This window comes from Odocoileus virginianus, chromosome 3 (genome assembly GCF_023699985.2).
Source record: "Odocoileus virginianus isolate 20LAN1187 ecotype Illinois chromosome 3, Ovbor_1.2, whole genome shotgun sequence".
Lineage (NCBI taxonomy): Eukaryota > Metazoa > Chordata > Mammalia > Artiodactyla > Cervidae > Odocoileus > Odocoileus virginianus.
This window is the reverse complement of record NC_069676.1, coordinates 19,690,237-19,743,069: the sequence shown is the minus strand read 5'-3', so window position 1 is coordinate 19,743,069 and position 52,833 is coordinate 19,690,237. Positions and strand designations below refer to the sequence as shown.

Sequence of the window (52,833 nt, the reverse complement as noted above, 5' to 3'; positions counted from 1 at the left end):
TTCAGTTCAGTCGCTCAGTTGTGTCTGACTCTCTGCAACCCCATGGACTGCAGCACGCCAGACTTCCCTGTCTTTTACCAACTCCCAGAGCTTGCTCGGGAGTCTCATGTCCATCCAGTCAGTGATGCCATCCGAACATCTCATCCTCTGACGTCTGCTTCTTCTCCTGCCTTCAGTCTTTCCCAGCATCAGGGTCCTTTCCAATGAGTCAATTCTTCACATCAGGTGGCCAAAATATTGGAGCTTCAGCTTCAGCATCAAGTCATTCCAATGAATATTCAGGACTGATTTCCTTTAGGATTGATTGGTTTGATCTCCTTGCAGTCCAAGGGACTCTCAGGAGTCTTTTCCAACACCACAGTTCAAAAGCATCAGTTCTTCTGCACTCAGCTTTCTTCATGGTCCAACTCTCACATCTATACATGACCACTGGAAAAACCATAGCTTTAACAATTCAGACCTTTGTTGGCAAAGTAATGTCTCTACTAATTAATATGCTGTCTAGGTTTGTCATAGCTTTTCTTCCAAAAAGCAAGCATCTTTTAATTTCATGACTGCAGTCATCATCTGCAATGACTCTGGAACCCCAAGAAAATAAAGACTCTCACTGTTTTCATTGTTTTCCCATCTATTTGCCATGAAGTGATGGGACTGGATGCCATGATCTTAGCTGTTTGAATGTTGAGTTTTAAGACCTAGAATCTAGATTCTGTTAGCTTCCTAACTGGTCCCCCCTCCTTAATCCTGCTCCTGTTTTCCTTCAGTCTGTTCTCAGCATAGCAATATGAGTTATCTAAATGAGATCATATCATGTTACTGCTCAAAATCTTTCTATAGCTTTCCATGTCAGTCAGAGTTCTTAAAAGCTAAAATCTTTATAGTAGGCTATAAGTAGGATGATCCCACGTCCCAGTTTTCCCAGGACACTTGCAGCTTCTATCTATAGACCCAGTGTGATACCTATGAATGGACCTCCCTGGTAGCTCAGACACTAAAGAATCTGCCTGCAATGCAGGAGACCCAGGTTTGATCCCCGGGTCAGGAAGATCCCCTGGAGAAGGAAATGGCAACCCATTACAGTATTCTTACCTGGAAGATCCCATGGACAGAGGAGCCTGGTGGGCTACAGTCTGTGGGGTTGCGAAGAGTTGGACACGACTGAGAGATTAGCACTTTCACACGCTTCACAATACCTACTAATACCTCCCACCTTTCACTCTAAAAATGTCCCAACTTGGATAATAAATTGTATGTGGTCACCCAAATTTTAGGACTCTCCTCCGTGTGTCCCCACCCTTTAGCTCCCTGACTTCATCTCCTATTACTCTCTCCTTTGCTGTCTATTCAGGTTACTCAGGCCTTGTTCTCCTTTGAACATGCTTCTTCATTTTATTGAAATATAGTTAATTTACAATGTTTTTATGTTTAATTTCTGCTATACAACAAAGTGACTCAGTTGTGTGTGTGTGTGTGTGTGTGTGTGTATATATATGTATGTATGTATGTATACACACTCTTTTTCATGTTCTTTTCCATTATGGTTTATCACAGGATATTGATTATAGTTTCCTGTGCTTTACAGTAGGACCTTGTTGTTTATAACATGTGCTTCTGCATGTTCCCTCTTCTTAGGAATGCTCTTCCCAGGTATCTACGTGGCTGGGTCCCTATTTCCTTTATATCTTTGCTCAAATGTCATTTGCCTAATCAATCCTTCCTTAAAGACCCTATTTAAAATTGTAGCCTGTTCTCTCTTCATCCTAACCTTACCTGTTCCTGCTTCATGTTTCTCCATATCACTCCCTGACGTCCTAACTATTTACTTCTTCTTCACTGCATTCTTCTCTTTTCTCATGGAACTTACATCCCATGAGGCATACGTTTGTCTCATTAGCAGTTAAAATAGTGTTTAGCACATAGTAGTGCTCAATAAGTGTTTGCTGAAAAAAATGAATGCATATGTTACTGTTATCATTATTATAGTTAAATGGGTAAAAGAAATTATTAATTTTTCAAGCAAGAAAACATTGGCTGGCCAATAAATACACACAGACACACACAAAAAAGTGTCCTTGGGAAATCCCCCCTGGTCCAGTGGTCTTGTGGTTAGGACTCTGACCTTTCACTGCCGAGGGGCCAGGTTCAATCCCTGATTAGGGAACTAAGATTTCATATGTCTTACAACCAAAAAAAAAAAGGTGTTCCTGCTTCACAGGTGAAGTGACAATGTGATTCCATTTTCCATGTAACACTTTAACAAAGATTACAGAATGACTGTGTCAGTATTGAGTATGATGAGATACACTTTCATACTCTTCTGGTGGAAATGTAAAACTGGTTTATTTTTTCTAGAAAGAAAATGGCAAAGTGTATCCAGAGTCTTAAAATACCTTTTTTTTTTAATATAGCAACTCAACAGCTAAGAAATAATCAGAGATACATGAAATATTTATGAACATATATGTTTATCAAAGCATTATTTGCAATCTCAAAAAATTAAGTATGGCCTAACAAGGGACTTCCCTGGTGGCTCAGTGGTAAAGAATCGGCCTGCCAATGTGGGAGATGCAGATTCAATCCCTGGGTTGGGAAGATCCCCTGAAGGAGGAAATGGCAACCCACACCGGTATTCTCGCCTGGGAAATCCCATGGACAGAGGAACCTGGCAGGCTACAGTTCATGGGTTGCAAAAGTGTCAGACACGATTTAGTGACTAAATAACAACAACATTGCCTAGCAAAGGAGGTAAAAGACTTGTACACTGGAAACATGAAACACTGCTAAAAGAAGTTAGAAACAGATGGAAAGACATGCTATGCTTATAGATTGGAAGTCTCAGATATCAGTGAAATGTCCATACTAACTAAACTGACCTACATATTCAATGTCACCTTTATCATAATCCCAATGGCATTTTTTAAGAAATAGGAAAAAGAATCCTCCTAAAATTCATATGGAATCTTAAGGAACTCTGAAGAGCCAAAACAATTTTGAAAAAGAAGAAAAGAATTGGAGGCCTCTCACTTCCCAGTTTCAAAAGTAATACTAAAGAGCAACAGCAATCAAGATAGTTTGATACTGGCATAAAGCAAGATATATGAACCAATGGAACAGAGTAGAGATACCAGAAACAAACTCTTGCACATAGAGCCAAACGATTTTCACAAGCATGCCAAGACTACACAATGGTAAAAGGACAGTCCCGTCAACATATTTTTTTAAAAACTGTACATTCATGTGCAAAACAATGAAATTGGACCCATACCTAACACCATATATAAAAATGAGCTCAAAACAGAATTAACTGTAAGACCTAAAACTATCAACTCTGAGAAGAAAAGCTTCAAGACTTTGAATTTGGCAATGATTTCTTGGCTATGACATTGAAACTCTGGCAACAAAAGCAAAAACAGACAAATGGGATTACATCATAATTTAAAACTTCTGAGTGTCAAAGGAAACAGCAGAACAAAAAGGCAACCTAGAAAATGAGGGCAAATATTTGCAAATCATATATCTGCTGAAGGTTTAATACTTAGAATACAAAAGGAACTCATACAACTCAACAACGAAAAAGCAAATAACCTGATATTAAAATGAGCAAAGGAATTGAACTGACAGTTCTCCAAAGAAGATATGAAAATGGCAGGCATTTGTAAGAAATGATGCTCAACATCACTCATCATTCAGTTCAGTTCAGTCACTCAGTTGTGTCCGACTCTTTGCGACCCCACGGACTTCAGCACCCCATGCCTCCCTGTCCATCACCAACTCGCAGAGTTTACTCAAACTCATGTCCATCGAGTTGGTGATGCCATCCAACCATCTCATCCTCTCTCAGCCCTTCTTCTCCCACCTTCAATCTTCCCCAGCATCAGGGTCTTTTCAAATGAGTCAGCTCGTCGCATCAGGTGGCCAAAGTATTGGAGTTTCAGCTTCAGCATCAGTCCCTCCAATGAACCCTCAGGACTGATCTCCTTTAGGATGGACTGGTTGGATCTCCTTGCAGTCCAAGGGACTCTCAAGAGTCTTCTCCAATACCACAGTTCAAAAGCATCAATTCTTCGGCACTCAGCTTTCTTTAATAGTCCAACTCTCACATCCACACATGACCACTGGAAAAACTATAGCCTTGACTAGATGGACCTTTGTTGGCAAAGTAATGTCTCTGCTTTTTTTAATATGCTATCTAGGTTGGTCATCACTTTCCTTCCAAGGAGTAAGCGTCTTTTAATTTCATGGCTGCAGTCACCATCTGCAGTGATTTTGGAGCCCCCAAAAATAAAGTCTGACACTGTTTCCACTGTCTCCCCATCTATTTCCCATGAGGTGATGGGACCAGATTCCACGATCTTAGTTTTCTGAATGTTGAGCTTTAAGCCAACTTTTTCACTCTCCTGTTTCACTTTCATCAAGAGGCTCTTTAGTTCTTATTCACTTTCTGCCATAAGGGTGGTGTCATCTGCATATCTGAGGTTACTGATATTTTGCCGGGGTCCAGCCTGAGCAGGATCCAGGGGTACCCTCAGGATGAACGGCATCAGCGAGAAAAGGAGAGAGAAGACACGAGAGACCAGCCTTGAGAGGGCCAAGTCTGCAAGGGAGAGAGAGAGAAAGAAAGAGAGAGAGAGAGAGAGAGAGAATGACCAGACGGGGGTGTTTGCAGGGTCTGGCAGAGTCTGGCAAATCTTCTATTTTTTACTGTAGCTTTATATTCTAAGTTAGTACATTTTTAGGGGAAGAAAGTTTAACATTACATCATCTTGTCCCACAGGAAACCAGGGTGTTTACAGTAACTTCTTTGTGAGTTTCTTATACATTATCTTCTGGCCTCGGGGCCTATTGACATTTTATGACCTAGGTGAATGCAAAGCTGTTTTCCTGTAATCTATTCTTTAATGAACACAAAGGTTAGTCCTTTTGTAGAAGTTATTAGTTGAATTCATCTAAAAGGTTTACAACACAAAGACTCTGCCCCTCTGGTGAGGCAGCCCCTGTTTAGCATTCCTGGTTAAAATGAACAATTCTAACCACTTTTAAAATAATATTTTTGTGTTACATTAATACGCATTTGCCAAGCAGGCTAGAATGCCAGCAAAGGGTTCTAAATCGAAACACTCCTTTCATCCTGGATAATCTTTTAGGATACCACCGTCCGGGGGACATATTGATTAAAGTTCTAAGTTGATTCTGTCTGGAGAGAGATCGATTGGGGAAGGCCTTCTGCCTGTGTCCAGAAATTAGGGAGTAGTCGAACACAGCAAGCGTCAGAAAGACAGAGATCATCTTTAAGGTGAGCGCCGGGGCAGCTTTTCGAAATTCCTGAAGTCCTGATCTGCCTTGCTTGTCAGGCCTCCTCCTCATGACCTTGTCATGGGTGGGATCTCATGTGCTGGCTCCCGGCAATATTTCTCCCAGCAATCTTGATTCCAGCTTGTGCTTCCTCCAGCCCAGTGTTTCTCATGATGTACTCTGCATATTAGTTAAATAAGCAGGGTGACAACATACAGCCTTGATGTATTCCTTTCCCAATGTGGAACCAGTCTGTTGTTCCATTTCCAGTTCTAACTGTTGCTTCCTGACCTGCATACAGATTTCTCAAGAGGCAGGTCAGGTGATCTGGCATTCCCATTTCTTTCAGAATTTTCCACAGTTTGTTGTGATCTACACAGTCAAAGGCTTTGGCATAGTCAATAAAGCAGAAATATATGTTTTTCTGGAACTCTCTTGCTTTTTCGATGATCCAACAGATGTTGGCAATTTGATCTCTGGTTCCTCTGCCTTTTCTAAAACCAGTTTGAACATCTGGAAGTTCACGGTTCATGTATTGCTGAAGCCTGGCTTGGAGAATTTTGAGCATTACTTTGCTAGCATGTGAGATGAGTGCAATTGTGTGGTAGTTTGAGCATTCTTTGGCATTGCCTTTCTTAGGAACTGGAATGGAAACTGACCTCTTCCAGTCCTGTGACCACTGCTGAGTTTTACAAATTTGCAGGCATATTGAGTACAGCACTTTCACAGCGTCATCTTTTAGAATTTGAAACAGCTAAACTGGAATTCCATCACCTCCACTAGCTTTGTTTGTAGTGATGCTTCCTAAGGCCCACTTGACTTCACATTCCAGGACATCTGGCTCTAGGTGAGTGATCACACCATCGTGATCATCTGGGTTGTGAAAATCCCTTTTGTACAGTTCCTCTGTATGTTCTTGCCACCTCTTCTTAATATCTTCTGTTTCTGTTAGATTCATACTATTTCTGTCCTTTATTGAGCCCATCTTTGCACGAAATGTTGGTATCTCTAATTTTCTTGAAGAGATCTCTGGTCTTTCCCATTCTATTGTTTTCATCATTAAAGAAATGCAAATGGAAATCAAAACCATAATGAGATACTACCTCATACTCATTAGTATAGCTGTTATCAACAGATCAGAAGACACGTATGGGTAAGGATGTGGAGAAATTGGAATCCTTGTGCACCACTGGTGAGAATGTAAGATGGTACAGCCATTATGGAAAACAGAAATTTTCCGTAACACACAGAGTATAGAGGTTCCTCAAAAAATTAAAAAATAAAATTATCATATCATCTATCAATCCCAATTCTGAATATATATCTAAAATGATTCAAAGCAGGATCTCAAAGAGTTGTTTTGCACACCCATGTTCATCACAGCATTATTCACAATAGGAAAGAGCTGGAAGCAGCCCAAATGTCCATCTACAAATGAGTGGATAAAGATAATGTGGCTTATACATACAATGGAATGTTATAAAGCCTTAAAAACAGATGAGCCTCAAGGATACTAGCATATCCTTGAGTGAAATAAGCCAGTCACAAAAGGACAAATTCTGTATGATTCCACTCATAGGAAGTATCTAAAACAGTCAAAATCATAGAAATTAGAAAGATAGTTACCAAGTCAGGGGGAAAGACAGAAAAAGAGATGAGGAGGAGTTAGTGCTTGGTACATTTTGGTTTTGCAAGATGAAAAAGTTGTAGAGATCTGTGCACAACAATGTAAGTATATTTAATACTACAGAGCTGTACTCATAAAAATAGGTACGATGGTAAATTTAAATTATTTTAATTACAATTTTAAAAACTCAGTATGGAAATAATTAAATCAATAATGGTGTGTTTTTATGAAAGAATGTTATTCAGCCTTTAAAAAGTGTTTAAGAATTATTTTTAATAACATGATACAATACTTGTGATATAGTGCAAGTATTTTTAAATGTATACAGTAGTACTGACCAATTAATGAATTCATGGATGAATAAACTATGTTTAAAAAACATGAAAAGAAACTTGAAGGAAATATCTCAAGGTATTAACAGTAGGTATGTTTGGATGGGGTATTATAGATAACTTCTATTTTAGTTTCTTTTCTGCAGTCTTCCATACTTTATAATTGTTTACAAATAACATATTTTTATAATCATATAGAAGTTAAAAAATTAAATTTTTTATTTTTTACTTTCATTTTATTGAGTATTAATAGAAGTTTTTCTTTTTTAATTTCTATATGATTATAAAGTACTGGGGAGCAAAGATGAAAAACATAAAGAACATAAAACTGGAGCTCTCATGGACACAGTCTAGCCAGACCATAAGCTCCTTCCTTTTGGCCTCAGTAACTAGGTCGGTGCCCCAACCTGGACCTGAGCACTGTGGAGTTGAAACCCAGGTCAAAGTCATTTTCTCCCATCCCAACTTGGCATTTTTATCTCCTCTCACTCTGCTTGAGCAGCAGTCACCTCTACCCTGATTCAGATCAAGTCAAACTTGCTCTGATGAGGTAAATTACCTTATCATGAGGTCATGTTTAAGAGACTGATGAATGGGTCATAAAAAGTTATGAAGATCTGACCCATCACTCAGTGTCTCTGAGTTAGAACAGAAATGTCTGAAGCCTGATTTTTAGAACCATGAAACTGTCTCTCTCCAGCGCTGCGAATTTAATCCCTTTTGTTGAATACTCTCCTTCTGGCTCCCCGCTGTGCTCCCTGTCCCTGCGTAGCCTGCCGTCTCCCACTCCCACTTTCCTTCCCTGTTTCCCAGTTTTCCCAGTTTCCTTCCCTGCCACTGTGTCCTCCGAAGCCCTGCTCCACTGTGGATAGGCAGCTTTCCTCCATCAAGAAAATCCCTGGTTGCTCTCTGCACACCCTCACCCTGACAGAGCTCCAGCTTCCCCTGGGCGCTCCGCTGCCTCGTGCTCCTGTCTTTTAAAGAGAGGTTCTTTCTTTTCTACCTCCTGTGAACTTCAGAGCCAGGTAAGATCTCAGGACTTCCTTTGTTCTCCACCACAACTCCCTCACCTTCACATATATAAAATGTTTCCTTCAAGGTTTGCGCTCTGCCCTTCTGTTTCCTGTTACTGACAATGTGCCAGCTATTTATCCACATTCAGTGGGTTGTCTGGAATCCAAACTGAGGTATTGACTTTTGTGCTCAGGTAATGAGTAATCCTACACCACATCCTCATAATAACTTGACTTCTACAGTCCTATAATCCCTCCCTGACAGGGACACACCCTGGGCCCGGTCATTAGGCACAACAATTCCACCACATTCAAGGACATTTTATTTTCTTCACAACTGTTTAGCACTGACCTGACATCCCTTCCTCTCCCTTCCAGTTTATACCTCATGATTCCTTCATTACACTCACACTGCTACCCGAATCATTCTGTTTACCCATTTTGCAAAATCTAAGCCCAAGATAAATCAAAACCATTTTACTCTTCACTCTCAATCTGCTCCTGAATCAAGATACAGAAGGGAAGGGGGATCACTGATGGACTGGAGGAACACGTGGGTTGGGAGAATACAAGTGGGCAAAAGTCCACCTGTGATTGAAAAGGTAAATTTGTAGAGACACCAATTCATATAGTTGTGTGATCTTCTCTATGGTCCCAAGGTAGGAATGAAATGCACAAAGGGCTGGATTGGGGTTTTGCAGTACAGGTGAGCAGAATGACAAGACAACGGAGGAAATAAGATTGAAGCAAAGTGAGTGAGAGTGAAAGTCGCTCCGTCGTGTCTGACTCTTTGTGACCCCATGGACTATACAGTCCATGGAATTCTCTAGGCTAGAATACTGGAGTGGGTAGCCGTTCCCTTCTCCAGGGGATCCTCCCAACCCAGGGATCAAACCCAGGTCTCCGGCATTGCAGGCAGATTCTTAACCAGCTGAGCCACAAGAGAAGCCCAAGAATACTGGAATGGGTAGCCTTTCCCTTCTCCAGGGGATCTTCCTGACCCAGGAATCGAACCAGGGTGTCCTGCATTAAAGGCAGATTCTTTACCAACTGAGCTATCAGGGAAGCACTTTTGAAGCAAAGGACCATAATATCTAGATAGAAGATGAAAGGGAATAAAAATGTGACAACTTCTGTTCTTTCTTGTGTGCTGTATCCGTCAGTCTTTTTCTTTTCTTTTTGGTGTGTGAGAACCTGGCACAGTTTTAAGATCCATAGTGTTCAAAGTGCTGCAGATCAGCCTAACTAAAGGTGTCAGGATTGTTTCCACCTTTCCTGGACCATTCACCACCAGCAAAGATGTGACTATTGTGATATGAAACCTAAGGAGACTGAATGCAGTCAGTTGGTAAAGGTCACGGGATAGATTCCATTTTTCAAAATAATGAGATTAATAATTAATAGTGTAGGCTTGAGGTAGACCAACCAGAGTTTTAATTTGGCCCTGCCACTTACTAACTATAATAACTCGGTGAATTACTCACTTTGGTTTTCTGTAACATGGGGACAATAAGAATATCTTAAGCAGCCACTGTGAGGACTAAATTATGTCTTGGGCTATTGTTAGTATTATTATTGTAATAATACAATAGCAAAGAAGGTTGATACTTTTCCAGGAGTTTCTAATTTATAACCAGGCATCTAGCTCAGAAGATTAAGATCTTCAATAACTCATATTACTCGAATTTAACTCAGTCAAAACCTTCTGATATTTTCCTACGAAATCTTACTTCAGTATGACTGTATCCTATTAGGAGACCTATGTGTTCCTATGTATCTTCTCTTTTGGTTGGTCTCATACAGACCCATGGTTATAAATACCATCCATACATGGATAACTCTGTATCTCATTCAGACCGCTCCTATGATCTTCAGACTTGTATGTCCAACCATCTCCAAACTTTATATTTAAATATTAGTTTACTTTTATATTTAAAATAAAACTCTTTTTGCATAGGCAACAAAAGAAAATATAGATAAAATTGAACTCCATCAAAACTTAAAACTCCTTTACATAAAGGGATCTAATCAACAGAGTAAAAAGGCAACCCATGGAATGGGAGGAAATATTTGGGAACTATACATCTTATAAGGGGTTAATACATAGAACATAAAAAGAACTCCTACATCACAACAAAAAAATCACCCAATGAAAACTGGCAAAGAATTTGGATAGACATTTCTTCAAAGAAAACACACAAATGACCAATAAGCACATGAATTGATGCTCAACATCACTGATCATCACAAATCACAATGAAATATCACTTTGTACCTTATTATTAATGGAATAGCTACTATTTTTAAACAAGGGGAAAGCAACAAGTGTCAAGGAGGATCTTGTTGCACTGTTGATGGAAATGTAAAATGGTGCAGTCCCTATGGAAAACAGTATGGCTGTTCCTCCAAAAATTAAAAATAGAGTTACCATATAATCCAGAAACTCCATTCTGGATATATACTCAGAGAACTGAAAGCATGGACTTGAAGAGATATTTATACACCTATACTCACACTATACACAACAGCCAAAAGATGGAAGCAACCCAAGTGTCCACTGACAGATGAATGGAAAAACAAACTGTAGAATATCATACAAACAATGGAATATTATTCAGTCTTAAAAAGGAAGACAATTCTGACACATGCTTTAGCACAGATGAACCTTGAGGACATTATGCTTACTGAAATGAGCAGTCACAGAGGACAAATACTGTGTGATTCCATGTAAATGAGGTACATAGAATGATCAAATTCACAGAGACAGAAAGTAGAAAGGTGGTTGCTAGGGGCTGAGGAGGGTGGCGAATGGGCAGTTATTGCTTAATGGACACAGTTTCAATTCTGCAAGATGGAAAGAGGTGGTGATGGTTATAAAATGTCATGAACATACTTAATGTCACTAAACTGTACACTTAGAGTTATGATGATAAATTTTACATTATGTGTATTTTATCACAATAAAATTTTTAATTAAAGCAAAATTCTTAATTTCCCAAATCCCCCATCCCACCCCATTTCCTCATTCCAAAAACTGGCACCAGGTTACTTAAGCCAAAAACCAGGAGTCATTTTAATTCCTTCTCTCGCGCCCATATCCAATAGTTAGTAAGTCATGTTACCTTTTGCTTCCAAATTGTATTCTGAATTCATCCACTTATCTCTTCCATAGATACCACTCTATTTCAGGCCATCCTCTGCTCTTGCCTGTGATGCTCCAGACACTTCCTAACCAGTCAACCTCTTTTCATTCTTGTCCTCTGTGGTCAGTTCTCCACATAGCAGCCAGAGTACTCTTTTGAGGATAGAAACCACGCCTTATCCTTTCTCTGCTTAAAAATCCTCTGGTGGTTTCTCACTGCACCAAGTATAAAATTCAAACTCCTTGACATTGTCTACAAAGCACTAGACGGTCTGGCCTCTTGCCAATGTCTCTGATCTTATGTCCCATCACAACTCACTTTGATCACTATGTTCCAATAATGCTGACCTTCCCTCTGTTGCTCAAACACCCTAAGTGCCTTTGCACTTGTTCCTCTGCTTGGGACACTGTCTTCCAGTTCCTCACATGATAGACTCCTTCTCACCCCTGCGTCTCAGCTCAGATATCACCTTCTCAGAAAAATATTCACTCACCATTCAGTCTAAAGTAGCCACCCAGTGACTGTCACTCTTTACACCCTTTTGCTCTTTTATCTCTACTTGTCACTTAACCACTATTGGATACTCACACTTATTTTCACAAGTTTACGGTTGGTTTCACCATCCTCCAATTATCTCACCATCTGAGCTCCCTGAGAACAGTGTCTTTCCCAATTCCAGAACAAGGTTGGGCATATAACCTAATTTGCTGAATGAATGAAGAAGTAAATAACATAAACAATCCAATTTTCCTTCTATGTCACAGATGCTCATAAAATCCTTTGGGGGAAAATTTGTATTTCTAATGTTAGCTGTCACCAAAGTCTCTTCCATCTATTCTAGAATGTGCTAACCAGCCTTTAAAAATGCAAGCAACCTATTTCACATCTCATTCTCTGTAGGTGTACCTGAAGGGAACAAGTTTATATTTCTACCCCCACTTCTGTGGCAGTGAGTATTATATGAAATTTTTAAACTCTCATGTGTCTCTTAAAGTTAGATTGTGGGGTTTTGTACTTGAAATTACACTCATTCAAAGGAAAAGTCTGGATATCTGATAAGTCCTTTGAAAACTGTTCAAAGTATTTGATTATATAATTTTTTAGTCTGCAGAATGTTTCAAGGCCCATTCTCTTCATGATTAGCTACCTATCTGTCCAGGACAAAATAGTCTAGCACAAATGTCATTTCTCTGGCCCTTCTATTTGAGCAACTCCAATCTCCAACCACAGCTGGGCTCATGAACTTTTTTTTTTCCTGAGATGTGTCTGTAGCATACACCTGGATAACACACAAAAGTGCTGCATACCCACTGACATCTGAAGTCATGCATGCCGAGCTCACCTGCAGCTGCTCTACTGTGCCCAAAATGCTGATATACGGAGGTGATGACATGCCACTTGGGATGTTGTCTGGCGATGCGGATGGAGTCCTGATCCTTCACTCTTGAGTCATACTCCGGTGTTTTGAGGCCAAGGCAAACAATATCTCACAGAGATCTTGGGCAAAAGATAGCTATTTTAAATTTTATGCATGGTCCCCTTTCTATAAAATCCATACACAGTCTAGGGGATCACCTGAAGAGGCTAGACAGACCTTCTGCATTCTCCTCTATTCTGATGGAGAAGCTCTATTATTCGTCTAAGCCTGGACCCTCTACTCTTTTTTTTCTTTCTCAAAGGAGTTCTTTAGAGCTTTCCTCTTCCTTGGGCAAGTAAGTACTTGCCCAACACAACCCATCCCACACAACCCACAGACACATCCAAAGGTGTTTTTTTAAAGTCAGTAATCAAAATAAAACCATTAGTTATAGCTAATATTTATTTCACACTTAATGGACCCTAGGCGCTGAGTTAAGCACTGTGCTAAGTTAAGCACTATCATCTGGGAAATTGAGGCTTGGAAAGCTTTAAAAACTTGCTAAGACTGGAAGGAGTCAGCAGTTGAATACTAATCTTTATTCAGAGGTTATGCTTTTAACCAATACACTATGTTATCTCTTATCAGGAAAATAAATTATAAAGCTTATCTGTAAAATTCTATTCTGATGTTTAGAAGGTAAAACAAATCAAGGAGTTACAGATGTTTATTCTTCTGTATTTTAAGTCAACATATTGTTCAGTAATCTATGTATTAGTTATATATTGCTGCATAACAAGTACCTCAAAATTTAGCAGCTTAAGACAATGAACTTTTATCTCTTATAGTTGATGAGGCTCAGGAATCTGGGAGCTAACTTAGCTGGGTGGTTAGCTAGCTCACAGTTTCTCATGAGGTTGCAGTCAAGCTATTGGTTAGGGCTGCAGTCATCTAAAGATTCAACTGATGCTGAAGTCGCCCCTAACAAGCTCACTCATATCAGGTCAGAGCGCCTTGGTTCCTCACTGCCTGTCATCAGGCGTCTTCATTCTTTGCCATCACCTGGGACAGTCAAAGGGCTGTTTACAACATGGCAGACACCTTGCTTCTCCCAAAGAAAAAGACAGACAGAGAAAAGGGTGGGGGTGGTATCTAGGAGGGAGGTCACTTTAAAATGTAATCACTGAAGTGATGAAATATCACGTGTGCTATACGCTCTTGGTCACAAAGACCAATCCTGGTACTAAGTGGGGGAAGCCTACACAAGAATATGAATACTGTCAACAACAGCAAAATCACAGGAGGCTGTAAATAAGAACATAGTTTACCTGGGTCTTAAGAATTATAATTCAGGAGACACAGATTAGGGTTAACCTTGAAGGAGTGTTCCATGGAAGAGAAAGAGCCAGGGGCTTATAAAGATAAAAAGGCATGGAAGTTGTTAAAAGTTGCCTGGCAAGAGGTGTAACTGACTCTGATGCAAGTCAGAAAGCAATTGCCCTAAGGAATCATGAACTGTTTTAGGGTAGGAGTCTGAAAAGTAGAGAGACTATTACAAGTTAAATCAGAGTAAGGGTCCCAAACTGATCACATGGACCACAACCTTGTCTAATTCAATGAAACTATCAGCCATGCTATGTAGGGACACTCAAGATGGACGGGTCATGGTGGAGAGTTCTGACTCTCATGGTGTGGTCCACTGGAGAAGGGGATGGCAAACTACTTCAGTATTCTTGCCTTGAGAACCCCATGAACAGTATGAAAAGGCAAAAAGATATGACACTGAAAGATGAACTCCCCAGGTCGGTAGGTGCCCAATATGCTACTGGAGAAGAGTGGAGAAATAACTCCAGAAAGAATGAAGAGACGAAGCCAAAGCGAAAACAACACCTAGTTGTGGATGTGTCTGGTGATGGAAGTAAAGTCTGATGCTGTAAAGAACAATATTGCATAGGAACCTGGAAGGTTAGGTAAATTGCATGTATCAAGGTATGTATCCATGAATCAAGGCAAATTCCAAGTGGTCAAACAGGAGATGGCAAGAGTGAGCTTAGACATTTTAGGAATCAGTGAACTAAAGTGGACTGGAATGGGTGAATTTAACTCAGATGACCATTATATCTACTACTGTGGGCAAGAACCCCTTAGGAGAAATGGAGTAGCCCTCACAGTCAATAAGAGTTCAGAATGCAGTACTTGGGTGCAATCTTAAAAATGACAGAATGATCTCTGTCCATTTCCAAGGCAAACCATTCAATATCACAGTAATCCAAATCTATGCCCCAACCAATAATGCTGAAGAAGCTGAGGTTGAATGGTTCTATGAAGACCTACAAGACCTTCTAGAACGAACACCCAAAAAAAGATGTCCTTTTCATTATAGGGGACTGGAATGCAAAAGTAGGAAGCCAAGAGATACCTGGAGTAATAGGCAAATTTGGCCCTGGAGTCCAAAATGAAGCAGGGCAAAGACTAACGGAGTTTTGCCAAAAGCACACACTGGTCATAGCAAGCACCCTTTTCCAACAACAGAAGAAAAGACTCTACACATGGACATCACCAGATGGTCAATACCGAAATCAGACTGAGTATATTCTTTATAGCTGAAGATGGAAAAGCTCTATACAGTCAGCAAAAAAGAGACTAAGAGCTGACTGTGACTCAGATCATGAACTCCTTATTGCCAAATTCAGACTTAAATTGAAGAAAGTAGGGAAAACCACTAGACCATTCAGGTATGACCTAAATCAAATCCCTTATGATTATACACTGGAAGTGAGAAATGGATTCAAGGGATTAGATCTGATAGACAGACTGCCTAGAACTACGGACAGAGGTTCGTGACATTGTACAAGAGGCAGTAATCAAGACCATCCCCAAGAAAAAGAAACGCAAAATAGCAAAATGGTTATCTGAGGAGGCCTTACAAATAGCTGAGAAAAGAAAAGTTAAAGGCAAAAGAGAAAAGGAAAGATGTACCCATTTGAAAGCAGAGTTCCAAAGAATAGCACGGAGAGATAAGAAAGCCTTCCTCGGTGATCAATACAAAGAAATAGAGGAAAAAAATAAAATGGGAAAGACTAGAGATCTCTTCAAGAAAAGTAGAGATACCAAGGGAACATTTCATGCAAAGATGGGCTCAATAAAGGACAGAAATGGTAATGGACCTAACAGAAGCAGAAGATACTAAGAAGAGGTGGCAAGAATACACAGAATAACTATACAAAAAAGATCTTAACGACCCAGATAACCATGGTGGTGTGATCACTCACCTAGAGCCAGATGTCCTGGAATGTGAAGTCAAGTGGGCCTTAGGAAGCATCACTACAAACAAAGCTAGTGGAGGTGATGGAATTCCAGTTGAGCTATTTCAAATTCTGAAAGATGATGCTGTGAAAGTGCTGTACTCAATATGCCTGCAAATTTGGAAAACTCAGCAGTGGCCACAGGACTGGAAAAGGTCCATTTTCATTTCAATCCCAAAGAAAGGTAATGCCAAAGAATGCTCAAACTACTGCACAATTGCACTTATCTCACACGCTAGCAAAGTAATGCTCAAAATCCTCCAAGCCAGGCTTCAACAGTACATGAACAGTGAACTTCCAGATGTTCAAGCTGGATTTAGAAAATGCAGAGGAACCAGATATCAAATTGCCAACATCCATTGGATCATTGAAAAAGCAAGAGAATTTCAGAAAAACATCTACTTTTGCTTTATTGATTACACCAAAACCTTTGACTGTGTGGATCACAATAAACTGTGGAAAATTCTGAAAGAGGTGGGAATACCAGACCACCTTATCTGCCTCCTGAGAAATCTGTATGTAGGTTACAAAGCAACAGTTAAAACGGGACATGGAACAACAGACTGGTTCCACATTGGGAAAGGAGTACATCAAGGCTGTATGTTATCACCCTGCTTATTTAACTTATATGCACAGTACATCATGGGAAATGCTGGGCTGGATGAAGCACAAGCTGGAATCAAGATTGCTGGGAGAAATATCCATAACCTCAGATATGCAGATACACCCTTATGGAAAAAAGAGAAGGAGAACTAAAGAGCCTCTCGATGAAAGTGAAAGAAGAGAGTTAAAAAGTTGCCTTAAAACTCAACATTCAGAAAACCAATATCATGACATCCAGTCTCATCACTTCTTGGCAAGTAGATGGGGAACTAATGGAAACAGTGTGACACTTTATTTTGGGGGACTCCAAAATCACTGCAGATTGTGACTGCAGCCATGAAATTAAAAGACACTTGCTCCTTGAAAGAAAAGTTATGACCAACCTAGACAGCATATTAAAAAGCAGAGACATTATTTTGCCGACAAACGTCTGAATAGTCAAAGCTATGTTTTTTCTAGTAGTTAAGTGTGGATGTGAGAGTTGGACCATAAAGAAAGCTGAGTGCTAAAGAATTGATGCTTTTGAACTGTGGTGTTGGAGAAGACTCTTCAGAGTCCCTTGGACTTCAAGGAGATCCAACCAGTCCATCCCAAAGAAGATCAGTCCTAAATATTCATTGGAATGACTGATGCTGAAGCTGAAGCTCCAATACTTTGGCCACCTGCTGTGAAGAACTGACCATTGGAGAAGACCCTGATGCTGGGAAAGATTGAAGGTAGGAGGTGAAGGGGATGACAGAGGATGACATGGCAGCACTGACCCAACAGACATGAGTTTGAGCAAGCTTCAGGTGTTGGCGATGAACAGGGAAGCCTGGCATGCTGCAGTCCATGGGGTCACAAAGAGTCAGACACAACTGACTGACAGAACTGAACTGAAGGGTCCCCAAGATTAGCTTGAGTTTCTGGTAGGTGTTTTGGATGACTTCATCAGGCCAAAAGGTCAGATTCCACTCAGATTAAGACATTCATAAATCACATTTCTTTAATGGCCTCTGACTCAATTTATAAAGCCCTCTTAGCAATACTGACTCTGTTTTGATTTTGTTTTGTAATAACACAGGACACAACGATCATTGTGTATTATCCTGGAGACCAACCACCACATCCGCTAACATTTTAATCCATTTAATATAGGGTTCTAATCCTGGATTTGCTATCTACCATAAAAATCAGTTTTATTTTCTTTTATTCATAAAGTAAGAACATCCTAATTCAGAATCTTGAGGGTTAAAGGGACTCAGGTAACTGATTCAGATTCTGAGTTCAATCTCTTTTGAAAAGATGCAATTCAAATAATAACATTCAGAGAGGAATCCCTGCCCCACCAAGAACTGGAAGGCCCTGAGTTGCTCTTGGCTTTGTGCATTTGGATAAGCCATACACGAGAAATGGTTTGTTTTCTTTTCAAGAACTGCAACCTCTTTAGTAGCCTGTTGAATTGTTTCTAAACCCTTTCAGGTCTGTTTTCTGATGCCCAACTGATTATTTCTTAAAATAAGGCTTTTTCACCTCCTTTGGTCTGGACACAGGTCAGCATTTTTCTCATAGAAGCTTTCATTTATTTTGCAATATTAAAACAATTCTGAAAGTTGATAAAAAAGTTTATGTTCAAGAAGCATCGTTTTTCTTTCTGTTAGTTCCAGCAAAGGACTGTTACTTGAGATAAGATGCTAGAAAGGATTAAGTACATTTAATCCTAGCCAAGCATCTTCAGGAGGCAGAAACAGTAGTAGGTTACAGTCGGTGTAAACAAGCAAGACCTGTTTAGTAAGACTAAAACCTGTATTAAGAATTTGAGCCTAATTTTTTAAAAATCCTTGCATTTTATGGAAATGTTTCTTTGTGTAAAACATCCTGGCAAGGATAGCTTCTCCTCTTTTTTTTATTTTCAATGTAGAATCCATCACAATTGGTTTATCCAACAGGTTATATTTAAAAGTGAAAGTTTAGTTCTCTATCACTAAGCCACTATTATTACAAAAAGGAAAATGCCCCAATGTTAAATTTAACAACCCTAATTCTTAAAGGCCTTAGAACAGCGCTGTCCAATAAAATAGCCCATAAGCTACATGCGGCTACTGAGCTCTTAAAGTTTGGCTAATCCAAACTGAAATGTGCTATAAAATCACACACTAGATTCTTATGATTTAGTATGAAAATTATAAAAAGATCTTATGTAAAAGTGTAAACTATTACAATAATTTTTATATTGATTACACTATGAAATATGTTATGGGTATATTGGATTAAATAAATATGTTATTAATTTCCCCCATTTCTTTTGACTTTATTATGTAGGTTTGCTGTACACAATACATTTGAATTTCATATGTCCCTGTGCACATTTTATTAGTATAAAATTATTCATCGTTTGCGAGTTCTCTAGTGGTCCAAAGCTTAGGATTTCCAGCTTTCACTGCCGTAGCTAGAGGTTCAATCCCCTGATCTGGAACTAAGATTCCACAGGATTCATGGTTTGGTCAAAAAAATTTTTCTTGTATATAAGAAATTCAAATTTTAACTGGGTGTCCTACACTTTTACCTGCTAGATCTGGACTTAATATGACTACTAGAAAACTTTAAATTACAAATGTAGCTACATATTCTATTGGACAGTGAAGCTTTAGAATCACGTAGTTGCTTTTAAAAATTACCCTTCAACTCTTAACTCTGCAGAAATAACTGATCTGAGGAACATTTAATCCTAGACTGAGATCCTCAATAACCCTTAAGTTAAAATTTTACATTTGCTTGAACAAGTTAAAGGACAACAAAAAGGGCTTGTTACAGACCACAATGTGAAAAGGGCATGTGGATTAGAATTAAGTGCTTATTCCCAGTCTCTCCACTGGGGTAGTTAACGGTTCCAGTTTCAAAATAATCACGGTTTCTTTTACAGAAATGGGCGGTGTCAAGGGCATATACTAACTACGAGACCCTGGGCTAGTCACCTACCCCTTTAGGCCTCTGTAAAAGAAGGGGTCGGGGGAAGGGACGCTGAAGTATTTTTAATACCTGAGCCTAGCTGCCGGCTCACCCACTCGGGCGCTCCCCGGGCTCCGCGCTGGGCCAGCAAGCTTGGCCTCAGACGCCGGCGAGGTCACAAGTCTCACGGCCTTCCTCAGCCCAGCCAGGGCTCCTTCGGCTGTAACCTCAGGGCTTGGCCCACGGAGGCCAGCGGAGACCGAGCGCGCCCGAGGGCAGCGACCAGCCGCAGCTCCAGGTGCGCCCGGCGGCCCGGGCCCGCCCCCCGTCGTCACGCGCGGTCCAGCTCCACCCACGTCGGCGCCGCACCACCGGCGGGCTGGGCGGGCTGGGCGGCTCAGGCCCAGAGCCCGCCCCGGCCTCGCGCGCTATGTAAGGCCAGTCGCTTCGGCCGCGGCGGCGGAAGGAGCTTGCGAACCTGTTCAGTCAGCGAACAGTCCCCAAGCTCCGACCCTTGCTCGGCCCCGCTGTGGGGATTCGCCGCGCACGCGCGCACGCTCGCTACGCTCCGCCCCCGCGCGCCGCCGCGTCCTCCGACTCCGGGCCGCGGGCACCGCGCCGCGCGCCGGCAGCTGAAGTCGGCATGCAGGACTACGACGAAGTGACCGCCTTCCTGGGCGAGTGGGGGCCCTTTCAGCGCCTCATCTTCTTCCTGCTCAGCGCCAGCATCATCCCCAACGGCTTCAATGGCCTATCGTCCGTGTTCTTAACGGCGACCCCGGAACACCACTGCCGGGTGCCGGACACCGCGAACCTGAGCAGCGCGTGGCGCAACCACAGTGTCCCGGTGCGGCTGCAGGACGGCCGCGAGGTACTTCAGAGCTGCCGTCGCTACCGACTCGCTACGATCGTCAACTTCTCGGCGCTCGGGCTGGAGCCGGGGCTCGATGTGGACCTGGAGCAGCTGGAGCAGGAGGGCTGCCTGGATGGCTGGGAGTTCAGCCAGGACATCTACCTGTCCACCATCGTCACCGAGGTGGGTACCAGCTCCGCGCCCAGGGCCTGAGACCTAGGCGTAGGCAGGACCTTCACTGTCTTTAAAGTCGCGTACTCCACCCGCCAAGGTGCGTGCTGGATGCTGTCACTCCCTCTCCGCGGACTCACTACATACTGGTGATCCTGGACATCCTCCAGCCAGGTGGCTCTGGAGCACTTTTCGTGGTGACTTCCAGAGAGATCATGGCCATCGCAGCACGGTTCTCAGTCTGGCCACCCATCCTTGTTAGCTACCTTGGAGAGGAAGTCAAGAAGGCCCTGGCAATTCCTTGTAAATACTCCAAGATACTGAGTAGTCAAAGTCATTCCTCATAAAAAAAATTGTTTACGTTTTACTCATGGTCAGTTATCATTAGTCTTTTAGGATTCTGTGCATCTGAAGATCCATTTGGAGTGACTTCTTAACCTGGAATGTTTTAGGGTATAAATGTCTTTAGCCAGATTTAGTTAAAGCATACAGCCTTAGTTCATCGGAAGCAGGGTGAAAACCTTTCTCATTCCCCAGCCCCTTGGATTTTCCTTTTGGGCGGCCTTTTCTATCCCTGGTGACCTTGTAGTCATTAAAGCTGGATGTATGATGTGATATTTATGGATGCATGTAGTTCTGCTTTGCATCTTACTCCAGCTCTGGCACTCTGACTCTGTGTAGTCTCAGCAGAACTGAGCAAGCAGGACATTAAAAAGAGCACTTCTTGGTAGACCCTCTGGTGCCCAGGTTCACTGGGTGTCAGGAACAGGGGTTTGAGGAGTAGGGAAGGCTTCTTGGAGAAGGAGGCTTGTCGATGAGTCTGGGGTGTATAGATCAACAGAGACAAAGTCTGGAACATCAAGAAACAACCTGGCATAAGGTCAGAATTCACAGGGAAGAGGCTGAAGGGAATGGTCCATAGTTTCTGGTGTGGCATCAAACCCTACTGGAGCCGCAAGGAGGCTTACATGGAGACTGTGTGTGTGTGTTGCTTCTGCGGGTTGTCACCCTTCAAGGTAGTCTGAGTGCTGCCACAACAAACGTGTGTGTGTGTTGTTTTTTGTATATTTGGACATTTGATGTCCCCAGAATCTGTGCCTCCTTAGTCCACATGTGTGTAGTAGGACTGTGAGAAGAGCCCCACTGGGATCTCAGCAAGTGACACCATTCCAGTGTCCTCAGGCATTGCTGCTTGAGAGAACAGGCACTGCTTGGAGGTAGTTGACTGTGATCTGTGGCTGAAGAGGGCACGGAGCGTTAAAACCTCCAGTCATCACAAATCCTTGATCCTAGCCTCCCAAGTGAGTCTGTCACCCTCCTGGAAGCCAGTGAGCATTGTGAAAGTAGAGGCTGTCCCTCAGATTGCAGGCAAAGACCATGGAGGGGAAGCCATACTCCATGACTTAGAAGTCCCTGCAAATTCTGCATCTGGCTGCCTGCAGAAGAAGGCAGTGACGTCAGAAGCAGCTCGTGGCATTTCTTAAGACTTTGCCCTAACCCCTAATGTTTCTGACTTACTCGAATCATTTGCTCTTTCTTTGCTGCCCCCATCCTACCTTTGGCTGAGAGCAGTGATGGCATTGATGAGCTCCCAAAGGCAGACTGTTCCAGAAGAGTCCTTGAGCTATGTTGCTACCAATATCAGCCTTTCCTTTTATATGTTTCAGCTGTTTCTTTAGCTGTCTAAACAGTTTCGTAAGATCGCTGTGCCCTTTCACCTACTTCCAGGTTGTCAGTGTTTGCAGGGAGGGAAGATTAATAACATTACTTAGCTCTTTGTTTGAGGATGCTGGTATGCCAGACTTTTAGATTCAAGGCTGCTCATTCTCCTCTGGTGAACAGTCACTGTTGGAAGCTGTTACATTAACATTCTGATGGCTCCATTTTTCTAAGGCCCCTTTTCTTTCAATCAGACCTGCCCGGCTGACCACTGCAGCTAGTCCTGTGCCTGTTAAATGTCTTCAAGCCTGCCCTCTGCCCCAAATCATGCCTAGAGGTATTTGTAAGTATGCTGGTATGGAATTCCTATTCATGTTTTTCAGCAGAAGATGAAAACCCCCAGTTTCATGTTTGATTTTTTTTTTTCTTTGTTGGAGTTGACGAGCACACACATAGTACTAAACTTTGTGGTGCACTTATATCTTGCAAGTCCTGACATTGATGCTGGATGCAGATTGAGTGCTCAGGAACATTTTTGTTGAATGGATTAATGAATCATTTTGAAATCTTCTCCACCGTGGGAGAACTGAAGAAGAAAAGGACAGGTTTAACTCATAGTAGAGAAACTCAGGGGTGGTCAAAAATCATTAAGTGGAATATTTCAAAGTAAACATAATCCCCCACTCCAGAGACTGGTGCTTGTGCCTGTGTGGATCTGCAACAAGGTGCTGGGAGTGGCAGAAAGGAGGGGACACTGTTTATGAGGTGAAAGAGGTTGTTCTCCCATGTTTCTGGAATAGGTTAGTGGTTCGGGAGCTTCTAGGCTGAGCCCTTCTGTAGCCCTCAGTCACCCCAGGGGCGCCGGGGCATCGGCCGCTCCATTGTGCAGTGGAGCCACTCCAATCCCTCTATGTTCCTTGGCCCAGCACCGCCTCCTTCTCTGGGAGCATGGGTGATTTTTCAGGCTGCCTGGGTCACCTGCCTTTTGGTATTGCCATAGCACAGCCTGTGGCTGTAGAGTTTTCCTTTGGAAATGTCTAGGTACTCCAGCACTCATGAGTTAGGGTCTCTTCAGCCAAAAATCCAGCAGTTCTCTGTGGCCCCTTGCCCCTTGCCAGTCTCTTCTTCCCAGAAGCCCCCTGTCCCGGCCCTTGGCAGCACTCTTACTCACTCCCTGTTGTCCTGGAAAGCCTCTTTTTGTCGACCAGCTTTTCCATCAGCCTTATCTCATGAGTGTATAGTCTTAGAAAATAGGAGGGCACCCACTGTTATCTCCACATCCACCTAAAGAAAAGGCTACATCAACTGGGGAGGCAGGCCCCGGGCTGACTCTAGGGTGGGGAGACCAAAGAGACCCGGAGCCAGTGCCTCACTGCTCTGCCTTTCTGACTCGCCTCACTCTAGGGAAGTGCAGACCCTTTTCCCTGCCCCTGCAGCTCATGGCAAATCCACGAGGGCCCCTGTGTACATACAGTCACAGCAGACCCATCTGACCATGAGCGGTCAGACTGAGACTAGCTAGCTGAGAACCAACACCCTGGGTCAAAGTTCTGACAGTTGACACAGAGAAGGGATGAGGGAGAAAGGAAAATAATCTGTTCTTGAGAATGAAGTTCAGGGTTCGTCTGGGCTTTGGGCAGCTAAACCCAAGGACGAAACCCAAGGGATAGTATGGTTTGGAAGGTTAACAGTCCTTTATCCATCAAGTCACTCACTCACCTAGGTATCAAACAGGTACTGAGTCTCTCTGCTGCAGGGCTCTGCCAGGCTTTTAGAGGATGTGGTTGCAAATTCTCCTTGCCCTGACAGCCTTGGGCCAAGGATTCACCATTAACTGCAACAGGAGGCAGGATGAAATGTGTGTAGGACTGCATGGCCTTCAGTAACAGGTAGTGCTTACCAGTGTGTTTGACCACTGATGCGGTCAGGCTGGGTACATCTCAGGGAAGAGCTTCTGCCCTGTGGGCACAGGCTCTATCACTGTTTTCTTCCAGTTAACTCACAGGTAAGAACATTTAGTCCCAGGGAAATACATCATCTCTGTACTTCCCATAACTGAGAAGTAGCACCAATTACATACTGCGTTCAAGAGACACAGTTCTCTTTCTTTTTAAAAATTTAAACAGCTTTATTGAGGTATAAATTACATAAAACAAACTGTGCCTAACTATAGTATGTAATTTTAAAAGCTTTATATATACATAAGCTATCTCCAAGAAGCTATCACCACTCGAAAGGCACATTTCTAACCAGAAAGGGTAGCAAGCCTAGGCCCCTTGCCAGGGTTACTGTCAGATTTTTTTTTTTTTCCCTCAGTTTGCTCCTGCTTTTATAGCTCACCCAGCTGAGGGGTAATGATGCTAGGCTCATGACATAAATCTTAAGCCTACACATTTAGTTTTAAGATTAATACCTATTATCATCAGCCAGTACAGTTCATCCTTCATACCAGGTGGCTTCTTCAGTGAGCAGATCTGTAGCTGCCTTAGTCACGGCTGCCAAGCCAGGAACTCAGTAGAGAAATACTAGATTATTTTTGCTGTAAAGACAGCAAACCTTGGGTCATAACCTGGACTCTATGGGCCTCTCATCCCACTCCTCCTCAGGGGGGTCAGGCCAAATCCTAGAGCCTGCTACAGTCCATCTGGTGGTTGCCAGGTGGGTGGTTGGGTTGGCTGGGTGGAACCTAGTCTGTGCTTGCCTTCTGTTCATTTTTTGAAACCTAGTACCTTTCCTGACCCTATATACAGGCCCCTTTGGCCAGCAGGAAGGAACTGTTAACCCATGCTTGCTTTTGGAGGGCCCAGAGCCAGGCCATGAGAATTGTTAAGAAATGTCGGTAGTAGATGGAGAGCCCAGTTACTTAAGGTAGTTACACGCTTGCCCAGAGTAAGGACACTGAACCAAGTGGTGGGGTTGAGGCTGCTGGAGCTGGAGAGATGCTCTGGGGGTCCACATGAGGAGCACTACAGTCACCTCATCTCCTGCAGAGCATTGTTTGACCTGGTTTCAGGTAGCATCTGGCCTTGCCAGTTGAGAAGTCCTTAGAAGCCTATACTGGGAGACCCGACATGAGGTGGGGGGTTAGAGGTTCCACTCCAGAACTCATTGAAAAAGCCCCTCTGGACTTCTAGTCTGGCTCAGCTATATCAGACCCCAGCTCTCATGAGAGACCTATTGAGAAGCAGCTAATGACTCTATTCAGTCTCTCTTAAAATCTCTTGTCACTACAAAAATAGTGCCTGCTAGCTGGGAATAGATCCATCATATTCAGTTGTGGCCATAACCATAATCTGGCCCTGAAGCTCTAACACCTAGAGGCTGGCACCCCCTCACTGAGTCCCTCAGCTCTAACTCCCTGCCACTCCTATCCTGACTTCAGCAGCCGTGTCTGGATGGCAGCTGCCCTAGGAGCACACACCCTCCTAGAAGGAAGATGGTATCGGGGTGCTGGCACCTCTGAGACTGCAGAGATGAGAAGGCTGCCGTTGCCTGAACGTTTGGGCCTTAGTGCTCCTTGTCCCCTGCTAGTCTGGGCTTCCTCTAGACTTTAGAGTTGGTGACTCCCAACTCTTCCCTGGAATGGGGATCACCACCCATTCTCAGTCCATCCAAGGCGCAGGCTTGCTTCCGAGTGGAGAGCCAGCTTGCGGCTTAGTGATCCTTATCGTCTTCTGCAGGGGTTCTTGATCCATCCTGAGGGCTGCCCTCCTACCCATTCTGAGGTGCCTGGAGGCTTTCTGCATGCACTGCCCAGCAGGGCTGAGAGGCAGACTTGTTTTTCCCTCTGACCTTGACCTGGAAGAGATGCTTTCTTCTTGGAAGCCACGCACTCCCCAGGAGCCAACAGGATCCATGGAGGACAGGCCTGCAGCCTGTCACCGGGCAAGCAAGGGGCTGAATTCCCTGGAAGGTGGCCTTCTTGGTTATTACAGAGCACCATCTCTCTGTTCTGGGAAACATTTTTCTGGGAACCAGCAAACTTCCTATTTTGGTTTCTCATCCTTCTCTTGGCCCTTGTTAGGCTGGAGCAATCTCATGTGTGAGTGTTCAGTGCTTCTCCGTGCCCGCAGATCTCTTCCCATGCCAACTATGGTTGCAGCTCTATACCAGGTTCCAGGAACCTCAAGCACTGTAACCTGTTCCCTCCCCCAATCACTATTTCATAAATGGGGAGATTAAGGCAAGATGGGGTTGGTAGCTAGTTAACAGAGTAGAAGCTACAACCCAGCTTTTTGGCTCCCAGCTCAGAGCTCTTGGCTGTAATCGGGCCTTACATTGGCACAGCATCAGGGATAACAGCTCTAAATGTCAGCAGAAGAAGCCAGGGGTCATTGGCCCAGAGTCAGGACCTGAGCAGAGCTGGAGGAACAGATCCAGAAGGTGCATACTAGGCCTTCTGGCTGCATTTCCTTGCTGGATGCCTTGACCCTTGGAGCTGCAGAGCCCTGCTCCAGAAACACTCATGCCATCCCTGCCAATGGCCTGAGCCCCACTGAGAGGTTGCCTGCTCCACCCACAGTCCCAGCCTGAGCCCAGATCCTTAGAAGCGACCATATTAAGCCTCGCCCTTCCTCCTGGGTTGGCACGTGGGCAGACTACCTACTCCCTGCCTGTCTCCCCTCCTGAAACTGATAAGAAAACAGTGAGGCTAAAAGCTGTGAAAAAAAACAAGATGGCCAGTCTCCCCATTGAGGGGAAGCCTGTGCCATGCCTTGCTGCCTGATGGGCCATCACCTGCCTTAGTGAGCTCACACACCCTTGCGGTCATGTAAACAGAGCGTGCCATGGATATGGGATGTTCTGATTTCATTTTCCAAGAAGCCGGACATTTACAGAATTTTTAAAAAGAAGTAATACATCCCTCTCTCCTCTTTCAGTGGAACCTGGTATGTGAGGACGACTGGAAGGCCCCGCTCACAATCTCCTTGTTTTTCGTGGGTGTGCTGATGGGCTCCTTCATTTCCGGGCAGCTCTCAGACAGGTAAGGTGGGTATCTGTCTGCTGCAGCTGCTGGGGACCCCAGCCAGAGCCAGGTAGTGTTCTTTCAACCTGGGCTGTCTGTCTGAAAAGGGGGCAGGCACATCGATACCATAGGCTCCATTCCAGGTAAGGAGAGTCAGCGGCCTCCTCTCACTGATGCTTGCTGAGCAAAACCACCTCAGCTGAGTGTATCCATGATCCAGTTGACCAGAAAATATGCCTTGATTCACTTCTGTGGCGCCTGGCTGGCCTTCCCTAGGTAAGCATAACTCTTTGGTGTCTTCACGCATTAGGAGAGGGAGACACCACATACAAGCACATGAGCTGTATTGTAGATCTTAGGGCATTCCATAGACAGTTGCCTCTGTGTTCCCGAAAACCATCACTCTTTCCTCAAAGTAAGAGGAGGTCTCACTGGCCAATGGCAGTGTGATGGGCAGAACTCTTACGTCCACAGGGCTGATTCCCTTTAGCTAACAGGCTTGTGGTTATTATTTATGGTACTTCACAGCAATCAGGAAGTGTGCTGTTTCAACCTATAAGCAGGTGATTTGTATAATTCCAGGGCTCTTGACTCAAGGTCTGGGGCTTAGGGCGTTCATCTCCTCTGGAGATTACCTACAAAATTTTAGAGATTGTATGCGAGCTTTTTTCTGGAGACAGTTCCAGAGTTGCCACAATATTCACAGAGGGGTTTATGATATTGTATCTTTCTATCTCAGGACTTCAGGGTCTGTGAGAGAAGCCTGTGGCAAGGAGAATAGCCTTCAGCAACGTCCTTGGCCACACTGGATCACCCCGTGGAGAGGAGTCCCAGCATCCTCCCAGCAGGGGGAGTCTCTCATAGGTTCAGGCTGAGGATGTCATCCTGCTTTGAGAACATAGCCATTTTACCCTGTAGCTTTCATGCAGAGGGATGTTTGGGCATGTTGCATCTATGGATTAATATCTTTACCTGAGAAGTCTTTCCTCATAAGAAATATGTGCATTTTTCACTAGATTTGTCTTTTCCGGTGTGTCATCTAGTGATTTTTGAAAGGGACAAATTCCCGCAGTCACCTGTAAGCATTAAAGAGTTAAGTAGGCTGTGAGCACTGACTGTTGATTTTAGATGAGCCTGAGACACTTGCTCCTTTAGGGGAAAGGCCTTTGCTTCCCCAGACTCTTAACCTAGCAGCAAGTATCAGTTAGTTACTTACATTTATTTAATAAACATAGAGAATCTGAGAATTCCTTGGTAGTCCAGTGGTTAGGACTCCATGCTTTCATTCCCAAGCTCACAGGTTCAATTCCTACTGGGGGTGGGGAATTAAGATATCTCAACATTTACATACTTAAATACATACTTCAATGAAACTTTTTTTTCCTGTTTTTCCTTTATAAATACACTTAGAGGATAGCAGTATTTACTGAAGGTGAATATACACTGACTGTATGACTCAGCTACCCCACCCAAGAGAACTCTTAATCTACAGCAAGCATCAGTTAGTTACTTACATTTACCTAATTAACACAGAGCATCTGAGAATTCCCCAGGGGTCCAATGGTTAGGGCTCTGCACCTTCATTGCCAAGGTCACAGGTTCAGTTCCTAGTCGGGGCAGGGAACCAAGATCCCATAAGCTGCACAGCACAGTCAAAGTAAATGAATAAATAGATAATAAATACATACATGTGGAGCTTCTAATATGTGCCATTCACTCTTACACGTACTGTACAAATAAACAACAAATAATTTAATCTTTGTAACCCTATGATGCAAGAAGTATTAGTCTTCTCATTTTACAGATGGGAAAAATGAAGCCCAGAGGAATTAGGTGACTTGCCCCAAGTCACACAGCTGGCAAGTGGCAGGGCTAGGATTCTGGGCCAGAGAGTCCTGATCCTCTGTTTGCTGTGAACTACTCTTCTAGGTGCCCATGGTCTGATGACCATGTAAGACCATGATTATCTGAGGAAAGGGTTTAAGTTTCAAAAGATCTGCTCCCAAGGAAACAATAGAAACAAAGTTAGTGACTGTGTTGAAGACTACCTTATTCTTCAGAAGGGCTAGTAGAGTACTTCTCAAACCTTTAAAAAAATTTTTTTGCCAGCAGACTTCTTCTTTTAAGTAGGATCCTTTAAGTCCAGTAAATGAAATAGCCAAAAATGTGACTGTTTTGGCTGCAGCACCTGCCTTTAGCTCCTTGTACCACCCCTCAAGCTTGTCTGCACCACCTTAGGCGGCCCCAGGGCTCTGCGGGGTGGGCAGTTTTCTCCTAAGTGAGCCAGGTCAAAAACCTAAGCCTAACAGATTGCCTTAGAGCAATACGTTTATGCCCTCCAGTGTTGCCTGTGATAGCAACAGTAACTTTTTAATATAGGACTCCTTTCAGGAATATGAATAAGCCTAAAAGTCAAGAGCAATAAAATAATCCTGGGTTGCCAAAGTGTTTTATCTGATGTCACTGAGTTACCTTTAGGTGCAGAATTATAAGGGAGGCACAACCCTGGGAAGAAGTAGCTGATATTTCTTATTTTTGTGGACATGTGTGTTTAACCCTTTGTTGACAGATTTTAAAAGTGAGCCTTTCTTGCAAATCAAAACTACAGTGACAAGTATCACCTCATATCAGTCAGAAGGCCATCATTAAAAAGTCTCCAAATAACAATTGCTGGGAAAGGAAAAAAAAAAAGTGCTGAAGGGGGTGTGGAGAAAAGGGAACCCTCCTACATTGTTGGTAGGAATGTAAGTTGATGCAGCCACTATGGAGAACAGTGTGGCGGTTTCTCAGAAAGCTAAAAGTAGAACTACCACATGACCAACAGTCACACTCCTGGACAAAACTGTAATTCAAAAAGGTACGTACACTCCTATATTCATAGTAGCACTGTTCATGATAGCAAAGACATGGAAACAAGCTAAGTGGTCATCGGTAGATGAATGAATAAAGAGGATCTGGGACATATGTACAATGGAATTCTACTCAGCCATAAAAATAGAACAAAATAATGCCATTAGCGGCATCATGGATAAAACTAGATATTGTCATATTAAATGAAGTAAGTCAGAAAATGGAAGACAAATACCATACAATATCACTTATATGTGGAATCTAAAATATGACACAAATGAACCTATCTGCAAAACAGTAACAGACTCACAGACATAGAGAACAATGTTGTGGTTGCCAAGGGAGAGGGAGGTGGGGAGAGATGGATTGGGAGTTTGGGGTTGGTAGATGTAAACTATTATGTTTAGAATGGATAAACAACAATATCCTATTGGATACTGTATAGCACAAGAAACTATATCCAATCTCCTGGGATAAATTGTAATGGAAAAAGAGGAGGAAAAAAGAATGTCTATATCTATATAACTGAGTCACTTTGCTGCACAGCAGAAATTAGCCCAACATTGTAAATTGGCTATACTTCAATTTAGAAAAATAAAGAAAAAAAAATGCTGGTGGCTGTCAGAGAATATAGCTGATCTTTTCTGTATTTTACAAATGTGCTGTATAAATAAAAACAGACAAATGTTTCTTTTTAAAAGTGACTGTTTTGAGTCCCAAACCCAGATTGCCAAGGACTGTTGCAATGGAAGGGCTCCCTGAGTTGTCCTCTTCACTACTCTCCAGGGAGCTGTTGGGAGGGGAGAGCAGGGTAGGGAGGCCCCACCCCTTGGTTGGCATGCTGCGCACTATTGTTACAGGACAATGCAGGGGAGTCTCCTTTTAGGCCAGGGTTGCTCAAGCTCGGCACTGTTGACATTTTGCCCCAGAGACTGCTTTGTTGTGGGAGACTATTGTGGGCATTTTTCAGATGTTTAGAACATATCTGGCCTTTATTTACTAGATACCAGTATCATCAAAAACAACAAAACCCTGTTGTAATGGGGAGAAGCACCAAACTCTTTACCGTGGCTGAAGGCCTTGTGCAGCCGGGCCCCCTGGCACCCTCTGCAGTCTCCCCCTGACCAGCTGCCCCTCGCCTGCATTCGTCTTGCCCCTCCAACCGTAGTTGTACATGCTCTTCTCATAGTCACAGCAAAACATTCCCAGACCCCTACCCCTGTGCCACGGCCTTCCTTGACCACACAGGTGACCTCCTCAGGGTGTCTGGTATACATTATTACGCTGGTTCCTTGTGCCTTGCCTTCATATTGCCTATCAGAAATAAATAAAAGATGTTATCCTATGATTAATGTTGACCTCCCCCTCTGTACTGTGAATATCATTAAAAGCTTGCTCACTCTCCCTTACCCTCTCTTATGAACAACTACTTTACCTTTGGGTCTGATCTTGGTGCCCCATCTTCAAGGAGACCTCCCCTGAATGCCCAAGTCCCCAGCCCCTCCCTGCAGTCCAGGACAGGTTCCTTCTTGGGTCCCTTGTGGGTCAGGATGCTGATCCTTCAGCGCCCTTGTATCAGTGTGTGATCGTACATTGAGCAGTGTGATTAAAATATGACTACTGTCTGTCTCACCAACTACACACTATAAGCTCCTTGAGGGCAGAATCAGTGTCTTTTTTTCTTATTCAAATACATTTATAGTGACTAGTATATAATAGATGTTGAAATAAATAATCATTGAATGAAAATGGGTATCTGATAGCCCTGGCCAGACTCAAGCTGAATCTGCTAGGTTGAATGAACTAGGTTGACTTGTTCCTACTTTTTGTAGCACTGTCTTTAAAACCAAACAAATCCAAAAAACCCAACATTTTAAAAAATTTTAAGTTGATCACAGGTATAGAAAACCACATAAAACAAATGAGGTTTAAAGAATTATTCCAGGGAAATAACCATATAAATATCATCAAGTCAAGAAATAGAACTTTGCTGGCCACCAGGAAGGCCCACTCATCTGTTCCATTCCAAGGACAATAGCCTCCCTCACCTATCAGTAAACACTAGCCTGACTTATAATAATCACTTCCCTGTGGGGTTTTGGTAGTTTTATCATCCAAATGTGCATCCTTAAACACAAGTTTAGTCTTGCTCACTTAAAAATTTTTACACGTCTGTTAGTCTGCTTTAACCTAGGGGTTCTCCATCCTTTTCTCTGCCTGGGCTATTCTACCTGTAGAATTTCCCAGTCTGAATTTTGCTGAGGGTATCAGTTGAACATATTCCTTTTTTCTCTGCATTTCTTGCAAATTGCAGCTAGATCCAGAGACTTCATCAGATTCAGATCCAGCCTCTTTGGCAAGACTATAGGAGTCATACAATGTTCAAGTGTCTCTTTTTATGATGTTAGCAGTCATTGAAACATGATGCCCATATCTGTTCATTCACTGGGAGTCGTAAAAAGATGATATTCTAATTTTATCACTTTGGTTTCATTTAATAGTTGGAATACTTTTATGAAATGATACTTTCCCTCATCTGTTACTGGTTACTGTTCATATAGTTTACATAGAAAAGTCAGGACAAATGTCTTCCCCTTTATTTAAACAGTTTTCATCTGTAATGAATTTTTTCTCCATTATCCTCCAAAGTAAACCAACTCTTTAAAAATATTGATTATGAATGTATGAACTTAAGTATAATGAATGTGTTCCAGTCCCTTGTGATCATTGTGTCAACTCTGGCACTGCCTTTTAGGCAATGCTGGTGCCCAGGCTGTGCATTGGTAACAGCCCAGGGACCCAGAGACCAGGACGGCCCCCGCACCAAGTGCCCTGACAGCACTGTCCGCAGCCCCTCCCTGAATGATCCCCGGGAAAGACCCCTTGGGGGGGCCATTCCTGCTGCCTTCTCCCAGCTGGTTCTCTGTCACTCTCCTTTCCTTCCCAGGTTTGGTCGGAAGAACGTGCTGTTTGTGACGATGGGCATGCAGACAGGCTTCAGCTTCCTGCAGATCTTCTCGAAGAACTTTGAGATGTTTACCGTGCTGTTTTTCCTTGTAGGCATGGGCCAGATCTCCAACTATGTGGCAGCATTTGTCCTGGGTATGGCCATCAGTTTGGAGTTGAGTACTTGATCCTGTGTTTCACCATCATCCCACCACCCACTTTCTGGGGACAGCTGTGATGTCCCTCCGGGGAGGTGGTCTCTGGCAATGCCAACCAGGGATCCTTGGTGGACCCAATTAGTAGGCATGGAAACTGAGTCCTCCAAGTGCCCACCTAGCCTTGCGTCCCCAGCAGCACAATAGCCTGACTGCTGATTTCCAGTTCTTCTCTGGCCCCCGACATGTGGCACCTTGGTCTCATTAGTACTTGATGGCCATTTTACTAGAATTCACCTAAACATCTTCTGTTAAAAAATAAGGCCTGCCATTTCCCAGGGCTGGGGTAGCTAAGGAAAGAGAGAGGCATGACATGAGGAGCAAGGGCCATGATTGGCAAGCTCACCAAGGAAGAAAACTGCCTCTTCTGAAACACACAGTGGCTAGTGAAATCGACTGGCAAGAATGAATTGAGGGACTTCCTTGGTGGTCCAGTGGTTAAGACTTTGCCTTCCAAAGCAGGGCGTGAGAGTTCAATTCCTGGTTGTGAAGCTAAGATCCCACATTCCCATAGGGCAAAAAAAAAAAAAAGAAAGGAAAGAAAAAACCTAAAACATAAAACAGAAGCAATGTTGTAAAAAATTCAATAAAGACTTTAAAAATGGTCCACATTTTTTTAAAAAATCTTAAAAAAAAAAAAAAAAAGAATGGATTGATAGGGGTGGGCTTTAGTCACGAGACCTTCAGGGTTTTAATTCATAATCCACAGTGCAGGGCTTGGGCCTGCTCTCACTGAGAAGCTGTCAGTCGCACTGTTCGGAAGAATCTAACTCTAACTTTTGGGTCATTGGGTTCCTTGGGCTGATTGTTGAAAGGATTATTTGTTTCTCTTCACATTTAATGGAAAAATTTTTCTTAAGAGTGCAATAGTCAGCACGTGTGGCTATAAAGCAACTTCCCCTTTAATGAAGCCTTCCTCAGTGAAGATTTAAATTTGAGGCCCCACATGGCATCTTTAGCATAGGGTTTCGGGAAGTGATGTCAGTTTCAGGAGAGAACCCTGAGGTCCCCACAGCAGGTGGTCAGAATCCTGTCGCTCCCAAAGGCTTGGAAACTTCGAGATAATTCTGCCTGATCCCTTATCTGTATGTTGAAAATTACACAAGAGAAGATGAATAAGGAAATGACCAGAATTAAACTACTAACCTGACTCCTCCCTTGTTTTGAACAGGAACAGAAATTCTTGGCAAGTCAGTTCGTATTATATTCTCTACGTTAGGCGTGTGCATATTTTATGCATTTGGCTACATGCTGCTGCCCCTGTTTGCTTACTTCATCAGAGACTGGCGGATGCTGCTGCTGGCACTGACGGTGCCGGGGGTGCTGTGTGCGGTGCTCTGGTGGTGAGTGTGCCCTGTGCCCTGGTGGTACCCGCCAGGGTCCCTGGTGTCTTCTGTCTGGCTTTCACTAGGGGGCAGCAGCAACCCACACATCCTGTGTTCTTTCAGAATGTTTTTTCCATCCACAGAAAAGCCCAAAACAAAACAACCTCAGGAAATCAACAGACTTGTTCTCAGCCCTGTGCTGGGTTGATCAGCGCGTACAGAGAGGAAAAAGCAGTAGCTGCAAGATGATAGTCTAGCATGACCTCCAGGAAGCTGTCAGACCGAAGGACAAGACAGCTTAGGCCCTGGCTCTGGTTGGGTGTTGCTGACCGAGAGGGGAGGGAGCACATTGTAAGTGAGAGTCCCTCCAGGTAGCAGGATGGAGGAAGCCAGGCTCCATCTTAGCCTCCAACGTAGAGCTGGACAAGTAGAGAGGAGGCTATTCCATACTAAGAGAGAGAATGCCGCTGAGGGGCTGAGGCGGGAGTTCCACTTTGCAGGTGGGGATGGTGAGGGCCCTGGCCCACCCGGATGTGAGAGCATTGCAGAGCACAGTGGGAGAAGATACAGGGCACAGAAGACACAGATGAGTCCTGGTTATGACCCAAGGGCAGAGGCCACCTGGTGAGGTAGAAAATAAGATCCACAAAGTCTCGGAACACCCAAGTGCCTTATAGAGGGTCAACTGGAAAAATCAAGGAGGGAGGGATGAGGATAAACTAGAGGCTGTCAGAGGCCAGCGCAGAAGCTTCTTTGGATGCCAGGAGCAAGCAGGGGTGAGGTTCCTCCCCTCTGCCCCAGGCTCAGCCCAGGACCGAAGCCAGGCTGCGGGAACCCATGTTGTGCCTGTTTACTTAGTCTCCAGCAGGTGGCACCACCACTCCCCAGAAATGGGAGGTGGCCCGCCAGAGAGGAACCCCATCAGGGTGTGTTGGCCCCTGTAACTTCTCTGTACTTCAGTGTCATCAGAGGCTCACACTCACTGGCTGTAGCATGGTGCATCTCTTAGCTTCTGCTCGGAAGTATCGAACATTCCTCAAACCTCGCTCTGGTTCTGAAACCCCATTTCCCACCTCTACTTGTGCTCCACCTGGTCTGAGGGACAGAAGGCTCAGTGAGATTGCTTCTTGTACTTCCAGGTTCATCCCTGAGTCCCCCCGATGGCTCATCTCTCAGGGACGATTTCAGGAGGCAGAGGTGATCATCCACAGGGCTGCCAAAATCAATGGGATCATTGCACCTTCAACCATCTTTGACTCCAGTGAGGTGAGCACCATGCCGGGGCCGGGGGGAGGGTCCCGGCGACCACAATTTTAGGGCAGCATCACACAGCCCCAAAACCCTCCCTTTACACAGCAGCCCAGCCCCCTCCATGCCTAAGGCCCAGCTGCCCCCAAGGCAGGTCCTGTTAAAATTCAGAAGTTAGAAGGTGCCAGCTGCCTCAGTTCCTTTACCTTTCCTGTGGATTTTAGATTTTCATACTTTGTATAAATCTTCTCTTTTAGGTGATCACACAGTGGAACCATTACTTTTCATAATAAAAACTCTTTATGTGTTTATATGGTCTTCCATGAAGTTGGCATTCTGGGAGATCATTGTTTCTTATACCTTGGTCAGTTTCTAATTTTAAAAAAAAATGCACTGCCTAAAATATGAAACAAAAATAGATTTGGAGTTAAAACTGTTCTGTCTCCTTCCGCCTACCAGTGCGGAGTTGTTGAGTATCGTCTTAGAGCCAGGTCCTTTTTGATATCCACCCTCCCCCAAACTCACGCCTTCCTGCAAACCCTGTTCTCCCGTGCAGTGAGTAATTTCCTGGCTCTGCCTGATTCCTGGGTCTTGCTTCTCTTTCCTGTTCCCTCTGTTTCCACCCTGTCTGTAGCAAGCCGTTTTCCTCAGTCCCATGGCTCCCAGAAGAGGTTAGACGTTGTCATTGTTGGCTGATGGGGTTCTGGAGTGTGTCTCTGCTCTGACAAAGACAAGGGCCTGGCTGTGAGAAGAGCCAGCAGGAGCATATTGCTGTGTGCAAAGGCACGTTCGAGCCAGTCTGACTTCCGATGCAGAGTTCAGGTTTGGGAAAGAGAGACCAGTTACTAGAGGTGGCAAAAAAGCCGCTGGCCACTGCCAGCCCTGCCAGCCTCACAGTTAAGAAGCGGCCCAGCACCAGCTCCCACTCAGCATGTCCTAGAAAGGACTCGGTCAGAGTTCAGCAAGGGGTAGATGGCATGGAAGGCTTCTAGTGAGGTAGCCTTGGTAGCTTTGCAGAGGTCAGTCTGGTGAACGCCTGAATCCAGCGGCATCTTTATAGAAATGAGGCTATTTCAGGGGATCTGTTAGGTCAAAAGTTGACCTTTTGTTGAACTGCTAACTCAGGAAAAACAGACTCCAAAGCTGGGTTTGCTTAAGAAAGCAACATCAGTGTGTTTAGACGTGTGGTTTATTAATGTCCTTGGCTGTGCCAAATTTCATAGGAAGTTACATTGGGTGAAGCCAAGGTCAATTTTCCTGTTTTTCTATCTGAAAATTTTTTTCCTTGGAAGTAGACCAGTAACTACATGGTAGGAGGACCAAAAAACATTAATTCTTTAAAAAATATCATATCAATAAACTACACAGCCAGTTTCTCTCTCTGACCCAGAGGGCTGGGAGCCAGGCTTGGGAAGGAATGCTCAGAGGCCTCCCTGGAATGTGGCCATTGACGGGGTTCGGGGTGGTGCTCAGAGAGAGCCATCGGCTTAGGCCTCCTCCTTGGCTGCGTTGCATTACAGGCTGGTCACTTATTTTTATTCCTCTTTCTTGTTCACTAATTTGTTTTCAAGACCTGGTGAAGCCTTCTGCAGCCCAAGACACAGTCTCTATACCTACTCTTCTTTTCAAGCAAGAAACATGAGCCACTTCCCAAGTCAGAGACACAGAAAGCTAAGATGCCAGGGTTTCGAGTATGTTCTGGGGTCTCTAAGTCTCCAAGCCTCTGTCCCTCCCATACCCTGTCCTGTTGTCCGCAGCTACAAGACCTAAGCTCCAAGAAGCAGCAGTCCCACAGCATCCTGGATCTGGTCCGAACTCGGAACATCCGGATGATCACCGTCATGTCCATAATTCTGTGGTGCGTAAGTGAGACCTACCTGGGGCCTTCAGACGCAGCTTCTGGCAGCAGCTCTCAGGCTTCACATTTGCAGACATGTCTCAGACCAAAATTGAAAGCCTGTGTCATCAGAAAGTGGCACAGATGTGCCTTGCAATTAAAGAAGTGGGCATGTCCTGGTTCTTAAGGGAATCTCAGAAGAGGAGTACGAAAAGTGTTGTGGGGGCTCTTGAGGAAGAAACGGGATCTGTGGAGATCCCTCCGGGTCATAAGGTGAAGAGTTGCTCATGTTGGGTCCCTAGTTTAGTTGTTCCTGTCAACAGTGCATCAGACGGTGACAGAGGAGGACTGGTGAGGTCTTTAAGAAGTTCTAAGTGAAGACTCCACGTCCTTTAGGTTACATTCTTAAAATGTGGAAGCAGGAAGTCTTCTCTCTGGAATGTTTGGAGACTGTCCTGGAGGCAGAGCCATGGCCTGCATGTGCTCTTCAAGTTCCTTCTAATGTGGCATCTCCCCAAGTGTGTCAGGCAGGGATTTGTGACTTACCAGAAAGAAGGAACACATCTAAGTGCCTAGAGAGTGTTTGCTCAGTGGCCAGACCCTTGGGATTACAGGTGACTACCTGAGCCTGCAGTGGGGGAGGAAGGCAGGCTACATCTCAGAATCCTTATTGCTAGAGTCACCAAGCCTTGGCAACCAGCTGGGTTTACTCCCTGGGCGGTACTATGAGTCACCCATTTCCAAGGAATGGCCCGGGATCCCTCAGGGCAGCACACTACCCCTGAGTCGGCCTCAGACAAAACCAGCATTCAGCCTGCACCACAGACTTGCCAGCCTGCAGTGAGTCACCAGTCCTGAGGTTCACCCGGGCTCTCCACCTGCTCTGGATTTCCCAGGGACTCCTGTGTGAGCCCTCTTCCCTGATTATAATGGCTGTGACTTCTACCTGCAGATGAGTTAGAAAGAATCTGATTCATGTTGTTCTGGTTTGCCAAAAAGTGCTGACCGTCAACAGAGGGAGTGTCTGCTGGAGACAGGCACTCAGATGGCCCACTGGGAGCTCCCTTTCCTCCTCACAAGTCTGGTGGGTTGGGATCAACTGCTTCTGACCAGTCTCTTGGCTCGTCGCCCCAGAGGATCTGCCAGGGATCTTTCTCTAAATATTTGACCAGTGACTGTTCCTTATTTTATGTTATGTCACCAATTTTACTGCACCCCAGTTAATAGCTGCCTCTTTACTCATTTCCGAGCTTCTTCTGCAGTTGCTGGATCTGGAAGGTTCGGAGAGTAGGGAGGTAGGCTTTTGTGAGTGCTTCAGCTTAGGATTCCTGGGTGGCTCAGTGGTAAAGAATCTGCCTGCCAGTGCAGAAGACGCAGGAGAAGAAGAAGACGCTGAAGACTGGTTCAATCCCTGGATCAGGAAGTTCCGCTGGAGGAGGGCATGGCAACCCACTCCAGTATTCTTACGGAGAATCCCATGGACAGAGGAGCCTGGTGGGCTGCAGCCCATGGGGGTTGCAAAGAGTCAGACACCGCTGAGCACACACAGTTAGGATTTGTAAAGTCAAAAGGCCTATTGACAGGTTGTTGGGTCTTGGTGTTTTTTTCCAACACAGGAAATCTATCTGACTTATATGTCTTTGCTGGGACACTTTGGAATGCTTTGAAAGTGCTCTGACCCAAAAGGTGCCCTGGTCTGGGGGAAGTTATCTTTGTTTCTAAGAAGCAGGACTCAAGGTTAAGTCTGTTGCCCTCCTGGTGAGGATAGTTTTGAATTTCCTGCAGTAATGATATTTTAAAAGTCGCCCAGGTAGGGAGGCACTTGGATGCTGCTTCTCCAGCTTTCCTTGGCACTCTGTTTCAGGATGACCATATCCGTGGGCTACTTCGGGCTCTCCCTTGACACCCCTAACTTGCACGGGGACGTCTATTTGAACTGCTTCCTTTCGGCCGTGGTTGAAGTCCCAGCGTACGTGTCGGCCTGGCTGCTGCTGCGGCACCTGCCCCGACGATACTCCATGGCCACGGCCCTCTTCCTAGGTGGCAGCGTTCTTCTCTTTGTGCAGCTCGTGCCCCCAGGTAGGTCCCATACATGTCTGCGGCCTGAGGTATCCACTGAGTCACTCGGTTTCTAGCAGACTGTCTCACCCAATTAGTAAAGAGCATGAAGTGATGCCGTCACAGCTTGCCTGCATATCTGCGTTCTCGTCCAACAAATCAGGAGAAAGTACCTCCCGGGACGAGACAGTCATCACGGCCTGGCTTTGGGGGCAGGAGGGGCAGCAGCCATGTGGGGCTGGCAGTTGATGGTACTCTTCTACCCAAGCTAAAGTGTGCGTGTTTGTTTCTGGGAGGGGAGAGAGCCATCCCTGTGTCTTTTCAGCCTGGCCCCGTCTTAGTCATTCATTCATTCATTCAATAAGCAGCTGAGCAGTATGTACTGTGGGGGAGGCGCTGTTCTTGGGGCTAAGGAGCAGAAGTAAACTAGTTGGGCAGGGCCCAGGCCTTCCTGGAGCTCATGTTCCAGTTGGGAAAACAGAAAACGAACAAGTAAATAAAATGCTTAGCGTAGTACAGGCAGTGTTACCTTTTATAATGACGGTGAAGTACAGTGGAGAGCTGCTTTATATAGAGTGGTCACAGTGTCCCTGAAGAGGGGACAGTTGAGTAGCAACAGATGAAATGATGGAGAAACCCAGGAAAATGTCCAGAAGCAGAACATTTCAGGCTGAAAAAAAAGGCCAAGACCCTGAGGAGGGTAATGAACCTGGACTGTACGGTAAGAGGTGAGGGGAGGAGAACGGGAAGGTCAGTCCACAGCACAGTTCTCACAGGCCAGCTGCAGGAGTTTATTTGTATAACTGTCTTTGTATCCTACAGAAGGGTGTGAGGTCTTTGAAAATTCACAAAATGGTTTATGGACCCTCACGTCCATGGTGGTACCCCGAGTTGTTATGGATCGGGGACCTCTGGATCCCTGAGGCTGGCAACACTGCATAGTGTGGCTGGGAGCCCAGGGTTGTATATGGAGGCTCCCACCAGATCTCAGGGAGACCCACAGGGTACTCGCAGCATGTCCTCATTGGCACAGCAAGCAGGGGAGATCAGAGGGTCATTTCTGAAGGTCTGCTGGTCTGTGAAGTGTTGAGTAGAGTGATAGCATGAAGTGAGTTATGACTGAACTTCCCATTTATATGCAAATCCTTAGATAATTCCACAGTGCTGGCAGCATGAGGTTCCATGTTTTTAGTGACTTTGTGACTGGGGAGCAAGTTTCGTTTGGATTATTGAGGGGCTCACTCTGGTGGTCTCAAGGCTGAGGAGAAGAGTATGTCCTCACACAGCTGCCGGTCCCAGCCTCCTCTCAGTAAGCAACTTGGAGGGACATAAGCCCCTTATCCCACAGTAGAAAGTTATAGAAACTTCCCTCCCCAACCCTTCCCAGAAAGAAAGGGAGAAAATATGTCTGTTTCAGGCAAAAAACAAACCAAAAAACAACCCTCTGTTGCCTCCTCCTGCTTGCCTCCCTTTGCCTCTCCAGAGCTGTATTATTTGGCTACAGTCCTGGTGATGGTGGGTAAGTTTGGAGTCACAGCTGCCTTTTCCATGGTCTACGTGTACACGGCCGAGCTGTACCCCACCGTGGTCAGGAACATGGGCGTGGGCGTCAGCTCCACAGCGTCCCGCCTGGGCAGCATCCTGTCTCCCTACTTCATTTACCTTGGTAAGTCCCTCGGGGCAGATCGCACACAGGAGGGTTGGGGTGGAAACACTGATCGGCTGTAATACGGGCCAGGGACTGCTCAACAGGAAAACAAGTGTACACGCAGCCAAGACGGGATCTGTGCCCGGGGGAGGTTCCTACTGAGGTGCACTGTGGTGGAAGCACTCATGTGGAAAACAACCTACAGACAAGCTTGAAATTGACAAGAGTGGAGGCTTTTGTGCCTGTTTTAGCCTTCCTAGGCCTTCTGTCAGAGAAGGTAATTCCCCAGTCCTAAGAAATTGCAGCATGTTTAGGGAGCCAGTGTACTTAATTGGCAAAATTCCTTCTTGGAATTTAAAAGGAGTAGGAATAGGGAGGGAAGGATGTCCACTGAAGAGATCTGGTGAACGGAGAACCTCTGTAACTTGAAGCACTCAATGCAGCAGTTTTACACTGTGCAAAGATCTGCATTATGGCATCTTATGTGACAGGGCCCCAGTTTTATCTTTCTCAGAATTGTTTCCTCACAGCAGCTGCAGTCCCCCTGCACATTCCTAGCTGGCACATCTCTGGGGAGGGTTGGCCCCGCCTTGGGAGCACTTTGTGAACATGCTGCAAAGATCTGACAAGCAGAAACACCTCGTGACCTGGCCTGAAGACAAATCGAGTGGGTTGTGACATGTCTGGAGAGGTGGAGGAGTTATTCCTGTCCCTGGATAAGTACCTCGAGTTCCTTGGAAATCCAGCATTAGGAAAAAGGAATGGAGGGACTTCCCTGGCGGCCCAGTTGTTAAGATTCTGCGATTCCACTGCAGAGGGCGTGGGTTCAATCCCTGGTCAGGGAACTGAGATCCCACATGCCACACGGGATAGCAAAAAAAAAAAAAAAAGAAAGAAAGAAAGGAAATACAAATATAAATGTCCCAGCCCTATCTTTCCAGTGTACACCCCTCCCCTGCATCAAGGTACTGCTGGTTTGTGCCAACTTGGGTTCTGTGACCTGCCTAGGTGCCACATTCCAATATGGCAGCTCAGACTGGGAGATGCCAAGGCCGAGAAGCCAGGTGATACCCATTAGAGTCCCGGGGACATGAAAGGAGGGGGAGAGACCACGTCTAATTGCACCCCCAGCTTGGGACTCTGTCTGCTTCACCACAGGTGCCTACGACCGCTTCCTGCCCTACATTCTCATGGGGAGTCTGACCATCCTGACAGCCATCCTCACCTTGTTCCTCCCAGAGACCTTCGGCATTCCACTCCCAGACACCATTGACCAGATGCTAAGGGTCAAAGGGTAAGGAGGCCTCCTTCTTCACAAAGTTAATGTGCTAGATCTGGGCCTGGCAGAGAGTTCCCCACAAACTCAGAACTGCCATGGACGAGTTTAGCCATAAGAGGATCAGACGTGGCCAGGTGCTTACAGCCTGTTCTTTCTGGCTGGACCTAGACCACCAGGTCATCATGCATCTCTCCACAGCAACAGCAACTCTGGGATAGTACAGAGACAAGGAGAAACCTTTCAGAATCTGCTGTATGATTTTTTTCCCCCCTTTAGTGAGATAACCTCAGCTATGGCAATGGCGGGGGTGGGGTTTGTTTTGAAACTGATAGATAATCTTTCTAAGATTTGTTACTAACTTTTGTTTGATTTGTCTTTATAGAATAAAATACAGGCAAACTCCAAGCCACACAAGGATGTTAAAGGATGGTGAAGAAAGCCCCACAGTCCTTAAAAGCACATCCTTCTAACACAACCTCCAGTGAGAAAGTGAAGAGGACAGACTGTCTTGTCAGAAGTGGCTTGTGCAGACACTGGCCCTTCAGTGGCAAAGGTCTTTGCTATTGACTCTATGGATGCCATGTCTGCCTTGCTCATGGATGGACACCCAAACTCAGCTGCTTATGGTCCTAGACACTACCTTTCTCCAGGGACTCTGGCTACTGACAGACAACTTTGGATAAATCCTAACCATTACAATGATGGACTTGGCACTTTCTAAGAAGTTAACCACTAACTGGAACCAGTAGGATTTGGAAAAATAGGAGAGGCATTTGCTAAATTTATGTTTTAATTTCAGATTGCCTAAAAAAGGCCTCTGATAGACCTGAGGGTCTAGTCCTCCCCTCCCCAACCCCCACCCCACTAAACATCTTTTCCCCCGTTTCCCTCTAGTGGTGCCCTTTAGAGGAAGAGAAGTAATTTCACAGGAAGTTTGATTTCTCATACTTTCTCAGTTACAAAGGATATTGTTGCTTCCCCAGGGCAGGAGAACACAGGTCTGGGGAAAGCTAGAAGAATTTAATATGGAGGGAACTGAGCAGATACAGAACATAGACAAGTGCATTGACTTACGAGCACTTAAACCACTCAGAATGACTACTGGGTAGACTTGTTTACATCTGATCAAAGCATCGGGCTTGTCTGGGCCCATAAGAGATGCATCACTGAATCTACTATACTTGTTTTCCACTGCTATGTGAATCAGGTCTCCTAGCTATTATGGTTTCTGACGTATGGTTTGAAGGAAGTAAATCAGTGAGAGAGACAAGCAAACTTGTCTCCTATCCCAAAACTATAATGTGGATTTTGATTGTTTGTGTTTTGTTTGTTGTTTGTTTGTTGTTATGTCTTTTTTCTCCTTAAGTTATTTGCCCTTCAGAATAGACTTAGGAAAGGCTGGTTCCTTAGCCTCTTGGTTTTGTCTTTTGTTGTTTGTTCGTTTCAACCCAGAATCACTCGGGCAATGGTTTGCCGTTGCCACCTCTGCAAGGCCTCACCAGCCTTAGCTAAACTAGCACTTCTCTGAGTGCCAAAAATGATGTCATTGTGTGTGTTCCTTTTGTGATACTTAATCATGGGGAAGAAATTACAAAGAAGAAGGTTAAGTTGTGCTCACAGTCTTTCAGAGTTGCTCACTTCAGTGGTTTAACACTGGGAGATACTCTGCGTTCAGTGTAAAATTGTCTTCTCTTTTCTGAATATGTTACCATGGTACTCCTAGAGCATATGCTTCACCTGGTTTAAAAAAAAAAAGTATTTTTGTGAAAGCTACTGAAGTGCCTTGGGAAATGAAGATGTTTAATAAATGATTTTTTAAAATAATAGCTGCCCACAAATTTTATTTTCACAGTCTGTTAAGTCATACCACACCTTCACGTGACTTTTCTCTGTGTCAGCTTGGACTAATTCTAACAAGTTTATAATTGGTCTCTAAAGCTAAGATTTAATCCCCGTGTACTAGAGACCCTCGCTCTGTTGACTATGGACTGAGCCAGAATTTGTGCACAAATGTCTTAGCCTGGGTTCCCCTGCAAGTGGAGCGGAAGACCGGTGCTTCTGTGCAGTTGTGTGTGTGTGTGCTCAGTTAGTTGCTCAGTCACGTCCAACTCTTCGAAATTCTCCTGGCAAAAATAGTGGAGTGGGTTGCTGTTCCCTTCTCCTGGGGATCTTCTGGACTCGGGGATTGAACCCAGGTCTCCCACATTGTCGGCAGATTCTATACCACCTGAGCCACAGGGAAGCCTGTAGAAATACGAAAGACAGAGCAAAGGAAATGGAGGAATAATTCAGATTTTTAAAATAATGAAAAGTTTTCTACCACAGATCAAAGTGAAAACAGGAGTGTACCCTGTAATGTTTTCCTATTCTTGGCAAATAGTTCCTGCCTCCAGACTTCCCTAAACATTCTTCTAAATTCCAGAAGCCTAGTATTTGCCAAAGAGAATTAGACTGCTTAATATCTAGAATAATGATGGTGAACATGTTGGGCAGAGGGTCTTTGTGAGGTGGTAAGTAGCACAAGAAATCTTTCCCCTGGGTGTTTGTCACTTAACTTATTTTCCTAAAGGACTTTTAAAAAAATTTTATTTTAATTGGAGGCTAATTACTTTACAATATTGTAGTGGGTCTTGCCATACATTGACATGAATCAGCCATGGGTGTACATGTGTTCCCCACCTAAAGGACTTTTTAAGGTGACAGAAAGAGGCATGATTCAATTCAGCACTAACAATATACCTTATGTTGTGTGCCATTGCTATAAAAGCACTTTGGAAAAATACATCTATATTTTCATTTAATTCTCATAAAAGTCTTATGAGATTGAGAAAGGATGCCCAGGATGACACATCAGAGGTTTCTCAGCAGAAATCATAGCTACCTGGAGTCTCAGGCAGACCCACCCCAGAAGGTCTCACCTTGGGAAGAAGGGGCCTCATTTTAAGCACAGGTGTGCAAGAGGCTGCCCGAGACACTGGGACATCATCTCTCTGCTGGACCAGCCAGAAGGCAACAGTCAAGAACCAAGAACCGGACTGACTCTTCACCCCAGGAGTCTCACATGAGAAACTCTTTTCATGGAGGCGTAGGGAAGATGTGGAAATAAACTTTATACATCAAGGAGAGTTTGCTGAATGCATGCAGCGGTGTCAGTATTTCCCAGGCTGGTCTACTGAGCCTTCAGAACTACTTTATTCATAATCATGTAACCTTTGATTATGAACAAAATAGTTCTTAAAAAAAAAAAAAGAAATGTCATCTTAGAATTGCCTTCCCCTAGATGAAACAGAGCATTAAAATGTAAAAACCTATGAGTTTTTTTTTTTTCACCAAAATGAACCAAACAAGAAAGCAGCATAACTTAATACACTTTAGAAACTGGTGGAAGGAAAGAAATAGAAGATTCTAACATTGCCCCTCAACTCTTTAGCCATACTATGAATAAACAATCATCAATATCTGAAACAGTCTCTACTTACTCCCACATCTGACAAATAGCAAACTGGGTGAAGGTCTCTATTTCCCTATTCAAAGATTTTTGGCAACTACCAAAGAAGTTGGCAACTACCAACAAGGCTAATCACTCTGAAAGAAGTGAGAACTGCTTGGGACTTCCCTTGTGGCTCCAGTGCAGGGGACGTGGGTTTGACCCCTGGTTGGGGAACTAATCCTGCATGTTGCCAGGCATGGCCAAAAAAAAAAAAAGAAGTGAGACCTGTTCCGTGAGAAATGGTGAAGGGAGTCCTTTGGGCTGGAATGAAAGAACAATACTAACACAAAAACACATGAAAGAATAGAGAATACAGATAAACTGGAACTAGCTAATAAATATAAAAGACCGTGTTAATGAGAGTGAGGAAATCACTACCAATAAGAGAATACCAGAAATAATCATATGCAAACAAATTAGATAAGCTAGATGAACTGGACAAATTCCTGCAAACACACAAATTATCAAAACTGTCTTAAGAAGAAATAAAATCGGAGCAGACTTTGAATTAATAAACAACCTCCCAACAAAGAAAAGCCCAGGATCAAATGGCTTCACTGGTGAATCTACCAAGCATTTAAAGAATTAACACCAATCCTTCTCAACTTCTTCCCAAAAGTAGAAGACACTTCCTAAGCATTATTCTGAGACCAAATCCTGACAAAGACATCAGAAGAAATCTATAGAGCAATATCCCTTATGAAAATAGATGTGAAATATTCTACACAATACCAGCAAGCCAAATTCTGCAGTATAATAAGAGGATTACATATTTGACCAAGTGGGATTTATCCCAGGAATACAAGGGTAGTTTAATGTACAAACATTAATCAATGTAATACAGCACATTAATAGAATGAAGGTTTAAAAAAATGAAGATATAAATTGATGCATAAAATCATTTAACAGGGAATTCCCAGATTATCCAGTGGTTAGGGCTCCGTGCTTCCACTGCAAGGGGCATGGGTTCAATCCCTGGTCAGGGAACTAAGATCCCACAAACTACACATCTGAAAAAAACCCCAAATCATTTGATAATATGCAATACCTTTTCTTGATACACACACAAAAAAAGGACAAAACACTCAACAAACTAGAAATAAAACTCCTTCACTATGATAAATGGAGAAGGCAATGGCACCTCACTCCATACTCTTGCCTGGAAAATCCCATGGATGGAGGAGCCTGGTAGGCTGCAGTCCATGGACACGACTGAGAGACTTCACTTTCACTTTTCACTTTCATGCATTGGAGAAGGAAATGGCAACCCACTCCAGTGTTCTTGCCTGGAGAATCCTAGGGACAGGGGAGCCTGGTGGGCTGCTGTCTATGGGGTCGCACAGAGCCAGACACGACTGAAGTGACTTAGCAGCAGCAGCAGCAATATGATAAATGACCTCTATAAAAACCTCATAGCTAATGCCATACTCACTGGTGAAACTGAAAGTTCATCCCCTAAGATAAGTAACATGACAAGGATGTTCATCTGGCCATTTCTGCTCAACACTGTGCAGGGAGTTCTGACCATAATAATAACTAGGCAAGAAGAAGAACTAAAACATAGCCAAAGTGAGAAGAATAAAATGAAGCTACAGTAATGAAAACACTGTGGTACCGGCAGAAAGACGGATATATAGACCAACGAAACAGAACAGAGAGCCTCAAAACAAAGGAAGGACAGTCTTTTCAACAATGGTGCTTCCAAAACTGTGTGTGTGTGTGTGTGGTGTGTGCTCAGTTGTGTTCAACTCTCTGCGACCCCATGGACTGTGTAGTCCACCAGGCTCCTCTGTCCATGGAATTTTCCAGGCAGGGATACTGGAGTGGGTTGTCATTTCCTACTCCAGGGCATCTTCCCAACCCAGGGACTGAACCCAGGTCTCCTGCATTGACAGATGGATTCTTTACCACTGAGTCAGCAGGGAAGCTTGATATTGGACTGTATGGGCAACAAAAGAATAGATAAGTTGGATTTCATCAAAATGAAAAACTTTTGTTGTATGTTGATTCTATCTCCATCAAGCTGGGGAGGGTAAGTTTTGTGTATCGCCCAATATTTTGTCCTTGGTATAGGACATTACCAAGAGATAAAAAAGCAACCTACAGAATGGGAAAAAATGTTTGCAAATCATATATCTAATACGGGGTTAATATCCAAAATATATAAGGAACTCTGACAACTCAACAATTTAAAAAAAATTTTAATGGGCAAAGGATTTGAGAAGACATTTCTTCAAACAAGATATACAAATGGCCAATAAGCACATGAAAAGATGTGTTAGGCATGAAACATGTGTTAGAACACGAAAAGATTTGCATTAGGGAAATGCAAATCAAAACCACAATAAGATACCACTTCACACCCAATAGGATGGCTGTTATTAAAAACAAAACAGCATTGGTGAGGATGAGGGGAAATTGGAACCCTTGTGCATTGCTAGTGGGAATATAAAATAGTACAGCTACTATGGAAAACAGCAAGGTCTTTCCTAAAAAAAAAAAAAAAAAACCCAAACATAATTACCATATGATCCAGAAACTCTACTTCTAGTTATGAAAGTGACAGTGAAAGTCACTCAGTCATGTCTGACTCTTTGCAACCCTATGACCTATACAGTCCACAGAATTTTCCAGGCCAGAATGCTGGAGTAGGTAGGTGTTCCCTTCTCCAGAGGATCCTCCCAACCCAGGGATTGAACCCAGGTCTCCCACATTGCAGGTGGATTCTTTACCAGCTGGGCCACAAGGGAAGCCCACTTCTAGGTGTAAGTCCAAACAAATTGAAAGCACACAGTTAAACATATTTGTACAACTATATTTATAGCAGCATTATTTACAATAGACAAAAGGTGGAAACAACCCAAGTTTCCATTAACAGACGGGTGGATAAACAAACTGTGGTATGTATACACGATGAAATACTATTTAGCCTTAAGAAGGACTGGAATTATGAGACATGCTATAGCATGGAAGAGCCATAAAAACACTGTTAAGGGAAATAAACCAGATACAAAAGGAAAAATACTATATGAATTCATATATATTAGGTACCTAGAATACTCAAATTAACAGAGACAAAAAACAGAATAATGGTGACCATGGGCTGAGGAGGAAGAGGTGATGGAAAATACTGTTTAATGAGTAAATAGTTTCAGCTTGAGATGATAAAAACACCATCACCATTCTGGAGATGAATGGTGGTGTTGACTGCACAACAATTTGAATGTACTAATGCCACCAAATTGTACACTCAAAAATGGTTAAAATGGTAAATTTTATGTTACATATATTTTACCACAATAATTTATTTTATTTATTTTTACAATAATTAATTTTAAAAGAATTGTTCAAGTATAATGGAAATAAACATTCTCGAATACGAAATTCAAGCAATAAGGTACCCATAAATCCTTTTGAAGGAAATTATTTAAAAATTAAATCCAGCCCATTGCCAAAGGAATCCATTTGCAACTCATATTTTGTTATTGTTCAGTCACTAAGTCATAGCTGACTCTTTGCAACCCCATAGATTGCAGCACGCCAGTCCTTCCTTCCCTGTCCTTCCCTATCTCCTGGAGTTTGCTTATACTAATGTCAACTGAGGCGGTAATGCCATCCAACCATCTCATTTTCTGTCACCTCCTTTTCCTCCTGCCCTCAGTCTTTCCCAGCATCAGGGACTTTTCCAATGAGTTGGCTCTCCACATCAGGTGGCCAAAGTACTGGAGCTTCAGCTCCAGCATCAGCCCTTCCAATGAATCAGTTCAGTTCAGTTGATCAGTCATCTCCAACTCTTTGCGACCCCATGGACTGCAGCACACCAGGCTTCCCTGTCCATTACCAACTCCTGGAGCTTGTTCACTCATGTCCATTGAGTCGATGATGCCATCCAACCATCTCATCCTCTGTTGTCTCCTTCTCCTCCCGCCTTCAATCTTTCCCAACATCAGGGTCTTTTCCAATGAGTCAGTTCTTCACAACAGGTATCCAAAGCTGTTGAAGCTATTGGAGCTTCAGCTTCAGCATCAGTCCTTCCAATGTATATTCAGGGTTGATTTCCTTTAGGATTGACTGGTGTGATTTGCAGCACCACAATTTGAAAACACCAGTTCTTCAGCACTCAGTCTTCTTTATGGTCCAACTCTCACATCTGTACATGACTATTGGAAAAATCATAGCTTTGACTTATGGACCTTTGTCAGCAAAATGATGTCTCTGCTTTTTAAGACACTGTTTAGATTTGTCATAGCTTTTCTTCCAAGCAGCAAGGCATCTTTTAATTTCATGGCTGCAGTCACCACCCACAGTGATTTTGGAGCCTAAGAAAATAAAATCTGTTACTGTTTCCACTTTTTCCCCATTTCTTTGCCATGAAGTGATGGGAAGGGATGCTCTAATCAGAGTTTTTTGAATGCCGAGTTGTAAGCCAGCTTTTTCACTCTCCTCTTTCACCTTCACCAAGAGACTCTTTAGTTCCTCTTCACTTTCTGTCATTAGAGTGGTATCATCTGCATATCTGAGGTTGTTGACATTTCTCCCAGCAATCCTGATTCTAGCTTGTGATTCATCCAGCCTGGCATTTCGCATGATGTACTTTGCATATAACTTAGATAAGCAGGGTGACAATATACAGCCTTGACATACTCCCTTCCCAATTTTGAATCAGTCTGTTGTTTCATGTCTGGTTCAAACATCTTGTTGCTTCTTGTCCTGCATACAGGTTTCTCAGGAGACAGGTAAAGTGGTTTGGCATTCTCATCTCTTTAAGAATTTCCCCCAGTTTACTGTGATCCACATAGTCAAGGCATTAGCGTATCAATAAAGCAGATGGTTTTCTGGAATTCCCTTGCTAGCTCTATAATCCAACAGATGTTGGCAGTTTGATCTCTGGTTCCTTTGCCTTTTCTAATCCAGCTTGTAAATCTGGAATTTCTTGGTTCACGTACTGCTGAAGCCTAGCTTGAAGGATTTTGAGCATTACCTTGCTAGTATGTGAAATGAGCGCAAGTAGACAGTAGTTCGAACCTTCTTTAGCATTGCCTTTCTTTGGGACTAGAATGAAAACTGACCTTTTCCAGTCCTGTGGTCACTGCTGAATTTTCCAAATTTGCTGGCATATTGAGTGCAGCACTTTCACAGCATCATCTTTAAGGATCTGAAATAACTCAGCTGGAATTCCATCCCCTCCACTAGCTTTGTTCATAGAAATGCTTCCTAAGACCCACTTAACTTCACACTCCAGGATGTCTGCACCTCATATAACAAAGAGCTAATTTACCTAGTACAGAAAGATCTACTACAATAATAGAATAAAAAAATAAGAAATCAACAACCCCAATAGAAAATTGCTCAAGAAATAAAAACAATCTGTATTGACATACAGATGACATTTATTTTTATTTTTTGGCTGTACTGGGTCTTCAATGCTGTCAGGCTTTTCTCTAGTTGCAGTGCCCGGGCTTCTCATTGTAGTGGCCTCTTGTAGCAGAGCACTGGCTTGAGGGCGCTGAGGCTTCAGTAATTGCAGCTCCTGGGCTCTAGAGCACAGGCTCAGTAGTTGTGGTTCATGGGCTTAGTTGCTCCATGGCATGTGGGATCTTCCCGGATCAGGGATCAAAGCTGCAGTGGCAGGCAGATTCTTTACCACTGTGGCACCAGTGTGTGCTAAGTAGCTTCAGCTGCATCTGACTCTTTGCGACACTGTGGACTGTAGCCTGCCAGACTTTTCTGTCCATGAGATTCTCCAGGCAAGAATACTGGAGTGGGTTGCCATTTCTTTCTATAGGGTATCTTCCCAACCCAGGGATCAAACTTAAGTCGCTCATGTCTTCTGCATTGGCAGGCAGGTTCTTTACTACTAGTGCACTTGGGAAGCCCCTAGAGATAACTCTTACACCTATGAGAAGATTCTGTACCTCTCTCCTAGTAAGAGAAGTACAAATGAAAACTATACTGTCTATTCATCCTTCTCTCTGAATAAGTGCAAAGAAAAATCTATCTAATAATATTTTCCTGATGTTAGTAGTAGTACTTTTTAGATACAAGGATTTGTGGAGCTTTTAACACATTTATTGCTGTATTTGCTATAGTGTTTATATTTCTTATAATGAGCATGTATAAATTTTTAAGCAGTTTTAGTTAAAAAACAAAACTGGAAGTAAATGTGCAAGATGAAAATGAGGATGGATTATTTTCTTCTGTGTACTTTTCAGTCTTTTTTAAACTCCCCCCACCCCCTCCCAAGCTTTCACAAATTTTAATGTATTTCAACTTCTGATATGACACACTTTCAGTTTTATATTTCTTTTTGTCACTCCTGGCTTCATATATACATTGTCCTCCTTCACCTCTGATTATCCTAACTCCACCCATGTTCAAGGTTTACTTCAAAGCACATCCTCTCCTGGATGCACTACAGCTACAGCTAAGTGTCTACACCAGAGCAGATACGTGGTCCCTGGGATCCAAAAGCAGGCTTCTCCACTTACTAGTTCCATAAGTTTGAGCAACTCACTTAACCATTCTGAGACTCGATTTCCTCAGTTATTGAATAGGTGGTCTATTCTAACCTATCTCATTAGGTTTTTATAAGGATTCAATTGGATCATGTGTGTAAAGTACGTAGCAGAACTAAATTTGTATTGATAACAATATTGCTATTTCTCCTCCCTCCAATGTAATTTTTGAG

General features: G+C 43.7%; 1 protein-coding gene across 2 annotated transcripts; it reads left to right on the top strand.

The window, feature by feature from the left end:
• The first annotated feature begins 19,974 nt into the window (after positions 1-19,974).
• LOC110141111 (organic cation/carnitine transporter 2) lies at positions 19,975-44,479 on the top strand. 2 transcript variants are annotated; one of them, XM_020899859.2, is made up of 10 exons: positions 19,975-20,636; positions 27,164-27,267; positions 33,047-33,201; positions 34,432-34,603; positions 35,725-35,851; positions 37,591-37,691; positions 39,535-39,749; positions 41,212-41,394; positions 42,535-42,670; positions 43,038-44,479. In XM_020899859.2, the coding sequence occupies exons 1-10, from the start codon at positions 20,244-20,246 to the stop codon at positions 43,123-43,125; spliced, it is 1,674 nt and encodes a 557-aa protein (XP_020755518.2). In that variant the 5' UTR covers positions 19,975-20,243; the 3' UTR covers positions 43,126-44,479. The 2 variants fall into 2 exon arrangements, with proteins under 2 accessions (XP_020755518.2, XP_070321150.1); XM_070465049.1 differs by lacking the exons at positions 33,047-33,201; positions 34,432-34,603.
• Positions 44,480-52,833: the final 8,354 nt, after the last annotated feature.

Coding starts and splice junctions, on each gene's coding strand:
- LOC110141111 (XM_020899859.2), top strand. CDS start 20,244: ATGCAGGACTACGACGAAGTGACCGCCTTCCTGGGCGAGTGGGGGCCC. Junction 27,268..33,046: donor TCCGGGCAGCTCTCAGACAG/GTAAGGTGGGTA, acceptor TTTCCTTCCCAG/GTTTGGTCGGAAGAACGTGC. Junction 42,671..43,037: donor CAGATGCTAAGGGTCAAAGG/GTAAGGAGGCCT, acceptor TTGTCTTTATAG/AATAAAATACAGGCAAACTC.